Below are 69,550 nucleotides of genomic sequence, written 5' to 3'. Positions count from 1 at the left end.
TGAAACAGAAGATGGCAGCACTGCATGTACAAGGATGCCAGCTGCCGTTAAACCCCGAAGAAGAAGTAGCTCTGTCCCAGAATTCATAGCGCAGCCCAGCTCAGTTTCCAACAATGGCGGCAGCTAGTTAGTTTTAATATTACTCTTATTATTCTTTCTGGGTCACAAAATAAACATTTAACATATTTTCAGGCGAGAATGTAGCTGTGTAAACCTCAAATATCTGCTCAGTTTATCAAGACACCACATATTTTCAAAAGCGCTCCGACGTTTTCGGAGACGTCTGTTACCCACTAGCTCGATAGCTAGCCGGGGCTTAGGCTCACTAGAGCCGGTGAGAACACCGGACTCCCTGGCAAATCGTTTTCAAACCCACCGCCGTCTTTCGCTACTCAGGTTAAACATGATATATAAGTCACTTAGATAACTTAAAAATGTTATTGTTTGGCTTTTTTTTTTTGTATTTTATTTGTTCCTGATAAATCGGTTTGGCTGAGATTAAAGTTATAGTTTTTACACAGCTGAATAAACCTCAAGCAGATTAAACTCCATCGAAACAATCTGCAAATTTCATTAAAATTTAATAAACTATCATCTTGTCTTTATTTTTAGTTAGCACATACCTTAAACACTTAAAGCTGTAAGCTAATGATAGTTATATAAGAGCAGATGCATGCTGGTGCAATAAGCTTACGTACTCCAATGGATGCATGATCTGATTAGTCGACTAATCGCAAAAATAATCTGGTGACTAGTCGACTATCAAAATAATCGTTTGTGGCAGCCCTAGAAGTGAGTGAGGGTGGCCTCTGTCTATGCACCTACCCCTGGAATAACCCAGAAACTGTTCTACTGATCTTCAAACCACATGTTTTTTGACACACACTGAGGTATCAGAACTCGTCATTATAAGTACAAGGGAGCCTGTTTATTACTCTGAAGGCAAAGCAGGCACTCAGGAAGCTACGGAGCCCCGCAGGCAGGGAGAAAAAATGGGAGAAAAAAAAAATTAAGACTGACTTTTGCGAGATCTCCAAAACAAACTCGGGATCTCGCAAAACTTTTGGATCTCGCAAACAAACTCGGGTCTCGCAAAAGTTGAATTCCAACAATGGCGGCAGCTACTTAGTTGTAATATTACTCTTTCTGGGTCACAAAATACACTTTTAAGATATTTTGAGGCGTGAATGTAGTCTGTGTAAACGTCAGATACCTGCTCGGTTTACAAGACATCACATATTTGCAAAAGTGCTCCCACTAGCTCGAAGCTAACGGGAGGTCGAGACCTACTACAGCCGGAGGAACACCGCTTTCCCGGCACATCGTACCTCGACCTCCCGGTCGGCTTCGAGCTGCGGCCTCCGAAGAATGCGCTAAAACTTTTGCGAGATCTCGCAATACTTTTGCGAGATCCCGAGTTTGTTTTGCGAGATCTCGCAAAAGTCCGTCTTAATTATTTTTTTTTTCTCCCTAATTTTTTTTTTCTCCCTAATTTTTTTTTTCTCCCATGTCCCCTGCGGGGCTCCGTAGGAAGCAGTTTGGAACTGTGAGAGTAAAATTATTAAGCTTGGGTGTGTTAATAATGGTAATTGTTATCGCACTGAAATTATTTAGTTAGCATACTTGTCACAATCCACGTCTAAACTAAACTACTAAAACCGGAAGGTTTCTTCCTGTTCAAAGGGGGCTCTTCCTCCCCACTGTTACCAAGTGTCACAGAGGTTTGTCTGACTGAGCTTATTTTCTGTCTTTGCAAAATAAAACGCCTCAAGGCAACTATTATGTGAACTGGCCGTATATAAATAAACTTGAAAACTGCAAATTTGATCATTAAAAATGATCCAGAAAAATTATTTGTGATGTAGAGATGTTTTACATGAAAATGAATTGAGACGGCAAGTAGGAAGTGTTGATGTGGGGCTGTGACACAGCTTAGAGCATTTATGTAACTCTAGCACTGAATTTTAGGTATTACCAGTCTTTTAAAGGTGTACATACACTCACCATCCAGTTTATTAGGAAAACCTGTGCCATCTAATCTAATTCAGTACAACAGAAAATTGTTTTCAGTTCTCCTTCCCTAGATTATTAACTTAGCAGTGTGGGGTGGTGATGGTTTAGTGAAAAGTGTGTCTGTGTTTGGTGTACGCCTCATTAACGTTCTTGGCACAAGACTGCACGGGTGGTCCTAATAAAATCCTGGTTTAGGCACACTTTCAATAAAAAGACACAAAAATCTCTATCGTTTAAAAATGTTATTGTAGTTTTATTGTTATCTTAATTTTCTGGCCAGCTGGAGCCTTTCAGTCTGGAGTCTGCATGCTCTCCCTGTGACTGTGGGTTTCTTTCACCTTCCTCACATAGACTTACCTGTTAGGTTAACTGGTAAATGGGCTGTAGCATGGTTGTCTTCAGAGTGTCCACAAACACAATGGATGGAATAGTTTTGAGTGATGGTTTTTACATTTTACAGAAACATTTGGGGGGGTTTTTGTGCTTCTGAGATCATGCTCACAGCTTAATTTGTGCAAAAAACAAGATTCTGTGTGCATGTGTTTGAGACATGGACTGTTTACATATACCCAGATAAATATATAAAAAGTAAAAAAGAGGAAAAAAAGTATACAAGTATTTCATTATAGTGCTGCGAAAAAGTATCTGTTCAACTCCTAGTCTCTTTTTTCTTTGTCTGTCTTTGTTGCACCTACATGTTTCAGATCATCAAGCTCATTTTGTTTTACTTAAATTGTTTCTGGTATTTTGAAATTTGATGATTTCTGTAGAGCTGGGCGATAGAACGATAACGATATGTATCGCGATATAACTTTTACTCGATAGAAAATTAAGCTATCGCGATAGACCTCGCTGCTCTTGTCCTCAAAAAAAAAAAAAAAAAGGTCAGCCAATCCAAATTAAGTAGCGCAGAGCCGAACCAATCACAGCCGCAGCGTCACGTCGCGTGACTTGTTACGTACAGCACAAGTGCCAAGCCGCACGTGTGTTTGTTTGGGAAGCAGCCAGCGGGTAATGGAGGAAATGAGTGTGCCGACTAGAAAAATCAACCGAGCGTGACCGAAGAGAAAACAGATGATGGTTCCAACTGCCGGAGAGATTGTCGAACGGAAGAGCCATAGAAGTTCCGTAGTGTGAAGGTATTTCGGCTATTTCAAGTCTGACAAAAAACAGAGTAGCGTGCACTGTAAATTGTGCCGAAAGCAAGTCTGGAAATACAATAAACTGGTGCATGCGTCACACTGTGCGCCACGTTATTGTTTCGGTGAAATGAATTTCTACAATACTGTTAATTCTACTCTCTGCAGTGTTTAAATGCTTACATATACACACAGTTACTGTCCCTCCACACATACGACTCGGTTCTGCTTCTATGCCCCAGCTTTGTTTACTTTTTCCCACCGAGGCTTCTAGACTTCTGATTGGCCAACATTTCTGCACGGTTAGGAATCTAGCGCCACCTGCTGCTTTGGCATGTTCATAGCAGCGTTTTCCTTCATTTCTGCCTTTATGTGTGGACGGGATTATTTTTTAAAACGAAAACGGAAAATCTCCGTTTTCAAAAATACCCGTGTACGTGTGGACGTAGCCTCAGTCTCTGACTGGAAGCGCTAATTCGTCATTCGGCTTTTGTCAGACTAAAGTAACTGTTAAAACTGTTTGAAAAGCTCAGCTATACAACAAGGAGAGATTGAGAATTTCCTTTTAGTTCTCAGTTTATTTGATATTGACAAAAGTTAGTCAGTTTTGTCTGTTCTTCTGTAAAACAAACTAAGATTTATTTTTAGAATTAATATTTTGTTTCTAAGTGGAATTGACAATTTAGTCTGTTTCGTTTGTTCTATTTTGAAACTTAAACGCTTTAGCGGCTGCCTTTTGTGTAGTTTGCAATATTTGCCTTTATTTATCTGAAAAAGTCTCATGTTCCTTAAGTACATCTACCCTGTTGAACTTATTATGGGAAATAAATATTTAAATAAAAACAAGCTGCTGATTATTTCACATTTTACTTGTGAGCAACGGCACATTTAAATCTTACAAATATAGTTATTTGGCTTATATCGTGATAGATATCGTTATCGCCTGAAATGAAAAAAACATATCGTGATATGAAAAAATCTCATATCGCCCAGCTCTAGTGAAAAGGTACCTAAACCTACCTTTTTTTCTTTTCTTTTTTTTTAAACATACTAACTGCCTCCTAAACTAATAACTGGTTGTGCCACAATAGGCTGCAATCAAGAATTGTAGCTATCCAGAGGTGGACTTGCTGCTGTGTTTTGGTTCATTGTCCTGCTGCATACCCAGAGTTTAAGCTTGAGCTCATTAACTTTTTGTTTGACTTTCTTCTTAAGCATTTTCTGGTAAAGAGCAGAATTCATGGTTGCATCAATCCAAGTCATCCATGTCCTGAAGATTATCACACTACCACCACCATGTTTGATGATGTAACTGGACTCACAATTTACAAAAAGTGCAACTTTCACTCATCAGACCACAGAATATTTTCCCTGAAGTGTGGGGCGTCATCAGTATGATGTTGTGTTTTGTGTTGTTGGGGGGTTGACGGTGAAATGAGCCTCTGTGTTCTTTTTGGTCATCGCTGGTTTTCTCCCATGGGTGCCATTGATTCCCAGTCTCTTATTGTTGAATCATGACCTCTGACCTTAACATGAAGACTGTGAGCAGATTTTATTTTGTTCCACTTGCAGATGCAGAAATTAGTTTCTAATTGTCCAAAAGATAGAAGACAAAAATGCTGCTTTTGTAAATAAAAGAAACATGTTAGCATGATTTAAATGAGAAATAAATTTTACTGACCTTACTGACATTGTAAAGAAAAACAAATTTCTGTAATAGACTGTACAAAAAAACCACCATTTGTTATTAAATTTATTATCTGCTACTTAATTACTTTGTAGTACCTCTTTGTCTTTGGGGAGCTCTTATAGCAGAAAAGCTGTATGAACTAAAAAACAAAAATACCCTCTCCTAAAACTTTTGCGAGATCTCGCAATACTTTTGCGAGATCCCGAGTTTGTTTTGCGAGATCTCGCAAAAGTCCGTCTTAATTTATTTATTTTTTTCTCCCTAATTTTTTTTTTCTCCCTAATTCTTTTTTTTCTCCCATGTCCCCTGCGGGGCTCCGTAGGAAGCAGTTTGGAACTGTGAGAGTAAAATTATTAAGCTTGGGTGTGTTAATAATGGTAATTGTTATCGCACTGAAATTATTTAGTTAGCATACTTGTCACAATCCACGTCTAAACTAAACTACTAAAACCGGAAGGTTTCTTCCTGTTCAAAGGGGGCTCTTCCTCCCCACTGTTACCAAGTGTCACAGAGGTTTGTCTGACTGAGCTTATTTTCTGTCTTTGCAAAATAAAACGCCTCAAGGCAACTATTATGTGAACTGGCCGTATATAAATAAACTTGAAAACTGCAAATTTGATCATTAAAAATGATCCAGAAAAATTATTTGTGATGTAGAGATGTTTTACATGAAAATGAATTGAGACGGCAAGTAGGAAGTGTTGATGTGGGGCTGTGACACAGCTTAGAGCATTTATGTAACTCTAGCACTGAATTTTAGGTATTACCAGTCTTTTAAAGGTGTACATACACTCACCATCCAGTTTATTAGGAAAACCTGTGCCATCTAATCTAATTCAGTACAACAGAAAATTGTTTTCAGTTCTCCTTCCCTAGATTATTAACGTAGCAGTGTGGGGTGGTGGTGGTTTAGTGAAAAGTGTGTCTGTGTTTGGTGTACGCCTCATTAACGTTCTTGGCACAAGACTGCACGGGTGGTCCTAATAAAATCCTGGTTTAGGCACACTTTCAATAAAAAGACACAAAAATCTCTATCGTTTAAAAATGTTATTGTAGTTTTATTGTTATCTTAATTTTCTGGCCAGCTGGAGCCTTTCAGTCTGGAGTCTGCATGCTCTCCCTGTGACTGTGGGTTTCTTTCACCTTCCTCACATAGACTTACCTGTTAGGTTAACTGGTGATTATAAATGGGCTGTAGCATGGTTGTCTCCAGAGTGTCCACAAACACAATGGATGGAATAGTTTTGAGTGATGATTTTTACATTTTACAGAAACATTTGTTTCTTTTTTTGTGCTTCTGAGATCATACTCACAGCTTAATTTGCGCAAAAAACAAGATTCTGTGTGCATGTGTTTGAGACATGGACTGTTTACATACACCCAGATAAATATATAAAAAGTAAAAAAGAGGAAAAAAAGTATACAAATATTTCATTATAGTGCTGCGAAAAAGTATCTGTTCAACTCCTAGTCTCTTTTTTCTTTGTCTGTCTTTGTTGCACCTGCATGTTTCAGATCATCAAGCTCATTTTGTTTTACTTAAATTGTTTTGGGTATTTTTGTAAGATTTAATTTATTAAGGGTGAAAAGGTACCTAAACCTACCTTTTTTTCTTTTCTTTTTTTTTAAACATACTAACTGCCTCCTAAACTAATAACTGGTTGTGCTACAATAGGCTGCAATCAAGAATTGTAGCCATCCAGAGGTGGACTTGCTGCTGTGTTTTGGTTCATTGTCCTGCTGCATACCCAGAGTTTAAGCTTGAGCTCATTAACTTTTTGTTTGACTTTCTTCTTAAGCATTTTCTGGTAAAGAGCAGAATTCATGGTTGCATCAATCCAAGTCATCCATGTCCTGAAGATTATCACACTACCACCACCATGTTTGATGATGTAACTGGACTCACAATTTACAAAAAGTGCAACTTTCACTCGTCAGACCACAGAATATTTTCCCTGAAGTGTGGGGCGTCATCAGTATGATGTTGTGTTTTGTGTTGTTGGGGGGTTGACGGTGAAATGAGCCTCTGTGTTCTTTTTGGTCATCGCTGGTTTTCTCCCATGGGTGCCATTGATTCCCAGTCTCTTATTGTTGAATCATGACCTCTGACCTTAACATGAAGACTGTGAGCAGATTTTATTTTGTTCCACTTGCAGATGCAGAAATTAGTTTCTAATTGTCCAAAAGATAGAAGACAAAAATGCTGCTTTTGTAAATAAAAGAAACATGTTAGCATGATTTAAATGAGAAATAAATTTTACTGACCTTACTGACATTGTAAAGAAAAACAAATTTCTGTAATAGACTGTACAAAAAAACCACCATTTGTTATTAAATTTATTATCTGCTACTTAATTACTTTGTAGTACCTCTTTGTCTTTGGGGAGCTCTTTATGAGCAGGAAAAGCTGTATGAACTTAAAAAAAAAAAATTAATACGTACAATTTCTAAAGCCAGATTGGAGTCTTTGCTGGGTCCCGAGCCTTGTGTTTGACACCCCTGGCTTAGAGGAACAAACGGTTCTGTTGTTTGTGCAGTTGTGCTTGTATTGTCGCACCTTTTGTATAATCCTGAAGCCTTCTTTAACACCGTGGTTCAGGTGGAGTTGAACATACCACAGCCTGCTTCTGATTAAAGACACAAGACACACAACCACTGTAGCTGCAGATGCCTCCTAGCTGAGTCACCTGGACACACCCCTCACCTGCTGCACCCTCCCCAAAGAACTGAATAATCATGGAAAACACATCCTGAGGGAGGCTGGGCGCGTCAGTGGATCCTTCAGTGACTCAAGGCTGAAGATATACGAGGTTTACAGTTTATAATCTGCTCAGGTTTCACTCCAGAATCTCCCCAGGTCCCTTTAGCACATCATCGCAGCTCATAAAGTTCACACGTGTTTGCACGCTGCCGTTTCCAACATGGAAACTTTGTAACTGGAAGCAAAGCAGCGCTCATTTGTCAACATTTCATCTGCGAAGTTAAAGAAACAACAACACAACCTCACACTGAAAATATTCACTTCTCTGGCTTCCTCGTGGCTCCTTATTACTGATTAATGTGTCTCAACTAACCTCTGTTTTGTTTGACTGAGGCCCAGAGTTCAGGGCAACAACAGGAGTTATAGCGCCATCTGCAGGCCAACTTTGAAAATGACGAAAAGCAGTCTTTTCACCAAGTTTCCTTTAAGTGACTACAAGTAAACGATAGGAAAACACCAAACTGTCCGATTTATTTATTGTCCCTGAATAATGAGGACAATTTATATATAAAATTACAATAATTTGATTGTAGTTTGAGTTTTTATGCTTTTTTAAGCTTCATTTGTGACAGCAGCTATATAATCATTACGCACTGTTGTGATATTTTTAATTTTAAAAATGCTTGGCATGGACTGTGGAAAGCTGTGTGCAGTCATTTATGTGTTTCTTAATCATTGTAGCTTTTGATTTTATTGTAATTTGTCCTTTCTCACTCACTATGTGTTAATAAAGCTCTCTGCACTGAGTCATACAAAAGACATGGTGTGGAAGAGAGCCAGAGATTAATAACATCTCTGGCTCTCTTCCACACCATGTCTTTTGTCCTGTCTTACTCCCCTTACCGGTCACAGCAGATAGCCGCCCCTCCCTCAGTCTGGTTCTGCTGGAGGTTTCTTCCTGTTAACAGGACGTTTTCCTTCCCACTATGGCCAAAGAGCTTGCTTATAGGGGGTCATGATTGTTGGGTTTTCTCTGTATTTATTATTGTAGAGTCTATCTTACGATATAAATCACCTTGTGGCAACTGTTGTGATTTGGCACTGTATAAATAAAATTGAAATAGAATTAAAGCCAGACGTTGTATTTGATGACTTAAAACACACAAATTGAATTTTATTTAATGTGCAGGAACTTGTTTCTCTCTGCAGGATAAATATCCATCTGTCATCGCTCTCCCTGGAGGCCCCAGGTCAGAGGTCATGACCCTGAACCACCCCAAGCTTCCCGGGCAAGAACTCTCATCATGATCCAGCACAGTCAGAAAAAAATGCAGCTGTCTGTAATGCAATGTCATCTTTTTTTCTTTTTGGTTTACAGCTGTATGTTATTCATTCATTGGTCAGTTGACGTTTCCAGAGAGGGCGTTGTGACGCCAAAGATCAACCTGCTCACAAAGATCCCAGAGAGAGGTGAGCTGGTGATCCTGAGCTCTGCAGAACTGACCCTTTGGCAAACACTTTAAGTGTTTTCTTACCTTAAAAGTCAGAGAGTGCTCTCAGCATGTTTAATGATCCTGAGTGAGAAAATAACATAACGTCCACGCAGAAAATGTAACCCAGAGATTAGTTGCAAATCCAATGTCATGACTATTCTGCGCTCATTTACTAAAAAAAAAAAATAAATCCTCGTTCAGTGATTACACTTAATATTATTACTCAGTTTAATAAATAATTAGTTTATGCACCACTCAAATATCACAGAAAACTGCAGTTTGGTTAAGCAAAACTCATTTTATTCATCCGACAACTGATTTTTTCCACTGTGACATTTAACTTTACTCCCTCTGATTATCAAATCCTGCAGTTATTTCTGTCAGTTAAGCTCATAGTTTCGGTTTTGTGATCTTTGTGTTTCTGCAGCTCTCCAGCTGTTCCCTTCTCAGGCTGTAGGCGGTGCTGCTGAAGCCTTTGAGAGCCTGCTGAGGATTCTGGGACCTGAAGCTGCCCTGGAGTCCATCATCCAAGCAGTCAGCCTTTCACAGGAAACTTAAAACAGAAACCTCCAATATAATATTTTTTTCTTTCTATTTAGATTAATGTCACAGAAATGAAGGACAGCGAGAGTTTAGTCTCTTAGAAATCTTTATTTCAATAGAAAGAGCACGACTGTAACAGCAGAGCTCACGGGTCAAAATCTACAAAAATAAATAATTTAAATACAAAATGCCAGACAGCAGTGTCACCTTTTGTATTTCTGATAGTTTGTCTTCTCTCAGCTATTTACACAGTTATTACAAGTCTGTCGGTATCACAGTGCTGTGATATTTCTGCAGGCCAACGCTCAGACAGCAGCAGGGCTGCGGCTCACGGGTGAGACAAAGCGGTCTGGACACGGTTAGAAGGTTGTTTACAGACCGAAAAGTATGATTTTTACTTCACACCGAGGCCATCGATAAATGCAACCTCGTCCAGTGGTTATAGTGTTAGTTCTCTTCTTTAAATCTTACAACAAAAATAAAAATTGGGCAGTTATGAAAAGCTGAAAGTTTGTAGACAAACTGCTGTCCGTTAACGCTTATTCACAGACGCAGCACTGAAGCTCGATCTTAAAACAAACATCAGTGGCTGCTAGAGGGGCGAGAAAGTCATCAGACAGGCACATGTAGTTGGTCAACGGTTGTGATCCCAATTAATTTAACCTTCATGTGAGTGGAATTATTACTGGTGCCAAGTGTCTCCAACCACTTCACACTCGAGCTGAACTAAAGAGTGAAAAATGAGAACTTTGTAGTGAAAATGAATGCAGAGGGTAACCGTTTATTCCCGATTATCTTTTCTTCTGCATTAGATGGAAGCCCAAATTACTCTGCTCAGGTCTACTAGAAAGATCTGCCTGACATTCAGTTCTCGATCCTGTGGAGATGCAGAACTTGCTCTGCATCAATGGAAGAGGTATACATGTGTAGGTGTCCGGACACTCCTCGATCTCACCGCGCTCCGCTGCCCTGCCTGCCTGGGGCGTCTTCATTGCAACATTTAAAACGATCAGTGGTTGGTTCAGTTCACTGCTGTCCACTCTCCAACCTTCAACTTCTCCTCCTCCCAAAAATCCAGGTGTGTGTCAAAGGGAGCCGGACTTTGATTGAATCCAGCTTAGTGTTTGGATTTAACAGAATTTCTGATAGGCGATGAGGAGGAATGGAGTGTGGAGGACTCTTAGTGTGATTCATTTTCAGACTGGCTGATGGAGGCATCTGAAGGTGGAGAGTGGAAGCAGGAAGTGAAGTCAAGTGTTACCAGTTTATCTGAAGCCTGTTGGCACTGCTGGAAAACCTGCAGCGCTCCTGAACACATCATTACTCAAACGTCACATGACCCTGTCGAGATTCTTCAGGAGTTTGAGGTACTGAGAGTTCATGGCTGCGTCCATGGATCGCCGCCGCTTGAACGCAGCCTGTAACAGTTTACTCACATGCACCCCCCCTCAGCTTCCAGTCCTACCAGAACATTTAGGCACATGGATGCACACACAGACAACAAGAAGCCACTTATGGCACAAAAACCAGCAGCAGCATGAAGCTCAGCTTGTCAGAAGAGTAATTTTTATTATAATTATTATTATTACCCAGCAGCCTTTGCAACTTTCCCCTGCTTCACATTGAAACCCTGAACACCCCCTCTGTGCAGCCGAGAGGCCACACAGAGCTTCATTTGCAGACTTGAATTAAATCTATGCTGCAGAGTAACATGCAACGCCTTGGAAACATCACTAACAGCAGGGGTTCAATGACTGGGCACTAGTTTGTGGATGCTGGTTTACTTCATTATAATGGAAACTAATAATATTTTATTTATTAGTAAAGTTAAGGTAACATTTCTGCACACCAGCTGCATTTCTAGTCAAAAACAAAAAGCTGACATTGACAGGAAGTGCTCTGCACTTCACAACATGAAGGTATTTCATGCCAGCAAATTTTCTTTACATTAATGAGGTTCTGTCCTGGTCCTGCGGTAAATCTATAGTTATAGATGTATTTGTCATTTTATTTATCACAGATAAATGACTGATTCTGAGTGTCTCTTTACTGAACTCAGGTATTGGATCAATACCTGCATGGCATGATATCAATATCCTAATTAAATGCACAGTGCATGCTTTCCTGGGTGGACAGACTTAAATGTTTGTCAAGTCTTTGAGTGAAATTCAGTAAAAATCAAACTACAGACTTTAAAGAGGGAAACATGCCACTCATAGAATCCTGAAACTGAGTATGGCAGAATTAAAGGTGGTGGTAATATAGAAATATAGTTTCTTTTTAGCATGTTAAAGCTTATTTTGGTGTAAAGCTGGAAAAGCAACAGATTGGTGACTGTACACATGCATGACTATGTGTTCAGAAGTATTATTGAGAAGCAAGACTCGCTTCAGCAAAGGAAAAGTAATCATTGTTTACTTTCTCTTTATGATCACATCATTGCTATAGTGAATGACTCATCTCATAAATTCAGCTTTCAGCTCAGTTAAATCGCAGCACTCAGACTGAATGAAAGACATGCTCTGTGTATGATCACACGCGTGATGATCATGCATCAGTGTCTCCATCCGATGACAGAAGAGTCTTGAGTCCACGTTACGAGGACGCTGAAGTTCGAGGTTTCTGTATTTCTACAGAGCAACAATTAGTTTGAATGTTAGAATGAGTGAAATGCAGCAGTAATGTGCTTTCAGCTCAGGTAAAGTGACCCTTTGAGGTACAGCGGGGCCTTTATCAGAGTACATCATGAAGCTCAGTGTTGCTGACGCAGTCTCATCAGACTGTAGACTGAATCCGTTTTGCTAACTTTTTTCCATTTTCTCAGACACGATATTATTTTTAATCAAACAGTACCATCCAGACCTTTGTTTTACTCCTCTTATCCTGTATAAAAGACCGACTGTGAGCATCAACAACACAACTTTACTGGAGTGGAGGCAGAAATGCAAGAGATCACCTCTCTGATAAATCTAGTTAAACTTTCACAAGAGGACACATGTACCAAAATTAGCACACATACTCTTGTGAGTCCATTTTTATGAAGCCAAATAACAATTTGAAAATGAAAGTGGCTCCAGAGTGACATGAACACAGCTTTTTGCTTGTATCCACTTTGAAAGGTTTGTGTTGCGGCTTGACCTTTCATATATTTAGCAGATTAAACCAATGGGGGTTTGGGACAAACAGGGAGGCAGCGTTTTGCTTATGACCAAACACCACGCCACCTCTTTCAGCACGGAAGCAAAGCCTGCTCAGAAGCAAAGCCTGCTCAGAATCAAACCTCAGACCAGTGACATTAAAGCAAAGCAGAGATCCTCACCTCCTCTCTCTCAACATCAGAGGACAGCCACGCCCACATTCATGAACTGACATCAGCCCAACAACCTGCTTCTCCATCACTTCCCCTCTTCTCTGTCTTCTGCAGCACTGCCACATGCGGCAATCTGGAGGTTAATTCTTAACTGTCACCATACGCTTTGTTAAAGCAGGAGACGCTCTAATAAAGCATGACAGATGTTCGAATTCACCTCCCGATGGGGGCGATACAAATGCTCTTGTATCAGTAACACAAACACCTGGAAGTCACTCAAATATCTGGTTATTCAGAGGTGACCTCGTGCAGAGCAGCAACAGAAGTGCAGTGAGGAGCTGCAGCTCTGCGCTGAGGGTGGTCAAAATCCCACCAACACTGCGTCTCCTCTTCATCAGAGGCATCAGGGCCACAGTTATCCTCCTCTTCAGGACTCAGACTGGGCGCTCACATGGGGTGGAAGAGCAGCGTGCAGTCCTCCTTCTCTCTTAGAGGGCCCTTTGGCAAGGCACCGCCAGTCCTCAGATAACAGGTGACAATTTTCTGGTCCAGGCGCAGCTGGCGGGGGATGCTGTCAAACGGCTTCGGGTCCAAATCCAGGATGGAGGCTGAATAGGAGAAAGCAGGAGGTCTGAAGTCCCTGAGCTGCCTCTGACTGGAAAGACTGGAGGAGACAAGGAGGAGGATTAGAAACAGAAAGACAAGCTGATGGCGCCACCTGCTGGACTCTCTAATACACAGTAGTGTTGATCTTTCTCAGTATTTTATTTTCACATCTGTAAATCAAAGGACAAACCTGTGAAGGAGCTTCCTACTCCAGACCTCTGTGCTGAAAACTCAACGATGCATTCAAGAGTCAATTTTCTTTTTTTGTTCATTACTAAATGAACAGTCTAATTAAAGCTGTCATTGACTATTATTCATAGATAAAGTACTACAACTAAACCCTGATGTGAATCTGTGCACATGAACATCCTCAAGTAAACAGAGCCATCAGCGATTCTTATAAAAGACACTTTATGCATTCCTAGTGCCAACAAATGCACAACATTTCGTCCAGCTGTTCGTTGTTGTTTTTTGTTTTTTTTAATCTTTTCACATGTTTAACATGTTTTCAAACTCACTGATGAGGAAACTCTCAATCCAAGCGTCACTGTTTCACCTACAGAAAAGATTTTTCTACTTGCACAGCTGAATTCTCACCTTTCATTGTCCTCTTCCTCCTCACTGCTGGGCACCAGGGCGACCATGATGGAGCAGTCCTTGGCTGTCATGGCCACACGGTACTGGTGCACCTACAATAGAAACACAGCAGGTAGAGCTGTTAGAATATCGTTATGTAGGCAGGACTTTTGTTAAGTCAGGTAACACAGATTCACCGTCTCCAATGAAAGTGAAACTAATCACACAAAAGTAGGAACTCAATCCCCAGCATCCAGTTTTGTGCTGGGAAAAACTTCACAGCTGAATCGCTGTCGTGTCTCAGTAACCACATTCATGTGATGACACGCTTTATGAAACTTAACGACTAAAACCAGGGACACGCCCGCTACATTCATTATTTGTTTCGGTTATTTTATCTCTAAAGTCTAGTTCATACTCCAATATTACAATAACGAATATTTAAAACTAAACTGTTGGAAACACTATAGTGAACGTGGTGTTGGCATGCACGTCTCCTCATTTTACTCAGCAAACATGTAGGTAAGTGTATTTCCATACTGTCATTTATCATGACATTTTTGCAGTGCTCTGGTGGGAGAAGCCAGAGACAATGATAGTGATGGTACTCTGCACTGAGTGATTAATGGAGCTGTAATGCAGTGTCACTTTGCACATGCACAGGAGGAGGTTTGGAAGCAAAGCTGACATTACTGAGACAACTTCTACTTCCAAAAGGTCAAAACAACACCTTGAGTACACAGAACGACTTGCTTCAGACACCTTTGAGCTCAGAGTCGTCGCAGATACATCTGCCTGAGTTTTCCTCTCACCGTGCAAAGACATGCGTGACTGTATATCAGCTGTAAGTGTGGCTGTTCGAGCTTGTAGTGGTCCCGTCTCCACCTGATAGTCTGGCAAGATTAGGTTGTATATCACGTTTCTGCTCTCTGGTCCTTTCTACTTCTGTGTTTCATTTTCAGTAAAGCATTTTGGTGGCTGTTGTTGTTTTAATGTGAAACTGATGCAAACAGTGCACCAACACTCGTCTCCAGGGCTCTGACCTTTGCAACAGCATACTCCACAGAGCCGTCGTCCTCTGCCGGACATTTCTGCAGCTTCTCCAAGAACGCTTCGTTGTACGGTCCTTCTATCTGAAGACGGGTCCTGGCATAAACAGGAAGTGATGTAAGAGACCAGGCAACCAAAGTTTATTTTTCCCAGTTTAAATTTTCCTTCAATAACAGGGGGTTACCTCTCTTTGGGAAAGTCCTGCAGGTGTTGCTCCACCTGGCGGTAAAGAGGATAAAGTCCTTCGATGTCCAATGTGTCCAACATTTGCGTCTGAAGGATCCTGAACAAAACACTGTCGTTGGGTAAACCTCGAGAACCTGGAAACACAGACGTGTTCAAAGGAAGGTCACAGTCTGTTCTCATCAGGTCTAATATCAGGGTTTATAAAATTTTAAGTCGCAGCATAAAAAAAAAAAAAAAAAAGCGAGTCAGGTTTTTCTGTTTTGCACATTTACATAATCACATTCAGATGTTTGTGCCGAGAAAACAATCACTGCTTTCAGTCCAAAGGTTTCTGAAGGAGGCCGTCACAGCTGCACAATCTCGTAACACCGTATTACACCAGCTGTAATACTAAAAGTGCCAGTAATTTAATTTTGTTATTTTTGATAAATAGTTGAACTGATACCAAAATGACTAATGACTAATCCTCGGAGTGTAGCTAAATTAAAACACAACAGGCTGCACTGCTAGCAAGGCCACAAAATAAAATAAAAATCAGGCATGTGATTAACACGGGAATGGTGGGACTGCTCCAGCTCTGTGGATGAAAACTAAAAAAAAAAAAAAATAGTGTTGATAATGTTGGACTACTTAAGATCAGTGAACCCGTCTGCACCCCAAAAGAAAAGAAAGGTCCTGACCATGGCGAATCCTCTCTTTGTTGAAGATGCTCGCCTCACAGAAACTCCGCCCCTCCGCTTGTCTGTCCGCCACCACACCGCCATCTCCTCCTCCACTGCTCAGCAGGGCATTCACCAGGACCTGCAGACAACGGGTGGGGGGTCAGCATTTTAAAATCTCGAGGATGGGATTTATAAACTGTGTGTACTGTACATTAAAAAGAAAAATGCTCATACACAATAAATCTCCATACTGCTGAAAAATAAAGCTCGTTTTTTTAAGGCACACACACAACAGCACACCCTTTTAAATTAAATCCTCCTTTAAAAGGTAAAAAGTTTCAGTTCTGTTCATGCTGAACTTTATGAATTCCTGCATACTATGCTGTTAGTCTGTATGTAATGAATAGTCCCAGTGTAAGACTGCAGCAGATTTATTCAGGTGTGCCTTTACCTGAATGAAGTCGTTCAGGACTGCTTTGCAGGTCACGTGACTGTTCATTCGATTGTTTGCGTGTAGGAAGTAAGGTCTGAGATGATGCAGCAGAGAGTTCATGTCCGGCGATTCGTCGCTACCTTCCTTACTGCTGTAAATACACTGACCGCCCTGAAAAAAAACACACACACACACACTTACTTTACTGTGGCTGCTTAAGTGACCTCAGATGACACAGACCTGATACCGACTGTCCGGTTTTCTTTATTTCAGACATTTTGAGGATGAGTTCATGAAAACACGAGGCCAAAGTTTTAACCAGCGATGCTTGTGGTGCATTTAGAAGTTGGATTAGATCAAACTCTTTTTTCTGTTACTGCATTTTGAGCCTTTTCCAATGACTTCACCTCCATCACACAATTGTTCTTAGAGAGGCGTGCCCTCAGCTTACATTTCCTGTTCGTTCACAGTGATGTGCTCCAGGCTTCTTTCACCTTTTGATCTATTGATCTCTCACAGTGAAAGAGTAAACACGCTCATCACAGTCAGCATAAATATTTAGAAAACAGGATATTATTTATGTTGAAATAGTTCCAAGGTGAAATTCCTAGAAGTAAAAACAAGGCCGCATAAAAACAAAGACTTCAAGTTAAACATGTATGAGTGTGACTGAACTCACCTTGAATACTTTGAAGTTGTTCTGAGGTTCTTCTATCAGGTGTTTGATGGCAAAATGCATTCTCTGTCTGTTCCTACAACAAACAAAACAACAACAACACAGAAATAGAAGCTTTATTCTCAAGAGCTGGATCTGCAGTACGGAAAATAAACGTCTGCATGTTAGGAAGACGCTGAGGTGTTGGGGTTGGGTTAGCTCAAGTCGGTTCACTATTCCATTTAATTAATAAAAACACACTTGCTCTCTCACGTTATCCATAGTCACACCCACACATAGAACAATCAGAGAAGTGTAGCCACAGTTATAAATGTTCAAAAACATTTGTCTTCCAGCGGCAGACATTTTTTCTGTGAAGTGAATCAGTGACCTTTTGTTTGCTGTTTTCGAGTAGGACCTTGTTTTAAAACCAGCTTCTTTAGTTTCAAAGAGACACTAGGAGACCTTCCCAAAGTCTGACCTGCACAGTGGTGCTGGTTACCACGATAAACATCTGTGAACCGAGTAAGTAAACTGAGCTTACTCTGCAATAACTTATCAGTAATATGGCCATTTAAGTTTCTTATTAACAAACTGCATGAATTAGTGCAACTTATAGTTTAGGTGTATGAGCAGAATTCAGGTGAGGGGGCACAACAACGTTATTGGGCGACCTGATAGAGGCAAGTGTGGGCACCTCCATAAAAGCAGAGGTTTCATCACTTTCCTGGTCTGGAGCATTCGGGCTCCTGTTACAATCCACAATCTTCCAGGAGTGGATATCCCAGCAAAGTCACCGTGAGGTCAGAGTGTGCAGAACACCCAAGAGCTAATCTCAGACTCCACAGGCCTCGCTTAGCACGCTAAATGTTGAAGTTCACGACTGCACAAGTAGAAAAAGATTCAACAAGTCAGCCTGTTTGGAGGCCTCGCAGGGAAGAAGCAGCTTCTCCCTTATTTACAACTTTTTCACTACAATTAATTATTTTTTTTTGTCCCCGACAAGTAATGATGATTTTAATCACAAAAAATGACTCAATTACTGTTAATGTCGCTTGTTGTTCAAGCAATTCACTTTAACGTTTCTTTATCTTTATTAGTTTTTTTACTGCACAACAAATTAGGAGGTTACTCCCATGGTTTAAGCTTTTTTACCCTCCCATACCCACATTAAGAAAAATCAGCAGGTTTGGCGTCAGGTCAGAGATGTAGAAAAATGTGAGAGGAAAACCACGTGTACTCTGAAATGTCAGGCCCATGTGTGTGACTAATGTTTAGACACTTCATCACACAGTAAACAGATCAACACAAGGAATTTTCCATCCAAAGCCATCATCGTGCAAAGCCGGCATCATCAGCTGTCACGGGCCCACATTTCAACTCATCAAAATATCAGCCCATGTGTTCACCCTTCACTTCATAGCACACGAATTTCTGATAAAGGGCCTGATAAAGTCTTCGTAGCTGTGGCCAGATGTTTTCCATCCATCACGTCAGGAATATTAAACAAAGTGGGGACGCGAGCATCCAATCAGGAGTGCCACAGTGTTATTCAGCCGCCCTTTCACACAGCTGCTCCAGACCACAACATGAGCGGCACAGATAACACACTTCAACAAACACCTCACAAACAGGACTGGCTGCACAGTGAATGCATCATTCCACTTCAACTGTGAGATAACCAAAGTATTTTTCCTTCACTTTGTGTTACTGCAATGTTTGAAGAAAACATTGAATGGCATTGAATGGTAAATGACACTAAAGGCAGCTGTGTCTTAAACGCTGCAGAGTCTCACCCTGAGAACAGGTCGAGTGGACAGTAAAAACTGCGTCTCTTCCACTTCCCGTTGGCCACCTGCAGACACAGAAGAGTGGAGAAATGTCAAACAGAGAGAAGCAACACAGAAACAGCAAACATCTGTCAGGTGCGGGTTTTCATGGGGCTAGACTAAATCTAGTCCTAAACTTTTGATGAGATCAACCTTCAGATTTTTATTAACATGTGTTTTAAAAGTTAGTGAGCGGTTTTGTTCTGGGTTTTTTTTTTTTTTGCTGTTTTGTCATTTGAAGGATGGTGGTCTTTGTAAATTTGTTCTGAAGTGTGCAATATGAACTGCCACCGTTCTTTGTTCTGCCGGTTCTGTTTCTCTTCTAAGACGGCGTGATTGACACTCCTGCTTTAAAAACAGGTCTCTCGTCATTTAGCAATTTAGAGCAGAGACTCATTTCAAGAATCTAATGATCCAGAAAGGCCCAACTTTGGCAGAGAGGATGGGACCTGGGATAGATAAAATTCCTTCTCGTCTTGTAGACCGGAGGTAAAAGGAAGCAGTTAACCGTTAAAAAGACTGTGACGGGTCGTACAACTGTAAAAGAGCATGAATACATCATGTCAGTGCTGAGTGGCAACATTCAGCGATCATCTGTTTTCTTCAGTATCTTGCTGGCTGCTGGTAACCACTGAGAGGAGGGACGGACTTAATTTCTATTGTTTGCCTTTTAGAAAGATGTAGACTACCAGAAACCCGTTCCCCAGCACCTCATGGCACTTCCTGTATCCATGTGCTTCAGTAGTAACACTTTGAAAGTGATATGGGGTAGCTTGGAATAACGGGCCTTTGTAAGTGAACAACAGACTGATTGACCGCCAAACAAAGAACAGAATACAAAATCATTAGTCACAAGTGAGAAACAGGACTGAAATCTTCATAATCAATAACTGACCCCAAAGAGAAAACTGAACAGTTTTATAGAGCTTAAAAGGACCGAGTTACTCTATACTTCAAAGTGAGCTCGCATTTTAATTCTAAGAAAACTAAAAATCTATTTTAAAACTTGCTTTTCTCAGTATCTGTAGACCTCAGTGTGTGCTACCTTTATCTATATGCTATCACTCCATGCTGAAACAGAACACAGGTTTCTTGCACAGCATGACCCACTTCCAAAATGCTCAGGGGGGAAAATAAACTGATCAGGTGAAAACCTCCAGCAGCACTTCAGAGGATGCAGAAAACCTTTAATGGCTGAGTGACGCATTTCAGCTTGTGAGCTGCTATTACAGGTGCTGCTGGAGTTTTGACCTCTTCAGAGCGGAGACACGTGTGGCCGACTGTGGCTGCAGTAGACACTGTCCATTTTTAAAACACTCCGTTTCAGTTCAGCTCTTCGTAGGTTATAACTTTGTCTTCTCTGCAGTTGCCTGACAGACCGGCAGCAGCACAAGTAACAGTGACCCACAGACTGTTTGGACAGGATATTCTGTACACTTCCTCCATCGACAACAAGCACCATCTGCAATCCTCTTCCCCAGCTCGAGCTCAAAACAAGCATTAGACTTTAGGTGTGCCCATCCAGGCCACGATCAATCAGGGCTTTTGTGCATCTGAACAGCAGAAGATAACAGACCTTTATTTGGAGCAGCTTTCATTCTTTACTCCCTCTGTTTGATCATGTGATCATCTAACAAAGGCTCACATTTTCAGTGTTTTGTTTTTTGTTTTTTTAAACAAGTTACTGCCTTCAGCTGATTACTTCACTGCAGCTACAGACACAAATCAGATGGATGAAAAAGGTTGTTTGAGGATCTGCACACAGTCGCTTTATTTATAAGTGGAGCCACGCACACACACTGTTCTGAAGGCATCAAAGCTTCACTTATCCAACGGGAAGTTTGACAAAACATGACATGAACAAGTTAACTGAACACAAAAAAAACCTGCTCAGGCAGGTTTACTTTTTTAGGATGAGCTACCTGAGCGTTCGGCTCACAGGAATTACTTACACATACAATCATCTCATAGAGCTGATCGATTTTGGCAATGATCACAATTATTTAAAACAATAAGTCAGGGTGCAGTATTTTTTTGTTTTATTTCCTGACTCCCTGACTTCACGTAAACTCAGGCTGAGCTAACCTGATACTCACACAGATCCAGCCCACTTTAGTTTTTTTTTTTTAAATTGAATACTGGTTTTCATTTAAGGAAATAGGACATCCAACTTTGTGCAGTCAGTAAGTTTAAGGATTTGAATTTAATGCTGTCTGAACCAGAGACAGAGAGGAGAAATAACAGCAACACAACATTTTCTGTTTTACAAACCCAGAGTCGCCTGTACCAGCAGCTACAACCATATGTGCACTTTTATATGCAACACACATACATGTTATAGTTTTTGCTGTTGTTTTACACTTTCTGTGCAATAGTGTACGGCTGCTGATGCACTTGCACCCTCATTAGTTATTCTTTTATAACAATTATCCTCCAGTATTTTAAAATGTCTTATCATTTTAAATGTTTTTCAGTGTCACACCCATTATGAGGTTAGCATAGCTGCAATTTCATTGTGTTTGCACGATGGGAGGAAAAGTCCTGAGTCTACAACACTGACTCATTATGGAGTGAAGAGCCTCGTGGGCTGTAATAAAGAACGACAGGCTGAGGTGGACAAAACACGGTAATGTTTAGTAAAGAGGGCATTAGATTCTTATACTTCTGATTTCAGCCCATAAACATCCATTAAAATATGCCTGATTTCCCATCATGCTGTTCTGTAGCTGTGCTGTGTCTTTGTACTTACCTTGTAGTGTTGGTGCATGCAGTAGCGACACACTTTGGTCTTGATGTCTTTGCTGACATGTTTGGGGGATGGCAGGAAACCGCATTTAGGCTGAAAACACAAAACATCAGCTGAGTGAGACACACACACACTCATACTCACCCTCATGTGACTTTAGTCCGATCACTGTGTGTGTGACAATGGTGTAGGTCCTGGCCACGAGATTTCTATCTCTATGGCTGAACATCACTTTTATTACTGAGCTTCAACTGAAATTAGCAACAAGCCAAATCTAATTAACTTTATTATTTTCAGGAAGAAATATCTGGAGGGGCATTAGTTACAACAATGAATGTGAGTTACTTAACAAAAGTCTGTGTGTTGCCCTGTTATTCCTGGACGTGTAATAAACAAAATATCTAAAAAAAAATTTCAATACAAGTTTCGATAACAATCCAGGATTTTCTTTTGCAGTAAAGGACAAAAAGTCTTTGATGTGTGACCTTTATTGTTTGAAGGAAAACCCCTGACCATGTACAAAGGGACAAAGTTGGCTTAGACTACCACAAGTGTGTGTGTGTTTACCTTGATCTCGATGCAGAGTGGGGGAGTGTGTGTCGGCTGGTGGAGGGCTGGAGACGTCAGGTTGGGCAGACAGAGCGCACACCCACTGTAGATGTCCATCACCTTATCACAGCGCCACGCTGACGCACACAGAAAGACAGAGCGTTTGTTTAATCTGACTGCAGCTCATTGTGCCGTTACAGAACTATCACAAGTCGAAACAAGCGATAAACATTTCAGTCTCACCTGGACGTTGATGTTGGACTTTGATTGATAACTGCCGCACAAACTCGAGAGGCAGTTTAACCACTTCCTGTATGGAAAATAAAGCATCTGTTAAGCTGCTGCTACATCTATGTAAAGCACCGCTAACTCCAGGCAGCGTGCTTATCTTAAGTTCATCATGGAAGCGATAGCATGCAGAGCAGGCTGGTGTCACAAAGTCAATGTCGAACATTTACATAAACACCCTAATAAAAATCCTTCCTATAATACACAACCGAAGAATCATACAAAACACTGCTTTAACACGTTTTAATAACCATCACATGTGAGGAACGGCATGAATTTGGACACTACTATAAATGTAAGAAGGACAAATTCCGCTTTTACATGTAAAGTTAAGCATCATCTGACCAGGGAATGATGCTCATGTGGTATAAGCCCTCCAGACCTCAACACTGACTCATTGTTTTTTGGAATATCTGATTTATGATGCAGCTCAGAATAGATCAAACTGGTGAAACAGTCCACTTAAAAATAAATAAAGCAACTTTAGGCATCGTTTCTGTTTGGAAAATTGTTATCTCATGATTTCTGAATGTTCTGATAGTCTTGTCTTTAGGAGTCACAGTTGCTTTAGCAAAGATATGTCATTGCTATAAATGAGACATCTACTTCTTTACAGTGTTGCATTACTTTATATTTAGGAAGTATTAAAGGCCACTAATAACTGAAATTGCCGCTCTCATGAATGGCTAAAGTGACTTCACAAACACAGATGCGAGCCGTGCTTTGGTCTCTCTTCTGAACAAAAGATGGATCAAGTCTCATTAATTAGTAATGTCTCCACAAGTGTAAAATGGTAATCACTAGGGCTGCTCAATAAATCGAATTTTAATCACGATTACGATCTGGGCTTTCAACGATCATTAAAAATGACTGAGCCGATTATTAGCCCCTCCCTCGTGCTTTACTCTCGCGCTGCTCCGTGTGGCAAATCGAGCGCACCTCTCTGCATTTCGAACACGTGTCACAACAATTAAGAGGACCCGAGGGAAGCTCGGAAAGCTAAGCAGAAGTTATTTGGAGAGGAGAGTGACTGCCGTTGGTTGAAAAGAGAGGTAAAAAAAAAAACAATTCAGTGGTGTGGAAACATTATGGGTTCGCGGAGTCAGACGTGGATCAAGTAGACACAGTGTGTAAACTTTGCTATGGTGTCGTAGCTGCACCACAGAGCAACACTGCAAAGTTCACTAAACATAGATGTTTACATTTTTCATTTATTTCTTATATTGCAAACATTTGCACTGTTATCAGTATTTGCACACTATTTTATATTATTTTTTAAAGTCATTATTCAATACATTGTTATTGTTAACCCTTTAAAGCCGGTCAGAGCAGCACGCTCCGTTTTGTGTAACTATTTTTAAATCCCTGTAGAACCTGAACCGCATGTAAGCTAGCGCAATAATTTTTTGCATATGAAACCAGAGGAGTTGTACTTACATCTTATGCCATCAGCTTGTCCTCGGTCACGGTTTCCTTCCACATAAAGCTTTGCAAAAATTGCATAAAAAGCGCTTGCAGGAACAAAAACATAATATTCCAGAAACACGCTTTGCCGATCCGATCAGCTGTTCGTAACACTTCCCACAGTGAAACAGACGTCAGCGCGAACTATCGCATGTCCGCCATTTCCTGCCCGAAACCGGAAGTGACGTCATTTTCGCGGAAAATGTAGTTTTTTACTTGTAGGCCTTAAAAGCCTATACTGGTGTTTTTATAAGTCATGTTTGACTTATCTCTGAATAGTTTCTGGGATGCTTAGAACTCGAATTGCACTGCTGGAAATAGTTTATTTTGATGCACTGCTGTTTTCTTTGCAAATTTGCATCATAGGATTGTTTTTTTGTTTTTCCTGCAGTATATAAAAATTGCTGTATCTCCAAAATAAAACTATGAAGACACTCAAAATAAATTTCCTGTTGTTGTAAACTATTTTTTGCAACTTTTTTGTATTTAAAGTTTTGAGGGATAAACCTCTTAAATTTCTCCAAGTAGAAATATATGTAAAAAAACAAAAACGATTTTCAATTTTTTTGTAGTTTATTGCACTTTTTTGCAATTAATGTAGTTACTATGGACTTAATGCATACATATTATTAAAATATGGGCTATAACAGTTGTATTGATGTATAGCAACTTGAAATGCTCCCACAAATGGCACTACAACATGTAAAAAAATAATATAAGCTCTGGCGGACTTGGTTCTATGGTAGGTCTTAAAGGGTTAAATAAATATCGTCAAATAATCGAGATCTCAATTTCAGTGAAAATAATCGTGATTATCATTTTTGCCATAATCGAGCAGCCCTTAGTAATCACTACAACATATCACCTGACACCCGCAGCACACTCCAAACATCTCAAGATAAATAATTCTGGTAGAGCACCTGACACGGGTCTAGGGATGGTCATGATTTTCAAAGAGTCGTTCAGGAATAACAATGCATTCACATTTTCATTAACACACTCCAATTTACAAACACGGGCAAGCAAACCAGTGCTATAACTTATAGGATATATATAATGAATCACAAGAGCCTGGATCACAGAGGGGATGCTCTAACATTGAGCCAGCAGATGAAGACAAGCGGCAGCACAGCCATACTGGATGTTCTCCTCTACAGTTTATTACAACAAGTAAAAGGAAAAAGGCAACATATTTTAACGAGGACATCCACTGATCCTTAAACCCTCTGTGATCCAGGTCCTTCGCCATCCTCAGTGATGCAAAGCTAAATCAGTCCAGTGTTCCTGAAAGTAAAAGACTTGACCCCATCTTACCCCGCTGTGGATAAACTTCTCCCCAAGCAGGCTGCTCATCACGTTGGAGCTAAAGTCAACAATGTTCTGGATCTGCCTGTAAGCCTGCTCTGCTGTCTGGGGGACAAACACACACAAAGACAGGCAGGTAATATCATGTTAGTTAAAGCCAAATTTTAACAGCAAAGGAGAGATATTTAATCGCTTCTCGAGTGTCACGGAATCAGATATGATTATAATGAATCTGTTAGTCAAACAGATGTGCTGCTGTTCAGTGATGTATTTTCCTCCAACTTGCACAAACAGCCGGGAAGTGTGAGCTTTGGAGGATTAAAGGTAGAACTCTCTACAAAACCAGCCACACCCATGATAAACACTGACTGAAGGTGCAGCATGAAATGGAGAAGTCTGTGCAGAAAAATCATCTGCCAACAGGAACAGGATGCAAGATTTAAAAGAAAAGAAATTTTGTTAAATTACCAGCTAGTTAATCAGCTTTGAGCTCATGCATATGAAAGAGGAAGTTTCTAAAATAAACCAAGTCTGTGATTAAAAAAAGAAAAATAAATTAACTCCAGAACCAGCAGTAATGTGAAACCTGAACTCCACCATGGTGATGGCTCTGGGATTTTAACACCCATATACCTACATGTTTTCATACAGTTTTTTTTTCCTAAAAGCTAAATGGTTCAGTTAGCAGAAAACCACCATACTAAAAAATAAATGCATGAACTAGTTTTTCAGAATTGTGGTAAATCGGGAAGTGTTATCCAGGTTGTGGTGAGCAAGGGGTGGATCTAACTGTGACAGGGCACGCTCATATGGTAGCACCTTAAAAAATGAACACCCTTCTGTTTATTAACAAGACTTAAAGCTGACATATGAGTTAAAGGAATGCAAGCTTAAGCTGCTTGTACCATTTATTTTACTTTTTGAACCCTATTTAACGTCTGTGGTATGACTCATGATTTAGACGTTGGAAACAGTCGGTCCTGACATTCTATCTGATGGAATGAAATAAATTTGAATTTTGGGCATGGATGTGGGGCCACACTTTGGTTTGCATTTGAATCTTCAATCTGACAAAGATGTAAACAACTACAATCTCCATGTAAATGAAGGCTGTGAGGCAGACTTCAGTCAGCCAACAGGTGCGAACAGCCTCATTTACTCTGTCCATCAGCTGGCAGCTCATGACCAGCTTCGTGAGCTGACATTAAAAAAAAAAAAAAAAAAAAAACAGACACTGGTTAGTTTGATATTTTTCAGACAAGAACCCCCAAGAAAAGCAGAAAATGTGAAATACTATTTCTACTTAAAAAAAACAAAAAAACAACTTGAGGTGAACTGTTCACCGCATGCAGTTTAAGTAGAGCTGAGTCAAGTTAAGCCCGATGTGCAAAAAGCCGTGTTGATAACAGTAAACTGTTTTCATTGCTTCAGGTTGTAAATTCTCTGACAGCAGATATAACATACTAAGTGCTTACACCAGTGTGCCAATCAGTGCTGAACTCCTTAAACTGAAGACAACAGACCCAAATTTCATCCATTGCCCTCCCTCAAATCAGTTTCAGGAATTAACAAAGGTCAGAATTATCAGCAGTAGATTGTGATCCATGCCAACTTTTTTTTATATATTGATTTCCCCAGAAATGGCTGCACTGATCCATCATCAACTCAATGGTGGGAGGGGGAAGGGGGGTATTTCTGTCTGCTAGTTTGACATTACACTGGAGATTCATGCGACAGTGTTTGCAGAGACGCTTGTTTGTCTCCAATTATTTTCCACTTGGTGTTTGCGCTCGTCAGTGAAAAATGACACTGTTGCAAAGAAGACATAACGAAGACTCAAGGAGACGCTGATGAGACATTTTACACATACAAACCAGACTGAACAAGTTAGTACAGCTTTAAAGGGCATGCATAAAGTCAAGAACCAGTAGATTGTTAGTAGAGCTGGGTGATAGAACGATAACGATATGTATCGCGATATAATTTTTACTCGATAGAAAAATTAAACTATCGCGACAGACCTCGCTGCTCTTGTCTTTAAAAAAAAAAAAAAAAAAAAAAAAAAAGAACAGCCAATCCAAATTACGTAGCGCAGAGCCGAACCAATCACAGCCGCAGCGTCACGTCACGTGACTTGTTACATACAGCACAAGTGCCAAGCCACATGTGTATTTGTTTGGGAAGCAGCCAGCCACCGTACCGCCCGGGTAATGGAGGAAATGAGTGTGCCGACTAGAAAAATCAACCGAGCGTGACCGAAGAGAAAACAGATGATGGTTCCAATGCCGGAGAGATTGTCGAACGGAAGAGCCATAGAAGTTCCGTAGTGTGAAGGTATTTCGGCTATTTCAAGTCTGACAAAAACAGAGTAGCGTGCACTGTAAATTGTGCCGAAAGCAAGTCTGGAAATACAATAAACTGGTGCATGCGCTACGTCCACACGTACCCGGGTATTTTTGAAAACGCAGATTTTTCTATGCGTTTGCACCTTTCGTCCACACGTAAACGGCGTTTTTGGTCACTGAAAACGAAGATTTTTGAAAACTCCGTTTTTGCATTTACGTGTGGACTAGAAAAACGGAGAAAACGCAGCGTCAAAGGTGTGCGCATTTTTTGACGTCACACTGTGCGCCACGTTATTGTTTCGGTGAAATGAATTTCTACAATACTGTTACTGTTAATTCTACTCTCTGCAGTGTTTAAATGCTTACATATACACACAGTTACTGTCCCTCCACACATACGACTCGGTTCTGCTTCTATGCCCCAGCTTTGTTTACTTTTTCCCACCGAGGCTTCTAGACTTCTGATTGGCCAACATTTCTGCACGGTTAGGAATCTAGCGCCACCTGCTGCTTTGGCATGTTCATAGCAGCGTTTTCCTTCATTTCTGCCTTTATGTGTGGACGGGATTATTTTTTAAAACGAAAACGGAAAATCTCCGTTTTCAAAAATACCCGTGTACGTGTGGACGTAGCCTCAGTCTCTGACTGGAAGCGCTAATTCGTCATTCGGCTTTTGTCAGACTAAAGTAACTGTTAAAACTGTTTGAAAAGCTAAGCTATACAACAAGGAGAGATTGAGAATTTCCTTTTAGTTCTCAGTTTATTTGATATTGACAAAAGTTAGTCAGTTTTGTCTGTTCTTCTGTAAAACAAACTAAGATTTATTTTTAGAATTAATATTTTGTTTCTAAGTGGAATTGACAATTTAGTCTGTTTCGTTTGTTCTATTTTGAAACTTAAACGCTTTAGCGGCTGCCTTTTGTGTAGTTTGCAATATTTGCCTTTATTTATCTGAAAAAGTCTCATGTTCCTTAAGTACATCTACCCTGTTGAACTTATTATGGGAAATAAATATTTAAATAAAAACAAGCTGCTGATTATTTCACATTTTACTTGTGAGCAACTGCACATTTAAATTTTACAAATATAGTTATTTGGCATATATCGTGATATATATCGTTATCGCCTGAAATGAAAAAAACATATCGTGATATGAAAAAATCTTATATCGCCCAGCTCTAATTGTTAGGATTTAACAACATTTTAGCTGTTGCACTAACATAAATGCACTTATGTTCAATAGTTAGAGACTAAATAAATCCCTCACTGTATGCAATGGAAGCTCGGTGAAAGGTATAGCCTACATTCTTTCTCTTAATGCAAGGGGAAGGAAATAAACTCAACAGTGTGCATGTTTCTCTGGCTCTCAAAAGTGTAGGCTCAGGCCCTCCACCCCTTCAGCGAACAGACTCATTACCTGTGGAGGGTTTTCAGAGTCCTCTGCTGGATACTTGAGTAGGCGCAGAACTCTGGGATGCTGCAAAAGACATCAAAAGCATCAATTAAGCTCATTTTTGGAAAGAAGACAAAAAAAAAAGAGGACACATCTGGACACACATCTGAAATACTGAACCCAGTCAGTGCAAGTCACAAGAGTCCTTAAGAACATGAAGTCCAGAGTGTGTTTGGGAACAAAACACACGAGTGGTATAATTAATGCTAAAGACTGCAGTAGGCATCCAAATATCTGCATCGGAGTGCAAGTTCAGACTTGTGTTACTGTGCACAAAAACATTCAAACACTCAGTCAGTGAAGCCCATTCACACGCCTTAGCGCGCTGACAGAAAACACAGAGACTTTAGTTCTGATCGTCAACATGCTCACAAAAAAAAAAAAGTTACAGAGCAGACAATGCATTTTACTGCACTGTGAATGTTGTACAAACTAAATAATAATAAAAACAATATATAAAATAATCAACATTTATTGTTTATTATTAATTAAATATTATATTTTTAATGAAGTAATTCAATAACCAGGGTCAAATTTTTTTTTTCAAGTTAAATGTCCACAGATGCAATGTTATTTAGACTTTTCACACGTTGTAACACCGCCCTGAACATTTTCTAGAAATTGCCCACGACACCCACATGTTCACTCCCTGCACACTCTACCCACACGTTACCAGCGCTTAAACCACATAGAGCCTTTTCAGTAGTGTAAATGCACCTGCTGTGTGCTACACGTGGGAAAGAAATTAATAAAAGCAACTGGCCTCGTAGTTCACGTGTAAAAAAAACATCTAATGTTAGAACTGCTTTGAATAAAAGGATGTAGCTTTGCATGTAAAGCCTGCTTCTTTTATCTAACTCCTTTGAAGCCACGCTAATAAGTCTGAGCTCTTTGTTTTCCAAACACAGTCCCAGAACAGTTTGTGAAACGATCATAACTTAATTTACTCAGTTGTGTTAGCGGAGAGAAATTTCCCACCCTTACTTAGATGTAGTGATTTTGGGCCCATTTTCCATTTTTAGAGAGTTAAATAAAACAGAATTATATTTAGAGGGGAGCAGGACTTGGATGTGTGGATCATTGGGGCGCTTACACCACAGTCAAAGGACAGGGGCAATCGTGGCTCAAGAGTTAGGAGTTCGCCTTGTAATCGGAAGGTTGCCGGTTCGAACCCCGGCTTGGACATTCTCGGTCGTTGTGCAAGACACTTAACCCGTTGCCTACTGGTGGTGGTCAGTGTTCGGCAGCCTCGCCTCTGTCAGTGTGAAGGGGTGGATGACTGAATGTGTAAAGCGCTTGGGGACTAGTAAAGCGCTATATAAATATAGGCCATTTACCATTTACACATATGCACACACTTCATTATTAATTCACTATCACTGATTTACATGGGCCCTTTTCAGTTCAGTTTTCTTAGTTCCAACAATGACGCATGCCCGACACACACACACAAAAATATTTTATCTCAAAAACTCATGAAAAGCACGTCCTATTACAGATTACTTTAATTTTTTATATTTCATTTGACTTCTTGTTTTCAGTTTAGTTTTAGTTCGTTTCCAGAGTGGGTTTCCTCCTTTCAGTTTACTTTTTATCAGTTTGTGTGTTAGTTGAGGTAAACATCAGCACAGCTTGACAATAATACTGAACAACAGCAGTTCCCTCACAGTCTTATAGATCAAAACTCCATACATCAATGTCCATCACAGCCTCATCAGGCAAGCTGTGATTTTAACAGACTAAAAGAAATTTAAAAAAAAGATTAAAACTACGTAGATTTCTGCTTTTATTTTGAGTTAAGTAGTTTTCCACTTCAGTCAGGTTTGGTCCAAACTTTGACTGGGTCTGCAGCACCGTGACATTTTATTTATTTATTTTTAAAGATATGGTCATATGTAACTGATTCATTTATCTTCAGCACATGGCTTCTTCTAAGCAGTAAGGGTATGCTTAGTTTTTCAGTCCTGTTAAAACTTGTCCACATGACTGAAAATGCCAAGAACAAATCCAGCTGGTTTTGTCTGGTCCCATACTGTCATTACAGAAACTAGGAGTCCTGTGTCTGTGAGGTTTATAATTCAGATCACTTAATACTCTTTGCAGAAGTTCAGGCAAATCCAAAGTGTGTCTGCCTCTTACCAATATAAGCAAACGGTTATGCTGTGTCATTCCTGCCTAAGTACATTTTACTCACTCATGCTCAATGGCGGGCCATCATGCAAGAAAAGAGCATGATGAAAACTCTTGAGATATACATCTGTGCCACTACAGGCAACAATCTTTTTTGTTATTATCATCACTGTAATCTAATTAATGACTGGGACTGACTGGTGGTAGTTTGGGATATGCAAATTGTAAAATCTTATTTCCCAAAGGTTCGCTACAGCAGATGAGCTAGCACAGTTTTTATACCAGATGCACTTCTTATATAACCTCATTTTTCCGAGCTCAGGAACGGCACTAGGAGTGGACTAGCTTGTGGCTCGCTAAGGCTAGGTTTGTGTGTCCTCCAGGTCATGAAGAAAAGGGTTTTTGCATATTAGGTGAATCTGTTAACCACTATGCCACAGACCAATTTTAAAAATTACAACCAGCTAATGTTTTACCATTTTGTTTTTTGTTTTTCTCTTATCTTCTTTGAAAAATATAACAACTTTTCACTCATCATGGCAATATATTTGAGTATTCAACATAAAAATGATGTGACGATCGATAGATGCCACAGTTCAAAATAACAAGGTCTATGTAGATAAAAGTGCACAAAAAGCTGTGAATAATAACTGTCATCCCTTATACGGTCATGTCAGACACAGAGCTCTAGCTGTGAGCACAGAAGCCCCACCATCGTGTTTCTCCACCCTTCTGTTTGTGTGGGGTAGCCAATAAGAGTAAAGGGAGAGGAGCTAAAACAACTATTTTGAGACAGTGCATGAACTGAGAGTCTGTGCCAAGGCCCCCACTGAAGATAAAATAAGGACCGTTTTAAACTGTGAATCATGCAAAACTGCTCTAGCAGAGCCCAAGTATTAAAATATTACATGATGGATATATATTGTTTAACTTCTTTGATCTGCCAAGTATTTAAATTCCTGGATCAACCAAAAACAGGCACCTTCACCTGGTTTTGGTGTAAAAGTTTAAAAAATATTTCTCAGATTTTATCCATATGACTTAGGGCTGTTCGATATAACGATATATATCGGATGACAATATAAAAACATCTATCGTTTCATTTTACGCTATCGTTTGTTTCGTGGTGTCGCAAAATAAACTGTTTACGGCAATATTTTTCATCGTTTTGATGGTCACTGTAGTGGCTATATTAATTTCTTAAAGTTCTTTCTCTTTTATTTTATATAACCACACTATCGAGGGACAAGCGCCCGTTTTTATGCGTTGTGGTTAGCAACAACGACGGTAACACCATCGCTGTCCGTTTGTTTATGTTCCACATAAACCTTTCACAATAAAGCTCAAGATCCTGTTGAGACTTTTCAAAATAAACGGAATCACGTGAAAGAGCAGACTATTTACGGATGAGAATTTAAAAAAAGAGCCGCCAGGTGCTAAAAAAAAGAAAAACCTTAGACACAAACGTTAGAACAGGCTTTTCCCCGCAGCACGCCGTGTAATAAATACTCACAAAGAAAACGGCGGCTGTTACAACTTATGTCTAAAAATGTATAGTTTCATGCATTGGTTAAAACACTGGAGTCCAGCTACATGAAGCGCAGCTGGAAACACTTCCCGCAAGACGAGCTGCCCGAGATTCACAGAATTTACAGAAAATGTTACATTTTTGTGATTTATATCGTTATCAGGACGATAGAATTCTTATATCGGGATATGAGATTTTGGTCATATAGCACAGCCCTAATATGACTAATTTCTGTCTATTGCTATTTCTCTTTAAGCAACTCTCTGTGGAATTACCATTTGGTGACACTTGACTGTAGGAATGCAAAACTCATCATGTGGAAAGCATATTTATGCAGTGAACATCTCTAATTTAGATTTATCTTTCAAATTTGTTTGAGCCCACATCCATCCTATTACTTAATGCTTATCCAACAGAGGGTCACAGGAGGGCTGAAGCCCATCCCAGCTGTCACAGGGTGAGAGGCAACAAACACAAGCATATCTTTGGATTGTAGGAGGAACTAGACCGAGAAGAGGAAACACATACATGAAAATGAAAACATGCAAAGGCCCCAGGTGCCCTGGAGATTCAAACCAGGAAACTTAATGCTATGAGACAACAACCACCGTACCCAACCTGTTTCAACCAACATCTCTGACAAAAATGGGGTATAAACAGAAATCAAAGGTAATATCTAAAAATTGAGAATAAAACCAGCATTTCCCTCTTTAAATTAAAAGACATGTCTGAGAAATATTGCATATTTATTTCTATACATCTAATAATGATCTACTATACATCTAATTTACACCAAAGGAAAATCATCAGAACTACAATAACATCTACAGATATTCAAATTAATACTTCTGGTTAAATGCCACAAAATGTTCACTTGAAAGTTTTGCTTATTTTACATCTGAAGTGCAAAACAAAGCTTCAGTTTAGAACTTTTAATTTCTTCATTGAGTTTAAAGAATCTGTAATGGTGGGGGAAAAGTCACTGGATTTCATAAGGTGGAGCACCCAGCGCCAGCTTAGGCATTACACACAGGCCTCAGGGGTCTGGGGCAATAAACTCACTGTGCCCCCTCAGCTGTCTGTGCCAACACATTTATCAGCTAATTTACTATACTAAATTTAACATTAATTTATATACTTTGGTACTGAATAACTTAAACACCCATATCCCCAATAAGTTAATAATTAAACTGAGCTCACACTGTATTATGTTTGCAGTCGTTTAGTGCTTCTGAAGCCATCATGCCACACAGCATGACTGAGGAGGACTTTGGGAAGTTCTCATGTCTCTTTGAAGCTGAAAATAGTTTCTGCAGCTAGTTTAAAGCTAAAAAGTTGCAAAACAAATGGAAAAGTGTTGAGGATACTGTGTGCTCACAGTCTGCTCTAGTATGTTGTGAGTTCATTGATCTAATTCTGCACCTGGAGAAAATGTTTCTCTTGTCTGCTTTTATTATTTATGTTTTTATTAACTGTATAATGCGTATATAATTTCAATACATTTTTTTGCAGGGTGAATAGCAAAGTTACTTGAGCCCAGAACCTCCTGTCAAAGTTGGTTGCCCGTTTAGCTAATATGATGTACAGTCGATCCTACCCAACCCTAAATTTGCAAAACAAAAACCTGAACAACAAGTGCCAGCGGTTTTATTAGGAAGCCCTCAATGTAAATGTTTTGTCTAGGAGGTTACAACATCCTCGATCTGATTCATGCTTACAAGATTTCACAGATTGCTCAACGGCAACACGATCAGGTCAGTGCCTTCAAGGAGACTTCCCCGGGGAGGGGAGGGGGGTGAAGGCACGTCAGTGAACGCTCCACTCTGTCCAGGTGAGTAAGGACGGATTAACCTGTGTGGAAGTGACCTAAGCAGACACTGCGTCGAGCAGCAATCCAGAAAAGTATCTCTCTTCTCTGCGTATCTCTCCTTCCAGCTGCTGGAAGGAAAGATGGGAGAGATGCTAACGGCTAAATTAGCTCCCGAGCACCCCGAGGATTTTACATTTTAACTACAATCGCCAATCAGTCAACCACACACTGTGTCCGGGCATTCTTCTATACGTAGTTTGTAAGCTTTAGCCTCGCTGCTGTTTGACAGTTTTTCACTGACTGCCTCAACAACTAGCTGGTGCTAGCTAGCAAGCCGGCTCAGCTAGCAAACACAGGCTAACGATGTACCGAAAATAAACAAAATCCTACAAGGTGACATTTCGCCTGCCCTTATCATTTTTCTCCAAACAAACTTTCTGGTAGAAACAATCCCGACCCGAGGCACATTTTGCCCACGAAAAGCACGAGGCGAAAAGGCTTTAGTAGAACCTGAAGCTAGTCTAGTGTTGTGCTAGCTGACTCACCTGTACGTGTGAGACCACCAGGCTCTTGTTTCCTTCTCCGTGGTACTTCCAGTCGTTTTCGTCCATTTTGTCCAGTTCCATTACACCAGAGACCAGCAAGTGCGCTCCCGTCAACGGCCAGAAAGTGACACACAACGACACGGCAACATACAAGAACTGTAGATCCACTACTGACTGCAAGCAGTAATTTAAGGAGACTACAACACAACCGACGGACTACCCTTGCTGCTGCCCGGCCCGGCGACTTTGTCACCGCCCACATTACCACTTCCGGTCTGACTTCAAAATAAAATTCCTGATAAGAGTCAAACGCAATAATGACCGAGGAACTGATGAATGAAGAAAATGACAAAATGACAGATAAAGGAGGACGGATGGAGGACAGTTGGTGAATAAGGAAGTACAGAGGATTAGTAAAGGAGGAAGAGGATGACAACAGTTGATCCAAGTAACCATATCTGTGGTGGTATGGAGATGTCTGAAAGAGTGGGCAGTGGAGTTTTTGACCAGTGTTTAACACAGTATTAGAGAGTAAGACGATGCCTGTGGAATAGAGAAGTATTCTGGTCTTCAAATATACTCTCTTTGTTTTATAAAGTTTTCCTAAAGCAAAAAAAAAAAAAAGTTGAGTTACATGCTTTTATTTGTAGCTTTCTTCAGTTTTTATTCTTGCTAATTTTGCCCAACTTCACTTTCTTTACGCACATTGACAAGCCGCTCCCTGTTGGCTGTACTCCCATGTCCCGCCTGTTCCACTGTGATTGGTCAGAGGGTTGGACAGATGAGCTCAAGGACTGTAAAGACGCCAGTGTTGTTTCTGACAACATTACACGTGAAATAGAGGATAAGAAATGGAAAAACACTGTAAATCGTGTGATTCATCAGTAGTACCTGCATGTATCTCAGAAAAGGTTTTCAAATTTAAAATGCATTTCAGTGTTAAGCAGTGCATTAGCAATGAATACATTTATTTGACATACAATTTGAAATTAAGCATCAGAAATTATTTTTACCTCCATCAAGACAGCTACTTGTTTAGTTTGTCTTTTTATCTTCTGATAAGGAGGTTATGTTTCTGGTAGTGTGTGTGTGTTCATTCTGATTGTAAACTTTGTAGGAATATTAGAGTGGGGTCACCTTAATAATACATTTAAATTTGGCTTAACATCCACCAAAGTCTTTGAGGTCAGCTTAATGATTTATTGGTTGAAAACTGACAACAAGCCCTATAACATTGCCCTCTGACCTCTTCTTCAAGTTCAATACATTGATCTGAAGGTCAAAGTGATAATACTGACACCAAAAGGCATTATATCTTTAAAGAACATATTCTCAAGAGAATAAGGTGCCTAGTTAGAAAAGCACTGTAATATAAAATGACATAGCTGAAGTTCAATTTATTCTTGTTCAATTACTTACAAACACATGTTTGTAAGTAATTAAAGTGTTTAATTAAATTTAATTAAAGTGTTTCTTTAATTAAAGTAAACATTTGTCGTGGTACTCTTATCTGATTTTTACTGCACTACAAACTTCGTAAAGTATGTTTAGAAAAAGAACAAATTTAAAAATATATATATATAAAAAAAATACAATACCCTTCCTTTAAAAGTAAACACTGGCAGTCATAGCTAATGTTAGTAACACTTAATTTCTGTTTATTATGGTGTTACTTATTCTGACTTTGTGCCATACCTTCTTGGAAAAGATATCAACCTTCAGCTCCAGCAACCATCACGAAAAAATGACCTTTGATTTGCTGACAGTCAAAAAAAAGCAAATATGACACTCTACAGTCTTTGTCCAGTCGTCCTGTCCTCAACCCCCAACCAGTCGCAGCAGATGGCTCCTCCCTGAGACTGATTCTCCTGGAGGTTTTTTCCTGTTAAAAGAAAGTTTGTCATTCCCACTGTCACCAAAGCATTTGTTAAAAGATGGTCATCTGATTGTTGGGGCGTTCTCTTTTTTCTTTGTATTATTGTAGGATCTTTACTTTACAATATAAAGCACCTTGAGCCAACTGTTGTTGTCATTTGGCACTATATAAATAAAACTGAACTTGAAACAGACTGATTGTGTTTTTTGTTATTTGCTGTCATACATACACACACACACAGACAGATGCTGTTATTATTGTATATACTCAGATAAAACGTGCAGAAGTTTAAAATTATGAGGTCTGTGTAGGATGAAAGTGAGGATAAACCTGCGAATAAAAAGCTGAAACATCAAACTGTTTTTTCTGCTCTTGGCTCTGAAATGTTGTCCCTTATATGGAATGAAGGGCTGCACCCAGGCCCTAAGGAAAAATAGGAATTATTTTAAACTGTGAATCATGCAAGGATAGTTTAGTAGAGCCCAAGAATGAAAATATAGAAGTAATCCCTCAGAAGTAATTTACCTTTTCAGTGAATGAGCATCTGAATCCAGGAAGGAAGGAAGGAATTATAACCATTGCATGTTATGGTAAAATCAAACAAAGAAGTATACTCTTGGTATCAATATGAATTAATATTGTGCATCTGGAAAAAATATTTAAAAAAAATAAATCCAGATCCAGACAGGAAAGACACAAGATCTCTAATCACACCAGTTTTGATTGTCACGAGCGTGAATTTGCACACATATTTAAAAAAAAAAAAAGTCTTTAGTTTGTTTTTTACATATTTTCAGATACAGGTGTCAGGTTTTTATTATGCTGCACAGAATTTTCATTTATGATATTTTCTAATCCCACGACTGACAAAAAGCAACACGGATAAAAGAAATTAAAGTATTTTTTTCTTACCAAGTTCCACATAAATTTACTTTTTCTGCTCAGTTGAAAACATTGTATTTCGGTGATTCAATTCAACAGTTTATGTAACACCGCATCAACTGTTACAGGTGTTACCGTAAAGCCAGCAAGTTTTTAATCCTCAAACACTTTCAAGCAAGGTAGTGCAGTTCAGGGTGTTTCCCAGATGACTCACCACCTGAGAAATGTTTATTTTAGACTTTAAATGTAATTTTATTTGTACTGTTTTCATTCACTGCTGCCAATTTTAAATAAACCAGTTTCTTCGAACGAGAACAATAGTACTTTTTTTTTTTATATTGTTAAGAAACTCCTTCATAAGGCCGTGATCTACCAGTGGACACGTGACTGTCTTGGTAAAATCATCTCCTCTTTAAAATTTATTGAAGAAAATGTTTAAGGGGCTGAGGAGGACCTCCACTTTCAACTGCCGCACAATCCACAAAGTGCCAGATGCCTCCCGCTCATCCTACAGGTGGTGGGCCCACAGGATGAACCCACATAGATTGAATGGCTTAAGACTACAGTGCTTACCTTCCAGGTAAGGTGTTTGGGCCATGTCCTACTGGGAGGACCCAGGAAACAATGGAGGGATCATGTCTTTTAGCTGGATCAGCTGAATCATCTTTGCTTAGACTGTTGCAACACAGATCCGGCTGTTCACCAAACATGTCGGCATGTTTTGTACATCTAAAATTTTTGTTATTGGCTGACAGATACTAAACCCATGAAAACCTTCATCTGCCTCAGCCTCCAATCCTCAGTAAGGAGCTATTCAAAACAAGCCAGAAGCTCAGAGTTGAAATTAAAGTCAAAGTTCAAATCATTATTTATAAATCAGAATGTTTTAATACGTATAAAAACGACAAGCAAGACAACGCACACACTATTAGGACACAGACGTTCTATACATGATGAAATCCTACGGAGGACGTGTGACCTCTACTGTGACGACTCGGCCGCTTCACGGGTCCGGTCAGAGAACCGGGCTGACGAGTTTTCCTGTGACGCTGGTCTCTGGTTGGGGGAGAAAACAGTCTGCACACCAAACAGGCTGCTCATTCACAGTCTGTACACCACTTCAGGATTTGTGTCTCTTTCTTTTGAGCCTGCTGATGTTCCTCCACAAACACACAGAGCTGGATCAGTCCATCCCTCCGATGTCGTGCTGTTTGTACGACGGTGTGACCAGACTCCCTGCAGAAGAAAAAAAACTCGCCGTCAGTTACTCGAAGGTTAATCACTGTCCCGTCATTTGTAATGTGTGTGTGTGTGTCTGAGTGAGTTGTTTCTGACCACCAGCCCAGATAAATGGGGGAGGGTTGAGTCAGGAAGGGAGGAAAACTTAAAAAAAAAAAATTTGGATAAGAAGGATGCAAGACTGTGGCAACACCTGTTTAATTTTAGTTTAGTTTTATTGTAATTTACTGGTTAATATTTAATAATCAAGTTAATTATTTTCAGATATTTCGGTCATCTAAAATTTTAAGTATTTTAAATATCCCACATCTACAAACCATATATTTGTTTAGATTTAGTATTAACCAGAAGCATGGACGTAAAACACACACAAAAAAGTTCTGGCTACGATTAAATTAATACAAATTCTCAAACAACTAGTAAATACACACTGGCTGGTAGATTCACTCTTCCTCCTGTGAAAATATACGTAGTGTGGCCTGTAAGAGTGGAACTTCCTTGGATAAGTTCAGCACAATGTACAACATGTAATGACTGCTGAAACACTTCTAAAGAGAAATGTTTTCACACAGAAATTAATTTGTCACAGGTCCAGGGCTACTTTTTAACGCTTTCTGGAAGGGGTGCAAGGATTTTAATCATATGACATGTAACATCTGTTCAGGAAATGTTCCGTTTCAGTGGCTGTAAGAGTGAAAGCAAAAAGAAGGAAGCTAAATTTAAAAAAAAAAATTAAAAAAATCAGTTGAATGTGATTAAAGTCACAAACCACTAAATGTGGGGAAAGAGACCAGCGTGAATCACAGGACCTCAGCCATCACCTGCTACTCATACAAAAAAAAAAGAAAAAAGAAATGTATACCGTCATCTGGTATCTCTTTCACTCTCTCACACACAGACATACTCACACCCTCAAGATCTGAGCAGCAACACTGCAGACAAACATTTATATCACATGAAAAGCCCAAGGAGCGAGGCGGGAGTGGGAGCAGGAGGGTCAAAGGCCAAGCAGGAAGTAGACTTGTCAGCTAGCCCACAGGGAAACAAGCTACACCCATCCTATCAACGGGCACGTCAACACCCATCTGCCAACCACAGCCCAACATCAACAAATTTAAATGATGGCAGATTAGTCTGAGCGAGGCTGCAGTTAGCAGAGGTTATACCTGTGAAAAGCCACAGTCGGGGAGGAATAACAAAGATGGGGAAAAACTCAACAATCAGTCAACTTTTTCAAATATCTGTGGAAGACTGATCACAGCATTACGCTTCGGTCATTTTCCTGTATTTAGTTTGTGCCACTGTCGTTGTTTCCCATGAGAAATCTAATGTATTTATCATTTAATGCTCGCTTGTCGTGCAGCCACTTCAATGTGCCGTTTGATAAGTTCCCGCAACGCGGTGACGTCATTCGGGGCGACTGGAATCGATAACGAAATCGTTTGCAAAAATGGCAAACAATTCCAAGGAATTGAAACAGTGGGAACCGGTTCTCAACAAGAACCGGGTTTCGATACCCATCCCTACACACAAGCCCACACTTGTTACAAATAACAGGTTCAGGCTCTGCACAAAGGAATAATCCAGGGACTTCTTTGTTCACCAGACCTGTTCAATTAGTTAAAAACAAACTGTGTTTGTTTGAATTTGTTCACTTAGCCCTGGACTAGACACAGTGTGCATCTCCAACGCAGTTTTAAACCATCCATCAAACAGCATCCATCATCTTTTATTTTGAAAAGCCACCTGCTCTGCCTGACTTCCTGCCCTCCTAACCTGCCCTGTGCATCTTGATGAAGCTGAACAGACCTTACAACTGTTTCAAGCAATGAGAAGCACTGAGCCATTTCCAGGAAATATTTTTGTACAATCATTATCTTCAGTGGGTGCGATCAGCTCCGACAGCTGGAAAGCAAGACAGCTGTGCCCAGAGTGACCCCGCAGTTAGGCTGATGTGAAAGCTGAGCAGCTAAACAATGCAATAAAACTGTGATGTTAAAAATACTTCTCTGTGTTGATGAATTTACTTGATATGTATTACAAAAGCCAAAGATGTCAGGATCAAGCAAACATAATGTTGACTATGCCTGCAGTGGAGGGGTCCCTAAAAAATCCTTAAGAGAAAACAAGCACATGAGTGCACCTAACAATATATGTTTTAAAGTTGACCATGTGATCTATCAAACACAGCAAAGCTTCACAAACTGAAGGGAAATGTCTTGCACACCGCGGGTAATGTGTTATAGCTTAAATAATTATAACATCATAGAAAAAAATACCTTGCCAAATACAGATGATGCATTAAGGCAGTGGTTCTCAAACTACTTCAAGCACTGGAAAAATTCAGGCCCCACTGCCCTCAAATTTTGTAAATCAGAACTAGAGGTCAACCTAATAGCGTCCACAAAGTCTTATTTATCTTTGTGGACGCTATTAGGTTGTATAATAAAATAATAGCGTCCACAAAAAAGGTAATAATATAAGATGAAAGAATTAAAATTAAATTCACTTCATTCTCACTTATTTTATTTTCATCAATCTTCCTTGCATCACCTACAGTGGCTCTCTGCCCCATAGTTTCACTGCTTTAAGGACACATACACCCATTACAAAAAGGCCGTGTTCCCAACACATGGATCCAATTTAACTTGTGCAGTACCGCCACCTGCTGGACAGGTTTGGAGACGTTTGTTATGTAGTCCCCAAAAATGATGTGCCGAAGCATCCATTAGTTTATTGTGTCTGCGGACAAATTTGCTCTTCACGGGTCTTTAGATTGTGGTCAACAATAGACAACTGGAGAGATCATCCTAATTCTTAGAAATCTGTTTGTTTGGGGTTTTTTTTAAAAAAATTTAAGGTGTGAATTTTATTAGGATCTCAGGATAAAGTTAGGAAATTTTTCAATCTGACAGTTCTTCTCCTGTAGACGAAGTCTGTCAGTGTTTATGACAGATGGGTGTGTATGGAGTAATCACAGTATGCTGATGTCATCTTTTCAGCCTGAATTGGATCTCATGTTAAAAAGACTGTTAGGTATGAGCACATGTTCTAACCTCCAGACTGTGGCTTTATAACAGGTGGGTCTCTGTTAGTGAGCTGTGTGGTTGGGGTTGGAGGGGTGGAAGCAGTACAGGGGTAGGGGTGGGGGTGCTTTGAAGACAGGCCAGGCTGGTAGGGCATCAGTCAGACTAGCAGGGCTAACAGCTCCCAGACTCAGAGGCGGCAGCAGCAGCAGCAGCATCATCATCATCATCATGGGTGGTAGCATGCTTACCTGTGGCCTGGCCCCCCTCTGCTCTGCCCTTCAGCCCTCCTCCTCCTCCTCCTCCTATTCCTCCTCCTCCTATTCCTCCTACTCCTCCCAGGCCAGAGCTGCCCAGGGCATCGGGCACCACAGGAAAGGAGGGCCGATCACCCTTGTAGGGCTTCGGCCTGAAGGGGAAGTCTTTGTCTTTACCTTTGGAGCCTTTGGGCCGGCCTGCTGTCTTCTTCTTTGACTTGCCGTCCCCTTTTACACCCAGTAAGGGGTGTACCTCTGAGGAGAGAGAAGACAAAAGGCCATTTTATAACTTCTTGAAAAGAAGTGAAATTTTCTTTTTGTAACTTTAACCACCAACAATTTATCTCCTCTCTCTCACCATCACTGGGCACCCCCTGCAGTTCAATGGTGGTGGTCCGAGCTTTTTTCTTGGCTGGACCGCCTTCAGATGAAGGCTGGCGCTGCTTCTTATCACCACCAGTCAATGTGTCATCTGGAGCTCCAGATTGAACTGAAGCGTCTGGCGGGGGACCGAACGGGTTTTCCTCTGGATCTTCAACCTCGGGGGCGATGGGCAGGTACAGTAGGGCCTTGTGGTCCTCCAGCTCCTCATCACTAAATAACACAAACACAGATAAGACTTTTCACTTTTTTTAAACTTACATTTATAACAATAATCATCTTCCTGGTGTGCTAGAGACCTGCAGGATCTTTTAAGGCATTCCAGATGGCTAAAATAGAGTTTTGAGAGGTTCCAGTCGTCCTGATTTATAAGCTAAAGGATTGATGATTAAACCAGTTTTAATGTTACATTTAAAACATGGAGGTGAGTTAAAACATAACCCTTAAGACTAAATGTTTTGGATGAGTTAAAGGATGAGATAAGGGTCACCTGGAAGATTTGACGAAACCACAAAGATTTTCATTTCCACTCACATTCAGATCAATTTCATTAATACAATGCTAATTTCAAACAACGGTTGTTCCAAGGTACTTTACATTGTAAGGTAAGATCCTTCAAAATTATAAAGAGGAGCAAGTCGTTCATGACAGTTGGAAGGAAGGCCTCCTTTTTTACCAGTTATTAATAGGTATTTACAATTTGATTGGGCAATTTTGGATTTTGTAAATATGATATCTCTTTCTACTCTTTGTTAGCGCTCTCACCTGCTACAAAAAGCAGCTATGGGATCAACAGTGGTCACATCCACCTCTTCATCTTCTGCAGCGTCTGCACCTGTAATGTGGACACAAGTTCATCTCTGCATTATGATGCAATGTTTAATTGTATGGATCTCATGCGGAAAAGCTGCCATCACTGTTGTAGCTATAGAGCATCTGGAAAAAAAAAATTTTTGGAGTAAGACTGTAAATTAATCTAGCCGTATAGAAAGAAAAATGTTTTTTAGACAATTTTAATCTAGTTTATTTGCAGCCTTTTCACCAAAAATCTGTCATCTGCTTACTTTTTTCACAGCTCCAAGTACTGCCTCAGTTTTCTTTGTGCATTAAAATCAACAGCACACTGGAATATACTGTATATACACCCCAATAGCCTGATATTTGAGTAGACTTGAGTCACTTTTCCACTGCATATTAAAGACGCACCCTCTAATCTGTATTCAGCAAGAAGTAGGAACAAATATTAACTACTCTTCTGCTGTTCCATATTAAATTACATGCAAATAAACACTTCTTGTACTTCAAAAAAGCCATGTTACAAAAAGAGCTTTAAAACAGAAGTCATTTAATAATTAAGAATAGGGTTGGGCCATATCATACCGTTCATGATAATACCGGTATAATGTTAGCCAATGATGTGAAAATGAAATATCGCGATAGAATATGGGTAAAACACGCATGCGCAGTGCCTTTGTTTTCATACACACATGCCGGAAAAAGCATGATAGCAACGGAAAATGAGAAGGGCAAAAGCGGATCGTTGAATGAAACAGATGAACCAGAATTGGTTTGTAAAAATGGTGCAACTTCAGTGGTGTGGAACTGGTTTGGTTTTTGTCCAGCGCTCAAAAATCTGTCAAAAAGTGTTTCAGTACGACTTTTGTAAGCTACGAAGCCGCAGCGCTTGATGGATTGTCAGAGCATTGCGGCTACTGTAGTCAGGAGCCTCGCGGAGTGATACGTACTGTGCTTCAACATAATATTTGCCGTATTGTGTGTGTATAAGGACTCCAAAATGGCACTTGTTAAGAGACGTGCGTATGAAGCGGATTTTAAACTCAAGTCATGCAGTAGAACATGGGAATAGAGCAGTTACTTACCTGTCTGCTCGGGTTCGCTCTTGTCTTCATCCTCAATGTCGAATTCCGACTCTCGCTCCTCGTACTCCACGTTCTCATCCAGCTCTTTAAAATCTGGAGCAAAAGCACTCCAGTTTTCCTGCAGGCAAACAAAACATTCACACAATAATGGCACCAAGTTAAGTCATTAAAGCTTAAATTACCACAGCTTAAATATCTGCCGTGGATCTGAATATTTAAAGCTAAGTATAACAAACATAAGAGGAAAAACACTTGAGATTAACGCTGTTCATTCATGCTCATTCAGCTTTCATGCTCATTGTCCACTTACGACTTGGTTCTGAGCCCAGATGGACACCACTCCACTAGAGATGGAGGCAATGATGGGACGGACCGGATGCCACTGAAAGAGGTCAAAGGTAAGATTTGTTTTAAAAAGGTCATTTTAAAATATGTGATGTCTCAATGTAACTGAAAATAGACCAACATAACTGAGTGTTTTAACCTTCATGCACAGTATTGAGAGCACTTACAGCGACATCCAGGAGCAGCTCTCCTCTGGTTCCATGCAGGATCTTCACCAGGTTCCCGATGCTTTTCTCCCAGATGTAGAGGGCATGCTGCCTTGCTGAACCAGCCACAATGTACTCACCATCCCCTGAGAAACAGCATCGCTTCCATGGAGTCCTGAACAAATTACCGACAGTATTTGAAAGACCTTTTAATTCCACACAAACATTTGGCATACCAAAAGAATGCATGTCAGATCAACCACTGCAGTTTCCTCTGCAAAACTATTCCGGCTCATTCACTCCTTAAACAGGCATGACTTTTATTCCTAAAATGTATCTCCATAGATGTACCTGTTTACCAAGTCCTGAAGTTTCTGCATAGGTTCAGGCTCACCGTCCCGGCCACAGGTCAGGATCTCTCTGCCGTCATACACCCTGATGATCCGGTCTGCTGTGTTTATTAGGAAGCAACTGCATAACAAACAGGACACATGTACAAAGAGAGAGAGAAAAGCTCAGCATTAACAAGAAGGATAAAGCCCACAGAATGCAGAACATAAGTGAATAAGACTGAAAACCAAAAATTAACTGGAACAAATTGTCTTGATTGTGATCTCTAGACTGTGTTCATCACTCCAGGTTACATACAGAAAGCCCTCCTGCTACCACTCACCTGCCCTTTCGTGCAAATTCGATGGACTTGATGGCTGTGGTGTTGCTGGTGCCTGTTGTGACTCTGAATGAAGCCACCAGTTCCTGAGTGTTTGTGTTCAACACCAGGATCTGTAACAGCAGATAGAGGGAGAAGAAAATCATCAGAAACATGGGATGACAAGTGCTTTGAGTATGAAATATAAATGGTGAAAATGTGCAAATAGCTCAGTATTCACTCATTATTTTATCAGTTCAGATGTGATTTCGCCCATCATACACACCGCAACAGTGAAAGTGTTATATCAGAATTTAATAGAGCTGTTTTCATACATGAACTCCAGAAAATGATGTGACAATGAGGTTAGGAGACGCAAACAATGGCATCACTCAATCTGGCGGAGATCAATGAAGTACTATAAATAAAGCTTTAGGAGGAGGTTTGAGACTGTTTAATGCCCCATCAGAATGTTAGAGCTGAGTAATGCCAACAAACAAAACAAAAACAAACAGACGTTCAGCAGTGCGTGTGGAAAGCACTGATGTGAATGAAACATACAGTGACTAAAGTGACATTGAAGCTTACCTTTCCTTTGGCATTGCCAGTGTAGATGTATTCACCTCGCCTGTCGAAGGCTGCCACCACGTTGAGGTCTGAGTCATCATCCACAGGCAGGACAACGTGTTTGGAATCTGACAGCGTCAGCAGGACTGGCGCTGACTTCATGGGACACACCAGCACCTTGTCCCTAAAACATACATCACTTCTTCTTAGCATAGAATCATTACCCTGAAGACTGATTACACTGGACAAAGCCCATAATCAGCATCACTGCTCTTTAAATCTGACCCACAGCCAAACCTCAAACTACACAACTCTGGTAATGTGTACAGAATGACATGATCAGGTCACTCACATGTCTCTGGGGTGGTACTGAAGCTTCAGGATTGGTGAGGGGAAGCGGAACCTCTGGTCACAGTCCCCCGTGAGGACATCCCACTGGGAGACGATATTGTCTGTAGAGGCACTCACCAGCTTGTGGCCGTCTCTACTCCAGCTGCACATATGTAAACAAACCATGAGGAATTCTTTAACAGTGACTAAAACGGTCACTTCAAACAGCAGAAATTATAACTCTTAATCTCACTTAAAGCCCGCTTTTCACCTTTTTGCTTGCCTTTCCATAAATAAAGATATTACCCCCATCAGAAAGCCACAAATTCATAAAAATTCATCAGAATGCAGGAAATGTTGAGTTTAAAACTGAAAGTGGTTCCCTCACTTGTATCCACTCAAACGAACAAACAACATGTTCTCACCATAAAGAGCAGACTGGGTGGATGTGTGCGCTGATGATTTTGGCTATCCCTCGTGTGAGGAAGTCCCAGATGACGATGCGACCGTCGTTGCAGCCCACAGCCAGCAGGGTCCCCCAGCGGTTGAAGGTGCACGTGAGGGCCATGCTGATACAGTCCAGAGTGCCATCTGCCTCCTGTCATCAAAACAGACATTAACAAACAATAGCAAAAAAAATCTTAAGTCTATACATAAGGCTTTAAATCTGACTGCACTCAAAATTAGAAGATTCAATTACACTCATAGCTGTTTCAATGATTTTCAGAGCAAAAAACAAAATTGGCTTGTGTGTATTAAAAACTGGTGGCTTACCTCTGGATAGTTCTGCCCAAACGATTCTGAGAGAAGAACAGAAAGAGAGATTAATAACAATGACGTGGCAGCTGGAGCAGAAACATTTACTAGTCATTATTTAATTCTCATAGAGTCACAGTCAGTCAAATAAAGTAACATTAAATATTAAATACATTATATTAAATACATATTAAATTGATTTATATATATTGAATTAAATACAGTTACAAAAAAAACTAAGAAAGACTTGCACACCACATGGCTACCAGTAAGGCCCGAGGAAGGTCCTATAGATCCAAATTTCTTCGTATAAATGTTTTAAGGATTAAATTATTATTGGAGTCAAATGATTTGCACACCCTGCTTCCTTTTCTTTTTTTGCAAATCAGAGAAAAACCCCTTCATTTCACTGCTTAGTTTTTAAACAGGAACTAGAATAGAGATCCTGCTAATTATCCTAAGCAGCCCTTGAACACATTACACACTTTCTGTGAAGCTTATAGCAGACAAAGCCAATAATGAGAGTGGTTATTCTATTATTTATTATTTTTTAATATATCAATTTCGCTTTTCTCTCTCTCTCTCACCAAACCACACCTAACCCCAAAACTTTATTATGTAGACTTCATTACAACTGCCTAGGACAAGAAAGACGTGTACTATGTACTAAAACATAGTACAGTTACAAGTTCATACTATTCTTATTTCATACTGTTCTTATTTATTTATTTGGCATGGCTATCTTTATTCTTGAACAAAGCCTGAACTCTCTTAGACAAACTTTCTTGTAATTTCTTTGAGCAGTCTTCAAGAATATTTCCCCAGTCTTCTTGTCTAATGTTGAGAGCTGGGCTTTGGGGGGAGGAATCAATCCATGACTGATGGTGTTCCATTGTGTGCTCTTTAGGGGTGGGGGAAAAAATCGATACTGTGTAGTATCGTGATATTTTGTTTGCTAATAATGTATCGATACAGGGACAGCAGAAATCGATATTTTGTTACAAAAAAAGTTTTTGTGGACTGGAACTCTGACTTCAGAGCATGTTGATCCTTTTTCTGAGCAAGAATCCTGACATTCCTTCACTGTCCAAATGTGTTTAACTTTTTTTTTGGCAGCAATAAACATGACAGTTTACTTATTTTAATTTAAGACATGTTTTATTTTAATTAAGTTTAAAACTTTTTTATTTAATGTAAAATTATATTTTGTTTTAATTTACTTTCAAATTCTTCAGTTGCTGAAGGGGCTGCATAGTTTTCATAAATTGCATAGTTCAGAATAGCTATAATTGTACCAGATGGTTGCATTCAGTTAAGTTGGACTAGACTGTAATACAAACCGTTCAGTTTGTCAACAATAAAACTGACTGAAATGAGAGAAAGACTGAGTGTGAGACTTTGATATTAGATAAAATGAATATTGATAAAGTTTACCTTTATGTACAGAATCTGAATATCGCAAAATATTTTAAAAATTGCAATAATATCGTATCGTGCGTTAAGTATTGTGATAATATCGTATCGTGGGATGTATGGTGATTCCCACCTCTAGTGCTCTTCTATCCAGGTGTGCTTCTACCGTATTGGAGGGGTTCTTGGAATTATGCTGAAAATGAAGTCATTGCTAATCCAATGGTACGCCGATAATATTGCACGGTTAACCAAAATCTGATGGTACTTGTTTGCGTTCATAATTCCATGATTTGACATGCTCCATAACACCTCTAGCTGCAATTCAGGCCTAAACCATGATGGAGCTTCCACCATATTTTACAGATAGCTGTAGATATTTACCATTGTAGCTCCCTTATTTTTCCTCCACCATATATATTTATGATGATTTGAATATAATGTATATTTAGATTCATCACTCCATAAGGCCCATTGTCACCAATTTTCAGTCCAGTTCTTAGCACACAGCAGCCTTTTCTCCCTGCTTAAGAATGGTTTCTTGGCAGCCACCTATGCACTAAGACCATTTCTGATAAGACTTCAGTCGACAGAAAACTGATCAACTGAAGTACCAGGTGCATCTCTGAGGTCCTATGTCAGGACTTGGTGGATTTTCCCCTATTGCTTATGGACATAACTTTCAGATGCTGTTAATCTGTCGTAGATGAGGGTTCATTTTTTTAAGGCCCTCTACTTGTCCAGATTCCTGAATTTTTTTTATTGACACACTGTACACCATGCCAAAATATGGGTTATAAAAATCCATTATTGCAAATGTACCTTGTTGGTGCAAAAAACAAACAGACAAACATAAATGTATGGTATTTTTAGTAACTTGTGCTAACATTTGTATTTTCTGTAAATTCAACTAAAGAAATGGGAACAATAAATGTATTTTTGCAAAAGCCTGAAAGTAAAGTGAGTTAGAACTGAAATGAAAATGAGTGGACAAGCAACCAGTATCCAGAGAAAAACTTCATACAGCTTGGAGAAGTGTTGCTCAGGACCACTTTAAAAACATCATAACAAGGTCTTATTCATTGGAAGCAAATTATAAAGGACTGACGGCTGCATCGATACTTTTACACCGTACTGTAAATCGAAAACAGTTAAAATTGAATGAATGGCAGCTTAAACCTGCTTTTATATTTGTAAAATATCCTTATAGTCAAGTTAATGTAATTTTTTGGTGAATATGTTTTCCCCCCAAAATGTTGACAGTACTCGTTGTCACTGAGACAAGCTGTGCATCAGTTTTTGTTTTGTTTTGTTTTTTAACGGAAAAAAGCCAGCAAGTAAAAGTCCGATGTCGACTTAATATGCGAGGAAACTGCAAGAAAAAACACCAAAAAAAACCCCTTATCGAAACAACTGTAGTCTAAAATAAAAAAAGGAAGACCTATTTAATTCAAACACACTATGTGAAGCTAGCATTAGCCACCTACTACGTCTACTGCTTCCAGCTTTTTACGTCTACATATTTATGATCTCATATATTAAGCACTATTGTAATATGCTTTTTAGGAGACCTTAACAGCGTGTTTCTAATTAGTTGTGAGATTTTAACAAGCACTCGTATCGACTGCTGTTAACATGCTAGGCTAACTTACAATGCTAACCATAATAGGTACAAAGCAACAGCGCCGTACGAACAGTAACGTGTACAGAAAATAGATATTCATCCTTAATTCATTACCGAGCAGTTCCAGATTCATTGCTGGACGCCTGAAGGTCCAAAGTCCCTAAACACCCCGATTCCTCTGACAGTTTTTTTCTGACTTTTGCTCGTATTTACTTCTGCTGCGACTGCCGGGGAGACTGGCGCCGAGCCTCTAGCTAGGACCCCAAACAATGCCATCTGAGATGTGCCTGAGCAAAATACAACCGTCCGTTTTTCCACTTCCTATATTTTATAGGCCGGCCCGGTAAGGAGAGTTGCCCCAAATTCCTCCACAACAACTTGAATTTGTTGTCGCTAAAAGTTGTTCTACAGCTGTTGTATTGGTTTTTCATAGAACTGCATAGTTCCCTGTCAAACCTTTATTTTTCACACGACTGTATATATGTGTATATGTCACATAAGTGCCAGGTAAAATAATCATCCATGGAGGTGTGACTGGCAGAAAAACTGCTGGGCTGAGTTTTAATGCTTTGATATTCAGTTCTCCTGTTTTACTCCTGCCAATGAACCCCAAACCACTTTTTCTTCTCCTTTCTTAGTTATCAGTTAAAATTAAATTTTTGTTTCTTATTCTTCTTAATTTCCCGCGGGTTGATATCCTCAATTTAGGCATATTTTTTACTGCTTACTTGGTGCAAATACATCTAATATACCATTATCGTTTATTAAAATGTCTAAAGTTCCCTACTTCCATGTTCCTGCTGTGGTTTTAATTCAACTCGCCAATATTTTCCACGTCTTTAGACAGACTGTTCCACACTTGATATCCCTCACACGGGTCATAAACAATAAACCAATTTGTAGGCTATATTAAAGAAAAATCTTCCATATCTGTTGCCACATCTTTTACATTTTTTATATTGTAGAAATATTGTTTTGGTGTCCTAAATAACATTATTTAGTTTTCTGAATGCATGTTTGCTTTTATTTTGTTACACTAAAAATAACATTTTGATTATTATGATATAAAAATGTATATTTAAAGCATCATATTATTAAACTGAAAACTAACCAATCCTCTGGCTTGTTTATGTGTACAACCCCTACCCATAATGAGCAGGTGCCACCCAATGCCAAACCTCTGGATACGCCTGTGACTGTGTAATTTATTTTGAAAATATTTTTGATTTTTTTTTTTAATTTTTATTCTGTTCTCAGTGAATAAAGGCTGGTGTCAACATCACTATGTAGCGCCTGACCCATGATATCTGTAGCACCTTTTTGTGCCTTCACTTGACCATGTGACCATCTACAATCCTGCACGTGAACTGTTCTGTCAGTTTACATGTGAGTTTTCCTTTGAATCTACATAAAATCCACATTAGCCTCACAGAGGCATTACACAGAAACACAAACAACCAGCAGAGTTGTTGATGCTGGATCCGGAGCTGGATCCGGAGCTGAGCCCGAAACAGCAGTCCAATGTGACTTCCGGTTTTCACAATAAAGGCCCAAACTTTAAAAGAACCCAACACCAGCCAGGGGTGGATAAAATGTTGACATTAAGATCTTTAAACATTACATTTTACATTATTGAAAAGGTCGGAGCTTTACGGGATACAAGTTTCTATAAATTAACGAACAACTGACCTAAACTGGGGGGAAACATCTCACAATCCCCTTCTACGAATTTCACCTAGTTAGTGGAAGTTTTTCAGACTTTATTGTTACTGCGATTCCTTTGTGGCATTTTTTTTTTTTTTTTTGGTATTCCAAATCTCAGTATAGCTCGGGACGTGCACTTTTCTTCTTGTGTGTAGGATAGGAGGCGAAATACAGAGACGTGTTAACCTGCAGGAGACCCATAATGAAAGCCAGGCTGTCTGTCTTAGAGTGCTGAGTTTCAGAAAGCTGAACAAATAATTTCATCAATGAGAGTGGCCTGGATGGACAGGATTAAAACGAGTACATCAGAGAGACAGCTCAGGTAGAGCAGTTTGGGGGCAAAGTTTGTGAGACAAGGCTGAGATGGTGTGGACATGTGCATATACTGGACATACTGGACAAAGGATGCTGAAAATGGAGAGCAGGCAGGAAGACCACAGAGGAGGTTCGTGCATGTAGTGAAGGAGGACACTCAGATAGGAGAAGAGGAGGGTGCTAGAGGTAGCGTTAGAAGAAGGCAGATGGTACCCAAAGAGAGCAGTCAGAAGAAGAAGAAAAATGAGAAAGAAGTGTAAAAGTGGGGACACCTGCTCACCATTGACCTGCTCCGCCAATAAAATTAGTGCAAGCTTTTATTTTGAAGGTCTGCAAGGGCGGTCCAGCGGGCTGCTGTGTGTGGTTTGACTGTTTTTGTGGCGAAGGCGCCACGTCGGCAGAACCAGCAGGGTGAAAAGAGAGCTGTGCAGCGCTACCTGTAACTGTGTGCGCCAGGAGAAAGTGGAAAGCTGCACACTGATGCGGTAAAGGCTTGAAAACCCAGAGGAAGAAGAAAGAGAAGAAGAAGAGGCAATCAACAGTGAGAGCAGCAGCTTTCACGCACAAGCTGAGAAAAACTAATTAAATTAAAAGATAAAAAACAGCAGGAGAGGAAAAGAACACTGCTAGATTCTCAAGTTTCTCTGTCAGGTGTGTTCGTGGAGAAGCACTGGGAACAATGGTGAAGGTAAGAAGTCACCAGTATCCTTATTAATGTACAAACGTGTTTGAAAAAAGAGGGGGGGGGAGAGTAAGTGGTTGAACAAAATGCGTTTGAGTTGGGCAGCTTAACCGGATGGAAGCCGCCCAGTGATGATGTGGAACTTAAATATTGTAATAAGATATTTTTTTCCTCAGCAGCCTGACTTCCAGGAGAAACGTGTCGTTTTTTCTTCAGTAGCTTTAAAAAGAGGCGTCACGGCTTCCTGCAAATGTTACCCAAGCTCTGCTCCACTACTGCCACATGTCAAGTCAGTTTTTTTTTTTTGTTTTAAAGCGCACTGGATTTGGTTTTACAGACCGAGCAGAGGGCACATTAATCAAAAACGCATATTAAAATAGTAGCATTCACTTTAAACAAACTGTGTGGTGCACAAGAGGGTAAAAACAGAAGAGCAGGGGGGTGGAGTGAAGTCTAATTTTATTATGAAAGAGTGCTGGATTAGATGCACTATTCACCACTGTGCAGAAGGAGTCGTTGTGTAAAGAAGTTAACACCACAGTGACACATGTCCACTATCAGCTGGATCAAGTGCTCCTGGTCAGTGTTGGTGTCACTGGTTAAGTGTTTCTCATACATAAAGCACAAGCTTGTATCAGTGTCTCACCATCAGAAGAGAGAGGAACACCGTGTTCAGTGTTAGGAGCAAATTTAAACTCAAGAATATGTGCACACACAAAAAGACGCAGCTCTTCATAGCATGAGGTTTAGATAGCTCCGAGTATAGCAGATAATTACATGTTGGAGCATGACTCTGAGCCAGTTGGCCAGATGCTGTTTCATCTGATATTCATCTAAGAACGCACAGAATAAAAGTTTATTTCTTTGTTTAAACTGATTACAAACTGAATCTGTGTTTTGCAGAGTAATCAGCTGGAAGGTTAAACATGACCATCCACACTCTTACTGAATTCCTGTGAGCAAGGCTTCCGGTCTGTTTTACATTTAGGACACAATAAGGGATTCGTTTTTCTTCTCCTAAACTTCACTTATTCAGATAGAAATCAGCATCAGCATTATCTAAGCACCCCTCAGAGAGAATCTAGCCTAACCCCACAGAAAAATCATCTGAATAATAGTAAAAAAAATTCTGTAGTCAAGGTTTAATTCTTTCAGGCTTAATATACATAAAGTGAAATGTACAGAAAGGGCAGTAAAATACATAGAAATCTTTAACAACTGCATAACACACATTCATTGTGTAGTCACTCACCACAAAATGACAAGGCAGGAAAAACCCTCAGTACCAAAGCCAGAATAATTCCTTGCATTTGGGAAATGTTTTCGTCCACAAAATAAATTTTTGTTTCCTAAAAGAAACTCAAAATTCTTAGATGTTAAATTAATTGTCCAGTGATTTAGAGTTACAGATAAAGTTTGCGAACATAAAACTGAAGGACAGATTTCAGAAAACATGTCTGTAGCTCTTAGACTGGGTCAAGCTCCAGAAAAACTTGATCCTTATGATTTCATTAATGTAACTGGATAGCAGTACCCTCAGGAAAACACCACAGGTGTATTGAAAAGCTGAATTTCATCTCCCCTCAGCCGGTCCTGGCAGGTGGTCATGGTTTCTTCCTGTTTAAAGGGAGTTTTTTCCCCCCACAGCTGTCACAACCTGCTTGCTCTTAGAGGATCGTTGAGTATTTCATATTTGCTTACACAAATTTTTATAAAAGGTCCATTTTGATGGGTAATTTTTTTTGTTATATGTTTTTATTTATCTCAATACTTTTATTTTTTAATTACATTTATATGCATATATATGTTTTTACTTTTATGTAACTTTTATTTTAATTAGACGTTACTTATTCCAACAGTCATGATCTAAGAGACATGAGTACTTCATCTTGTTCTGTCATGTTTCTTCATGATGAGTGAAAATAGAGAAACTTGAACCTATAAAGTGTCTCAAGGCGACTGTTATCGCGCTCTTGTGATGTAAAAATAAAACTGAAGTAAATTTAATAGGTGTCTTTTTTTAACCAGTGTTTTTTGTTTTTTTGTTATTGTTATGAAAAAATATCAACAATAGCTGCAGGTTTATGTCTCAGGCTTTGTAAAGCTCCCACAGAGCCACACACAACTGATTTATCGCACTGAGGAACACAAAATATGACCAATAACCTGATGTATTTAAAATTCAGTGTCCCTCTTTTTGTTGTGTAAGTACAAAGAGGCAAACTGAATAAAAGTGGCCTAAAAGAATCAGTGGGCATGTTGCAAATGTGACAGTTCAGTGTTATGAGCTTATATTAGTCACACTCCCACAAGAAGTATTATGCTGTGCTCATGACCAAAGTTTAAAACACTGAGGTCAGAATATGTAAGTAATCCCTGTGAGCTAAAAGCTTTGATTTCAGACTGCACTAAACACTCAGTCTGTTTTTTTTCTACCCTTGGATCTGAATTACATCATACAGATGCAGGAGTAGAGCTGTCTGACTTCTGTTTTTGAGCGACAGCCAATCAGAGGAAAGTTTGCTTATATCAATCGGAGCAGGCCGAGTATTAGATAAATAAGGACTCCACTGCGAGTCATGCGGAGCTGCCCGAGCAGGTGATCTGTACGGCTCAGTCTGAGGAGCACTGTGAAGCTCAGAGTAAAGACAAGTCTGGCTTTTTCTTGTGTTTTTCAGAATGTAAACAGTGTTAATGTGGAGCCCCAGCCTGGGACCAGCATGGCTGAATTCGACGAAGCCGAATCCACCAACAGCCAGTCTGCAGAGGGTAAGCGCAGAGCTCCCCGGTGTCTGGAACGCTGGAATATCATCGGGGAATATGGTGCAATCCGTGCTTACATGTTGCCTGCTGCTATTTCAGAAACTGTTGGTTCATCAGGGACAATACAGTTGTTTGTGTAAGGGCGGCTCCAGCTCCAGCTGGCTATTTGTGTCCCAACACTGAGACACTTTGCACCAGTTCAGTCACCTACTGCCGCTTCCACTCGGCGTTACTGTTGTTAAGAAAGGCACATGGGACTTTCCGAGCAATCCCAGGTGTACTCCTTTTAAAACACCAATAATGTTAATAATAATACCAAGAGTTCAAATCAGCTGTTTATTAATCACACCGCGCTACAGCTACTATAAAATATCAAAGATCGTAGATGAATTGAAGTCAGAAAAACACAACCAGATAACTAGTGAATTTGGTAAACATCTGCTGGATTGACAAGCAAAATATTTTCTCTTTATTTAACTAGTTGAATGTTTTGGTTTATGACCAAATAGCTGAAAAACTGTCTGTAAAGCCATCAACAGAAAGCGAGCTGCTCTGTCCAGCATCGTTTTTAAGAGGCGCCGTCATGTGTTGCCTCCATGTGGTGAAAGATTTTGCTAAACTTTCCCTTTAAATACCACCTCTCAGATCTGCCAGCAGGACTTCGGTGATCCTCTTCTCTGTTTTCGTAAACACATTTTTAGTGTTTCATCCAATGTCTTATAAAAAATTTGGCGATTCGGCTAATTGTGACCACATGATCGCCAAACTGATAACTTTAATTAATGAAAACAATCTCAAAATCATCAAGTTGTTTGTGTGATCATTTTCAGATTCTGGGAAAGAGCACGCGGCAGCTCCTCCTGGCATGGTGTGGCGAGTGACCGGTGGCCTCTTCAATGTCACCAAGGGCGTCGTTGGGGCCGCTGTGGGTGGAGTGGCTTGGGTTGGAGGCAAAAGCCTGGAGATCACAAAGTCCGCTGTGACCACAGTGCCCTCGATGGGGGTGGGGCTGGTGAAAGGCGGCGTGTCTGCCGTGGCCGGTGGCGTCTCCACCGTCGGCTCGACGGTAGCCAGTAAAGTGCCGTTCACAGGCAAGAGGAAAGACAAGGCCGAGTGAAGAGGAGGAGAAGGAGGAAGATGACGACGATGAAAATGAAAATGTTTGATGGACTTGCCCCAACTTGAGCCAACAGAGAGGCTGTCAGCTGATCTCTCTCTGCCAATCAGACGCCACAGTGCCTTTCTCGGTTCTCTCGTCAGCACCTATAGATTCAGTAGCGCTACGATATCATGACATCCTTGAATTACCAGCAAGAAAGTCACCAAATCGCTTCATATGATCCTCGTCTGTCCTGGAGTGAGCTTTGTTCGTGGCTCCAGGCGGACTGCATGTACACCGGCACGTGGTGGACTTCATGATAAATACTTTTATCTGTTTACAATCCAGACTGAGGCTGTTCCAGTCCTCTTTCTGCTCTTCACTCTTTCCAATCTTTACAGACATTTGGTGAAATGTTTTCAAGTTCAAATGCTGATTTTTAGTCTTTATTTTGCAATGATATTGAAGTTGTACTGAAGCCTGTGTGGCATGAAATGTGCGTGTTGAGAAAAATGTTTCAGCATTGGAAACGCTCTTCAGAGGACAGTCTTGAGCTTTTGCAGCATCTGACCTTAATTCCTTGGAAGAGCCTGAGGCTTTGTTTTCCCCCATCCGCCTGAATCTGCATGTAGAGACACTTCTCTGTAAAGCACCACTGAGGATACAGTCACAACATACCAAGACTGCTCTCAGCTTTTCTTTTCTTGTTTTTTCCCACAGCCACGTTAGTGTGAAATGCTGGAGCAGATCTTTTTAAAGAAGGAAACTTTGAGCATGTGATTCATTGATGGTTGCGTAAGAAGAAAAGTAGTGCTTCTTCGTGTCTGATTGGTCAAACCGCACCTTTAATAGAAGGTCATCACTGTTTAGTGCAGGTGAAGCTCATTAACATTTATCTGAAATATAAGCATTTCAATGCAACATCTGGAGCAAATGGAAGCTCTTGCTGATGGGTCTGAACTATGTGAATGTCTTATGTGTTCTTTTTTTTTTTTTTTTTTTCCTCCAGTATAATCAATAAAGTAGTTCATAAGGTCAAACGTGTTTAACATGCTGGCTGGAGTCTGTCCTGCTGCTTCGACATCGCAGAAATGTTGCTGTTCTTACAAAGAAGAGCACAAAAACATTATAACATCTATTTTGAGCTGCCAATACTTTTCTATTTCTACTCTGGGTTTTTGTTTTTTTTGTTTTTTTTTTTACTGTGTTAAATCATCATCATCAGAAAGTCTCATATCCGAAAATGTTCTGCTGATTAAAGAGGCAGTAAATTTGTGTCTGGAGCCAATGTGGGCTTGATTTTAGTCTCAAGATGGACAAATCCATCTTACTTTTGAATGCATCAGAGTATTCTTCTTCTAAAAATATTTAACTTTGATTCTCAGATTTACTAGTAAGATAATCTGTTTTGCAGAAGAGACTGAGCCAAAGTCTTCAATTGTTCTCACAGTATTCCTAAGGTTATTGGAAACTGAAATAATTGAAGATAATTCAAACAGGAAATCTTGAAAAAATTAAACATTAGTACAACAGGGTGTATGACTCACTTTAACAGAACAGCCCAAACTGGTCCTGACCAGAATACAAAGAAGTGGGAGGCCACAGTGCAACAGAGGAAGAAGTCCGGGCCCGGCGTTCACAAAGCTTCCCAGAACCAAGAGCAGCTCCAAGGAAGCAAATTCTAAGAATGCTTTCAGAGGTAATAATGCTTTCTATGAATTTTCCTTTCAAGTTTGGATTAAATTCTGGCACAGATATGTTATTCACAGGCTCATCTCAGCCTTTAAAAGAGCACTTCAGGTGAAAAGCTGGAGGAGGTGTTTCCAAAGGAAGGAGAGGAAAAACACAGAGCAGGTCTCTCCTCCAAGTGTGGAAGTATAGATTATACACAACTCACGTAATCCTTTAGTCAATGGGTTTAACTTTTAGATCAGGGTTGTTAGAATAATTTTACACCGTGGACCACTTACAGCGCAGTTTTATCTTTAGCTGTCTCGAACATTGAAACTGTTGTTGAACATGAAGGTTTTCAAGTTATTGGGTTTACATAGAGAATGACACACTCAAGCATGCAAACGCTACCAAAAGCACAACCTTCTTGGAGGTAATAACCTATAAAATACACATCCTAATTGTTCCTTTCAGTGTAAAGACTTCAACTACACATTGAATACATGTCATAAAGTGGCTGATTAAAGGGAAAATTTGAGAGCAGACACTGGACAGAGAAGAAAAAGGGAGAGATAACTAAATTTCAGGTGTTTGGACGAAAAACAAACATGTGAGATGCTGAGCTGCCACGCGTGCAGGAGAAATGTGATGGTCTGAGGAGCTTCGATGCTGGCAAATTAGTAAAACAGATCTTGATCACAAATCGGTCAATTATCGCTCAAAGTGATGGCTCGGCTGGAGAAAGTTTCCTACCTGAACCGGACAACAAGCCAAAGGACACCCCAGAACTGCGCAGGAGCTATTCAGGGAAGAAGCTGTCAGTCGGATTTCTGTTACAGTGGCCAGAACAGTCACTGAATTTCAATCCCGCTGAACTATTTACAATCAAAAGGTAATTTTATAGCACTGCTGGCTGACAAACTTAATTCTGCAAACTTTTAACATTTAATTCAGCCATCAAATAGAAATAATAAGTTATAAGTCAGATCTTAGAGCCATCTTTTTTTTTTACATCCATGGTTAATTTGCAGTTTATTACCAGTGCAAGACTTAAAGTTTAAGTCACGAGTTTAACTCATATTAGAGGTGAAGTGGCTCAACAGAAGGTCAGTGCATGAGATTTTCTTTACACACAGGACAGAAACACAGGTGAGTATTTCATCTGTGTGTCAGTGTTTTCTGAAAGAGCATGCTTACTTCAAAGATCTAAATAATTAATAACACAACTTAATAAATAATCAGCGCTTCTTGTGATAAGTCTTAGATGATATTTAAATGGTTAAAATTCTGTTGTTTTATTCAAAATTTTTATTTCATTATCTGATAGTGGAAACAATACTATAGAAATGAAGTTTGTTTTTGTTTTTTTAATAAAGAAAATGATATATAGTTTTCATATATTTTGTACATTTGCAGGTAATGTAGTTGAAAATGTCCTAAACTATTAAGGGTAGGACCCCCTAGACCAGGGATGTCGAACTCCAGGTCTCGAGGGCCGGTGTCCTGCAGGTTTTAGATCTCACCCTGGGTCTACACACCTGAATCAAATGATTAGTTCATTACCAGGCCTCTGGAGAACTTCAAGACATGTTGAGGAGGTAATTTAGCCATTTAAATCAGCTGTGTTGCATCAAGGACACATCTAAAACCTGCAGGACACCGGCCCTCAAGGCCTGGACTTTGACACCTGTGCCCTAGACACTCTGTCAAATTAATGTTCCCACTCCTATCCAAATTAAACATGAACTTTTGCACCTGTTGACTGTTTGATGTTGTTTTTGTAATTTTTCTGCTTTTTTTTCTATGGATGACATAATTAATTAATAAACTGTTTAAATTATTTTTTTATTTTAAAATTAATTTATAAACCGCTTCGTTACTATTTCATGTCATAGGTTGTGAGATTTTTTTTTCTTTACATAAGAAATAATTAAGGTTCAAGGCAGGCAGGTAGAAATATATGGAGGAACATAAATGCTAAAATGAAATAAATACTAAATTAGTAATTAAACGTGTCATTAACTAATTACAATTGGAAATTATTATCTAAATATTCCATATTTAAATAAAATTCCATACATTTTTTATGCACAACATTCAAAAAATTATGTATTCATTCCTTTTTTTTAATCACACATTTAATTAAATATTTAATCATGTATTTAATGTTGGCACTCGTGGACCTCCAGTTTCCTGCATGAAGGAATTGAAGTAAAATTTGTGGCAGCTCATGTAGTGAACACCAGGGGGCGGTAAATCCCAGCAGGGGGATTTAAAGCTGCTGAAAACGGTTAGAAGAAGAACAAAGATCGGCTGTGGTGTCCACATGTTCCTGAGCTGTTTCTGTTTATTACACATGACATCTGATGTTAGAGGAATAAAACAAGAAGAGGAACAAAAAGAAGTATAAAGCGACATGAAAGCCTCCTCTTTAGAGAGTTAAAGGTAAGATAAGAGCAAGAGGAGACACGCTGAGGTTTCACAGCATCTGACAAGGCTGTGCTAAAAGGCTCCTGTGTGTACAAAAGACAGTAGACTTTCTAAAGTGTTTAGCGCTGTACTACTCGAAATGTGTCTTATTACTAAGTAATTCCTAAAAAATCCAATACCGGAATAATTTTAACTGTTCTAAATGTAAATACAACAGTGTGCAGTAATTTCCAGAGTTTCAGAAACCCAGATTTAATTCAGCTTTGAACCCAGAGAACAGATCTTTAAACTGGAAAAATGTCCGTTTTAAATAAAACTATTATCTCGTTTTGTCGCTGCTGGACTTTCTAGAGAGGATTTTCCTCCCATTGTTGCCTGATTCTAGCTGTTCAATCATCCTGGGTCTGCTTGTCATCATTTTGTGTTTCATGATATGCCATGATTTCATGATAAGCATTGTCTTTCTGAGATGTACAAGCTCTTCTCAGAAAAACATGCCTGTGGTTTTTAAATGTGTATATACCTTTTAGCATTGATGGTGCCTTTCCAGATGTGTCAGCTGCTGGAACTGATGCACTTCCACAGTTTCCTTAGTATTTTGGATGCAGTGTCCATGTTTTTCAAAAAGAAATTTCAAATTTTGATTTGTCTGGCCACAGTTTTCCACTTCTCTTCAGTCACTTTTAAGCTTTGGCTCAGAGAAGACGGCAGTGTTTCTGGATCATGTTCACATATGGTTTCTTCTTTGCATGATGGAGCTTTAACCTACATTTGTGTCTGAAACAATGAGCTGTGTTCACAGATAATAATTTGGAAGTGAACTGGAAGTGTTCCTGAGTCCATGCAGCAATTTTTATGGCAGAATCAGGTCTGTTTTTAATGCAGTGCAGCCTCAGGGCCTGAAGATCACAGTGTTGTGCACAGAGCCTTCTCCAGATTCCTTGAATAGTTGAAAAGATATTATGTGCTGCAGATGATGAGATATTCACAGTCCTTTCAATGTCATACTTAAGAACATTATTTTTGAAATTGAGCCACAGTTAGTAGATGCAGTTTTTGCAGACTGATGATCATCTTTAGTTCTGAGAAACTCTGTCTCTTTAACGTGCTCATTTTTATACCCAACCATGTTACTGACCTGGGTTTAGAGCTGTATGTGTGGTTAAGGTTTTGTTTCTGTTGATCAGACACTGTTTGAAGATGCTGAGTGATTCTGAGGTTGCAGAGCTGCTTTCCTTCCTGACTCCCAGCACACGTCCAGATGTCAAAGGTCAGGCCACTGAGTACATCCTGGGACTGTCTGGAAACAGGTGGGAGGATTATTTAAAGTGACTTCTGCCATAAATGTAGTAAATATGTACATATTTCCATCTTTTTACTTTCTTTTTCCCCTGTGTTTGATGTCAGGGATGGCTGCCGCTTTCTCCACTCTAAACCCGATCTAATTGCTGCCCTGTTTGCCCTGACCTCTGACCCTTCCATTGCCATAGTGAAGGACTGCTACCACATCTTTATCAACCTGTCAGCCGATGAGACTCTTCATCAGGTAGTGGACTGGAGCACAGCCCTTGAAAACTTTGTGTGTTCACTTTATTTCCTTTTCTAAAACAAACATGTAACGGGCGTTTGCTGGTTGTTGTGTGTCCCTCAGGTTTTGGTGAAAGATGTCAAAGTTGTCCCCGTGTTGTTTAAGAACCTTCTGGACCCCGAGTACCTGTTCTCCGATCAGATCTGCACCATCCTGTCAAATCTGACGCGACACGAGAAAACCTGCAAGATTTTATTCAAGGTGCGTCCAGTCAGAGCGCTTCATTTTAGGACTGAATTCATAATCATTCTAGCTTTACCGTCATGTTAATCTCCTCCTCATGGATAATGACAGACAAACTGTTTCTGTTTCAGGTGCTGCAGGAGGACGTCGGTATGGCGCAGCTTGTTCAGATCTTCTGTACTGAAGGTTACAATAAGAACGCTAAACTGCACTACCTGGGTCCTCTGCTGTCCAACCTGACGCAGCTGCCTGAGGCCAGAAACTACTTGATGGACAAGGACAGGTGACTGACTTCACTGCTGGTCAAGAGCTCAGAGACAGAGTCGGGGAGACTCGATCATACACAGCTTTTTCTCTGAATATTAGCCTTTTAGGTCACTGAAATATCACCCTTTAGAAAACAGTTGACTCGGCTGATATCCTCGTCTCCTCTTTCCTCCATCCTCCTGCCTGTGACACACAAATTGCTCTTGCTGCGTCATCTTGTTTGTATTGACATTCGACTGATTCGACTGGGACATATTGTTAAAATTACACTTTTGTTTCTAAACACGTCTGAGGATGCTTCTCATCAGTTTTATAAATTGATGGTCAGGAAAATGTGCTTAAACTGTTAGCAGTCGGACGTACCGCCCACGGGACATTGGATGGTTTAGGGGACTAATAGGACTGCTAAGGGGTTAAATATCTTTACATTAAAAGAAAGGAGAACACTTTTTACCAGGTCATCGGGCGTTAGTTGTAGTTCTCTGGCTGGCTTGAGAGACTTCTTTTGCCCATGAGCTAAAATGAGTTAGACACCCTGCTTTATAACACTGACATGCTCTGTTTTTGGAGAACAAAGCAGGATAATCTGGTTTAAAAGAATAGGTGTGTATGTGTAAATAAGAACCCAGTTTTATTAAAACTGTAAGTATATTTTTTCCACCTACATGTCCAAAAGTAAAATGAAGTCAAGGAGAGCTTCAAGCACCTCCTGCATTGCCCCACAGGGGACTAAATGTTTACAGAAGAGGCGTTCTGACCCAAGAATAACGCTGACCTGGGACAGGCTTTGCTTTCTGATTTGCACTTGCTATACCGACAACATCTTAGATCTATGAGAGGAGCTTCCACATGCTGAGGCTTGTTGGAAATTAAATTACTGGCAAAATGTGGTTCATGACTGGATGTGCATGTTCACAGTCAATTCTCTTAAAATTACACACTGCCATGCTTTGACCCTGCAGCATGCACTAATGATGTTTGGGTGTGTTTCAGGTGTGTAGTCCAGAGGTTGCTGCCCTTCACTCAGTACCAGTCATCTGTGGTGAGGAGGGGCGGAGTCATAGGCACCCTGCGCAACTGTTGCTTTGACCACGGTGAGACACACATTATTGAAGTTTAGGCTAAAGTCACCGTAGATAAAAAGAGTTAATTGGAGCCTCGGCCACAGTTTTTACAGTGGAGGTTCAGATTTCTGGTTTAGGGTTAGAGTTTAACCTCAGTGATGTCGCCTCCACAACACCAGATTTGTTGTACCTCAAACCTCTGTTCACTCTGCAGCTCATCACGAGTGGTTGCTAAGCGATGCTGTGGATATCCTGCCTTTCCTCCTGCTGCCGCTGGCCGGTCCAGAGGAGCTGACAGAGGAGGAAAACGAAGGTGTGTGTAAATTAACACTGCATAAGGAAGCCACTCTGTCAAACTTGGTTGCATGTTCCATTTCTGTAAACACACAATTTGCAGATTATTTTGACTCAATTACACAACCTGCTATATGAATAAGAATAATACAATTTTTAATTAAGTTTATTTATATAGTTTTTATTAAAACCAGGGATACAGAAAGGTTTTAAATAATAAATGTAAACTTCCTGGGTAAATTATATAGAAAAAGAACAATTAAAAGAAGATACTGACATGCAGGGCAGTGATCCTCTCCACTTTTAGTTTAAAAAATGAGAAGTAACTGGAACATTCACTACTGAAAAAGAGACGCTACCAAAAACATGACGTGAGATTGATATGACTGTGACAAGATGTTTAATTAATTTAATAGCCAAAATGTGAAAATCACTCACTCATGAAGTTGCCAATGTTGTTTATCTGCTAGTGGCACAGGTTTGATATTTTTGTTGCCGTTATTGTTATAACCTGATTACTGGGTTTGAGCTTCTGCTGCAGCTCAACACTCAATACAGTGCTAACACACTGGTGCAAAATACCACACAGCAGCTTCAGAGGTGGTTTCTGGTCTGAAACCAGAAAAAAAGACTCTTTCCACGCAAAAAGCTAACATCCAGATGGCTCTAAATAAATTGGACTTCACCATGCAGTGCTTAGGCTTGACTAAAATGATAAATAAGTGGTTTTTGGGAGAGACAGAGGGACACTGAGAAGTTGTTGGAAGGATGACCCAGAGACATGAAAGGTAAAAGTTTTACAGTTTACATACCGTGAGTATTCTAGGGTCCCCTTGGGTCCATGGGATGTGAATCTTGTTTTTTGTGTGTGGGCATCTGCTGTGTGCCATCCTGTGATGAGACATAACAATGCACCGTGTATCTTGAAGTGGACTTTAATAAATAGCACTACTTATCCTTGGTGTCTGCAACTTTCTGCATTCTCAGCCGTGCATAATCCCTGCATCAGTGAGATTGTCATGATGGTTTAACCCCTCAAGTATGATTAGAGTCTGGGAATATAATGAGCTGAGAGCCACAGACAGCATCATATAATATTGAGAAAGAAGGACTAAGAGACTATTATTTTATTAAATCCATTTACTGCTAGTTGAGACTCTAACAGAACCTAATTTACGGTCCAGGCCTGCCTGTCGACCTGCAGTACCTCCCCGAGGACAAGAAGCGAGAGGAAGACCCAGACATCCGAAAGATGCTCCTGGAAACGCTCTTACTGGTACAAAACCACAAACATTCGGAAACAAACACACGCACACAGATTAGGTAGTTATGTTTTTATGTCAAGCTCCTCACTGCTTGTCTCTCTATGTAGCTGACGGCAACTAAAGCCGGCCGGCAGACGCTGAAAGAGAAGAATGTTTATCCAATCATGAGAGAGTTCCACCGCTGGGAGAAGGACGCCCACGTTACAGCGGCCTGTGAGAAACTGGTCCAGGTAGGAAAGATCTAGATGTTTGGTTATTGTCTAAACTGGAAAACTAACACCTGAGGGGCACACTGTGAAGCAAGATTAAAGTGGGCTTAAAGTTGGGGTGTCCTATGTCACAGAGGTGGCTCTCTTTTTACCTAAATAACCACGGTAACTTGTGCTGAACCAAACCCTGTTGGGAGCAGTTTATGATCAGGGCTTTAGTACCTTACTAAAACAACTGAATGTGTGTGTGTGTGTGTGTGTGTGTGTGTGTGTGTCACAGGAGTTTGCATTTATTAATGCAGAAAATGTATAAATGTTGTCATTCGTGATTCTAATCTGCTGCGACTAACACACCAAGAATAGCTGTCCAGTCAACACAACTGATATGCTTTGATCTTTATTAGCCTACGAGACGGTAACCTTTTGTCTCTTTTGTGAGAGTGCTGATTTTACTTATATTATTTATGTTCTTTATAGACTTTTAATCTGCATTTTATCATCATCTGATTGGAGTAGATGACACTCATAGGGATCATTTTGTGTGGAAGGATGAGCTGTGAATTGCCCATTTTTATTTCAACATGCTCGGAGCCTGAAATGGAAAATTTGGCTTAATAAATACAGCTAATAGTCACATTCGTGATACATGTCAACCCTGGCTGTGTTGAACTTTATACCTCTCAGAATAACTAAAAGTCAGTAAAAATGTAATAGTAAACATTTATTAATTATAGTTTTGGACTTATGAATAAAAACCAAACCTATTCTATTCTTGTTCCTGTGTTGTTTCAAAGCAGGAAGTCAGTGATGTGCTTTTCTTTATTCATGTCATGTAAGTAAAGGGGGGCCTCGAATGTGAAGGTGTAATGCGACTGCATCTTAACTCACCCAGGTGCTGATAGGAGATGAGCCGGAGGAGGGCATGGAGAACCTGATGGAGGTAGAAATCCCTCAGGATGTGGAGGAGAAACTAAAAGAGGCCGATGCCAAAGAGCAGGAAGAGCTGGAGAAAGAGGAGGAGAAGAGGAAACAAGCAGAAGAGGAGGCTGAGAAAAAGAAGAAGAGTGATTCTGAGCAGACAGACAGAGAACAGGAGAGTGGACTGATAAAGTGAAATCTATTTTAGGCTTTTTGTCATTCAGATAGAAGCACTGCTTTAATGTGGCTGACTCAGGTGTAACAGGAAAGAGATGCTGCGCAGTCACGAGGAGTCGGTGCTGAGGACAGTGGAAGAGAAATTACTCTTTTACCGCATCAGTGAAGCTGATCAGCTTATTTTGCTGATTAAACCACAAAGAACATGAGGGGGAAAAGCTTGAATCTGATCTGACGACAGTACAAGAATCTCTTTAAACATCGAGTCATTTTCATGTGTTTCATGTGTATTAAACTTGATTTATTTTCTCTCTGCTTTATAAAAAGTGATGAGAAGATTGAAAAGAGTGCTCCAAGAAAGGAGACGTGTTCAAATAAATGTACGCCATCATAACTTTTACACTAGAGTGGCTGTTGGTTTTATTGCTAACACTTTGTAAAATTTCTCACAACCACACTATGACATCAAAGACGTTCATCAGTATTTATGAGAAAATTACAGGCTTTGTTTGAAATGACCAGACTTTGAAACAAAGTTCAGTAGGTAGGACCTGGACAGTGAATTTGTTTATAAGGATGGAGTTCCTGTGGCCCCATCCAGCCCCAAAGAACCACATGGGCCTGCCTTCCTGTGTGGCCTGCACCAGCAGGCAAGGCCAAAGGGACTTGGGCCATCATTGATTGACCGGTGGTCAGAGGTGGAGGCCCTGGCAGTCCAATCCTGTGCTGCCAAGACTGGCAATTTAAACGCTTTAACAAAATGATTTTATTGCTTTTATTTGCACATAAAGTCACACCGTTAAAGTAAATGACAGTCTGTTGAAATGCGGCTGCTTCACTTCCTGTTGTAATACAAATCCAACAGACATGTTTATAACCTTTTTATTCTGTTTTTCCTCTTTATTTATTCATAAGAAAAAGTCTTTATAAAAAGATCTATTCATCCTCACTAGCTTGAGATAAACAGCCATTTCCCCTCAGAGGCTTTTCTTTTTTTTAATGTTAATGAGTGACCAGCAGAGGGTGTCAGAACACGTACAGCCTCTGTCATTCCTCCACAGTGACTTGGATCCAAAACCACTAAATTCCCTCCGTGTGCTTCTGCAGAAGTTTATTTTTACCTTGAAAATAAACAGACAGAAATTTAAGCAATGTCAAACTTAAGAAAGAAAAACACTCAAAGTAAGAACCAGCAGAAGATGGATGGATGGGTGTAAAATCACGTCCTAACTCTTGTATTTTGTAGCCTCTATCTATTTATTAGTTTGATATATTCGGTCTCTCGATAGTGTATTGGCTTCTTGTGAAAACATAAAGAGGATATAGCCGCAGTAATTTCAATAGTAACGGGAATTTGGTTGAGACACATCAGATAAAAAACAGGAAGAAAAACAGCATAAACTGTGGGTGAGTGCGTATACTCTGACCTGTTTCTGTTTGGGTTAAAACCCTTTGAAGGGATCAGAGTGGATCTCAGTAACATTTTATGAGCCTGAGAGATAAACCATCCACGATTCATGTCACGCTACGTGTAAAACAGCACAAAACAAGAACAAAGGGGCTGTTCTTAGCTGTAATCAACATCATAGCTCCTTAGTGTTAACACATAGAGCTGGAGTTAAGAGATTCAACCTCACCAACTGTTAAAAACTACAGGAAAATGAAGCCATACGCTGAACCTGAACATGCTTTAATGTGTGGTTTTTCACATATGACCAGGTCATTTAAACTTTAATGGGAACATCTTTGACGGTCTCAAAATGAGTTTTGTTTCAGTTTAGGGCCACAGATTAATGTCAAGATTAGATTAATGTTTGCCAACAGAGATCCTTGTATAATTACAAGATGCTCGCGAGGTTAAACAGTATGTGCCTGTGTGTGATCTGACCATGTGTTTCTTCATCAGCGTCTGTGTTAGTTTTTCCACCTTGACAAGCTTGAGGCCAAACAGCACATATATAACTGTTTCACACAGAAAGGAGTCATTTATTAACTCAGAGAGAAGAAACATTCAGTAACCTCAGGGGGAAGTCACCCATCCTTCCTTTCTTAACCTTATGTTTAAAAAAAAAAAGAGAACGGAAACAAAAATCTGTCACTTCCCCAGCTAAGTCTTCAAAACATGACTGTGTCTCATGCTGCAGTGATTATTTATTCAGGAAAAAGTAAGAAAAGATTTCCAGAGACAACAAGCACAAAGAGAACGGATCCTCAGAGCTTTCCGTTTCACATGCTTCAAAAACACTTCAAACGAAGCCACCGCGTCGGATCAGAGGATAAAACCAACTAAATGCAGAATATTCTGACTGAACGGCAAAATCCAAATCTTTTACAAAGTTTTCCGTTTGTCCCTTAGGATATATGTTATTCCTTCCAGTGTGAGGCTTCTTGTCATCTGCTTTAACCAGCGTATCCATTTATTTTGCAATGAAATGCAGCTTGTTGGCATCTAAAAAAAACTGAGATTCAATGTTTTTTCACCTTATTAGAATGTGATTCTTATT

At 39.9% G+C, this 69,550-nt stretch overlaps 4 protein-coding genes across 5 annotated transcripts; 2 read left to right on the top strand and 2 right to left on the bottom strand.

Annotated features, from left to right (window-relative positions):
* Positions 1 to 9,671: 9,671 nt before the first annotated feature.
* On the bottom strand, positions 9,672 to 35,320 carry ippk (inositol 1,3,4,5,6-pentakisphosphate 2-kinase). The gene is made up of 14 exons (XM_005917791.2): positions 35,050 to 35,320; positions 29,001 to 29,060; positions 25,248 to 25,343; positions 22,425 to 22,491; positions 22,200 to 22,318; positions 21,636 to 21,725; positions 18,854 to 18,912; positions 17,082 to 17,154; positions 16,421 to 16,573; positions 15,988 to 16,108; positions 15,306 to 15,441; positions 15,115 to 15,217; positions 14,093 to 14,184; positions 9,672 to 13,553 (listed from the first exon to the last, which is right to left on the bottom strand). Exons 1-14 carry the CDS (start codon positions 35,128 to 35,130, stop codon positions 13,337 to 13,339), a joined length of 1,467 nt encoding a protein of 488 aa, XP_005917853.1. The 5' UTR covers positions 35,131 to 35,320; the 3' UTR covers positions 9,672 to 13,336.
* Positions 35,321 to 38,672: 3,352 nt separating this feature from the next.
* rbbp5 (retinoblastoma binding protein 5) lies at positions 38,673 to 50,693 on the bottom strand. 2 transcript variants are annotated; one of them, XM_005917788.3, is made up of 14 exons: positions 50,532 to 50,693; positions 47,402 to 47,427; positions 47,053 to 47,225; positions 46,650 to 46,790; positions 46,319 to 46,481; positions 45,755 to 45,864; positions 45,433 to 45,552; positions 45,103 to 45,256; positions 44,901 to 44,972; positions 44,591 to 44,708; positions 43,476 to 43,545; positions 42,688 to 42,923; positions 42,324 to 42,584; positions 38,673 to 39,043 (listed from the first exon to the last, which is right to left on the bottom strand). In XM_005917788.3, exons 1-14 carry the CDS (start codon positions 50,548 to 50,550, stop codon positions 38,991 to 38,993), a joined length of 1,716 nt encoding a protein of 571 aa, XP_005917850.1. In that variant the 5' UTR covers positions 50,551 to 50,693; the 3' UTR covers positions 38,673 to 38,990. The 2 variants fall into 2 exon arrangements, with proteins under 2 accessions (XP_005917850.1, XP_005917851.1); XM_005917789.3 differs by having other exon boundaries at positions 42,507 to 42,584.
* Positions 50,694 to 52,789: 2,096 nt separating this feature from the next.
* On the top strand, positions 52,790 to 57,982 carry zgc:153675 (uncharacterized protein LOC768179 homolog). The gene is made up of 3 exons (XM_005917787.3): positions 52,790 to 53,124; positions 55,797 to 55,887; positions 56,712 to 57,982. Exons 1-3 carry the CDS (start codon positions 53,116 to 53,118, stop codon positions 56,996 to 56,998), a joined length of 387 nt encoding a protein of 128 aa, XP_005917849.1. The 5' UTR covers positions 52,790 to 53,115; the 3' UTR covers positions 56,999 to 57,982.
* A 2,934-nt stretch (positions 57,983 to 60,916) lies between these two features.
* hgh1 (HGH1 homolog (S. cerevisiae)) lies at positions 60,917 to 67,446 on the top strand. The gene is made up of 10 exons (XM_005917786.2): positions 60,917 to 61,096; positions 62,269 to 62,391; positions 62,489 to 62,627; positions 62,733 to 62,870; positions 62,984 to 63,135; positions 64,113 to 64,213; positions 64,398 to 64,496; positions 65,662 to 65,753; positions 65,850 to 65,972; positions 66,844 to 67,446. The coding sequence occupies exons 2-10, from the start codon at positions 62,282 to 62,284 to the stop codon at positions 67,063 to 67,065; spliced, it is 1,176 nt and encodes a 391-aa protein (XP_005917848.1). The 5' UTR covers positions 60,917 to 61,096; positions 62,269 to 62,281; the 3' UTR covers positions 67,066 to 67,446.
* The last annotated feature ends 2,104 nt before the right edge of the window (positions 67,447 to 69,550 follow it).

The sequence above is a fragment of the Haplochromis burtoni genome, unplaced genomic scaffold (assembly GCF_018398535.1).
Source record: "Haplochromis burtoni strain Fernald_Lab_line unplaced genomic scaffold, NCSU_Asbu1 Contig_26, whole genome shotgun sequence".
Classification (NCBI taxonomy): Eukaryota; Metazoa; Chordata; class Actinopteri; order Cichliformes; family Cichlidae; genus Haplochromis; species Haplochromis burtoni.
This window is presented reverse-complemented; position numbering and strand designations above follow the sequence as displayed.

What these genes read in the sequence shown, in the direction of transcription:
- hgh1 (XM_005917786.2), top strand. Translation starts at nt 62,282, where the DNA reads ATGCTGAGTGATTCTGAGGTTGCAGAGCTGCTTTCCTTCCTGACTCCC. An exon ending in TACTTGATGGACAAGGACAG is followed by an intron (nt 63,136 to 64,112) that starts GTGACTGACTTC and finishes GGTGTGTTTCAG; the next exon opens with GTGTGTAGTCCAGAGGTTGC. An exon ending in TCCTGGAAACGCTCTTACTG is followed by an intron (nt 65,754 to 65,849) that starts GTACAAAACCAC and finishes CTCTCTATGTAG; the next exon opens with CTGACGGCAACTAAAGCCGG.
- ippk (XM_005917791.2), bottom strand. Translation starts at nt 35,130, where the DNA reads ATGGAACTGGACAAAATGGACGAAAACGACTGGAAGTACCACGGAGAA. An exon ending in CCACTCGACCTGTTCTCAGG is followed by an intron (nt 17,155 to 18,853) that starts GTGAGACTCTGC and finishes TGTTTGTTGTAG; the next exon opens with GAACAGACAGAGAATGCATT. An exon ending in GAGGAAGAGGACAATGAAAG is followed by an intron (nt 13,554 to 14,092) that starts GTGAGAATTCAG and finishes TGTCTCCTCCAG; the next exon opens with TCTTTCCAGTCAGAGGCAGC.
- zgc:153675 (XM_005917787.3), top strand. An exon ending in CAACAGCCAGTCTGCAGAGG is followed by an intron (nt 55,888 to 56,711) that starts GTAAGCGCAGAG and finishes GATCATTTTCAG; the next exon opens with ATTCTGGGAAAGAGCACGCG.
- rbbp5 (XM_005917788.3), bottom strand. An exon ending in GAATTTGCACGAAAGGGCAG is followed by an intron (nt 45,553 to 45,754) that starts GTGAGTGGTAGC and finishes TTTGTTATGCAG; the next exon opens with TTGCTTCCTAATAAACACAG. An exon ending in AGCTGCTCCTGGATGTCGCT is followed by an intron (nt 44,973 to 45,102) that starts GTAAGTGCTCTC and finishes GACCTCTTTCAG; the next exon opens with TGGCATCCGGTCCGTCCCAT.